This window comes from Hyperolius riggenbachi, chromosome 1, assembly GCF_040937935.1.
Source record: "Hyperolius riggenbachi isolate aHypRig1 chromosome 1, aHypRig1.pri, whole genome shotgun sequence".
Classification (NCBI taxonomy): domain Eukaryota; kingdom Metazoa; phylum Chordata; class Amphibia; order Anura; family Hyperoliidae; genus Hyperolius; species Hyperolius riggenbachi.
Window position 1 is genome coordinate 666715801 of NC_090646.1, and position 72089 is coordinate 666787889.

A 72089-nucleotide genomic window follows, 5' to 3' on the forward strand; every position below is an offset into this window, starting at 1 on the left:
TACATGTAACGCAACGTGGGCTGTGTGAACAGCCCACTTGTGTTACATTGCTGTGCGTTGGGGGAGCGTTACAGGCTGCACTAACGTGCGCCTGTAACGTCCCTGTGTGGAAGCAGCCTTATAGCTTCTTTCACTCAGGAAGAAATGTACTTCTTGTTTGTTTTTGTGTTTTAAATTTTACAATTTTGGCAACAGTGGTCCTTTAAAGAGACTCTGAAGCGTTATTAAAAACAGCTTTTTACCTTATATTCAGCAGGGGCATGCTTGCCCCTGCTAAAACTCCGCTATCCTGCGGCTGAACGAGGGGTCTTTATCCCCCAAATCACCCCCGGCAAAATCCACAACCAACTTGGTCGTAGATATTGCTGCTCATGGAGGCAGGGCTAATGGCTGTAGCTCTGCCTCCATGCGCGTCTATGAGCCGCGGATCTCCGGCTCTCCCCTGCCCCTCTCTGTGAAGGAAGACTGAGAGGGGCGGGGGAGAGGTGGTGATCAGCGCTAATAGACGCGCTGAGAGGCAGGGCTGCGGCCATTAGCCCTGCCTCACACAGAAGCGATCCACTTCAGAGGGGATTTGGGGAGTAAAGACCCCTCAAGTTCAGCCGCAGGATAGCTGCGTTTTAGCAGGGGCAGATATGCCCCTGCTGAATATAAGGTAAAAAGTGATTTTTAATAACGCTTCAAACTCTCTTTAACTCTGTAATTTTCAGACATTTTGCTGCCAAATGCGGTACTATTTGGGACTAGATACATACCTCCCAACTTTTTGAGACGAGAAAGAGGGACACTTAAGCCACGCCCCTGCCACACCCCCACTCACGCATACCATAATGATTTCATAAGAAAAATATGTTGTTTTATAATTCAAACCACACTGGTCCTTCCTATCCTGGTTCATTTTCCTTCATAGTAACATTTTTAAATTAGTATTATATCAATGTAAAGGATGGGAATAAAGTGTAGAGAGTGGGTGCTATGTAGATACAATACAATGGTTTATCTTATCAGTGTATTTTCACTTCATCAATGTGTTTTCAAACAAGTAGGTGATGCACGATGACGTCAGTCATACAGGATGAACCACCATTTGTGACAGTCAGCAAATTGCTCTGCCATCCTCTTCACTCGCATTTCTTATATAACCAGTGTTTCTACATAACGCACGCCTGACGTGACGTCACGTGACTAAAAAAATGACCTTCCTAACATGGCGTCTTTTTCACGACCAGCTCCTCTTCTAGACGCCCCCCTAACGTCATTTCCCAAAGGGCGTGGTCTGCCGCGTCACGTGATCTCAACTGCCTCTTGCTTCACGTCAGTGAACACACAATCCTCATGATAATGGGAAGGGCGGGAGCCGTGCTGCGGACACTCGGGGCAGCTCGGGAGATTCAGCCGGGCAGGCGCAGCCCCTGCTCAGTCGGGAGGGGTGGGAAGGCCGAGGCCTGTGCTGGTCACGTGGTACTGAGCGGGTCACGTGGTACTGAGTTGTGCTGCTGTTTCCCCGGTAAAGATGGCGTCTGTGAGGCAGAAAGCAGCACTTTCCAGCTGATGCGGCGAGGGACTGCAGACTGCTCCGGGCTCAGCACTGTGAGTGGCTGCGGGGGGTAGGCGGGGAAGGGAGAGCCTGGAGAGAGGGTAACATGTGCCGGCTGGGCTGTGTCTGCAGGAGACTGACAGAGAGAAGTGACAGCTGCTGGCCTGGCCCCGACTGCCCTACACATAGTTCCCAACTCTCCCTTTTTCAGATGGACTGTCCCTCTTTCTCACTCATTTGTCTCTTTCAGGACTTCCGAGGCCAAAATGCAGAAAATAACACTATACCTTTCTATTAGCAGAATCCACGGAGGACGTCCTGAGCGTCCCCCGCTCCGTTCCGCCGTCAATGCAGGCCTTTCCGTTCCCCCAGGGCATGGTCCGACCCCACCGAACGGGTCGCATCGATTCCACCTCTAAGATGGCCGCCGCCTTGATCCGCGGCTGCGCACTATGCTTTGTTGCGACTGCGCAGTGATGTGAGAACGCCCGACGTACACTTGGGGAGCATGCCGGGACCCACTATGGCTATCATTCATAAAGCATTTCCGCATGCAGAAATGCTTAAAACAGCTGACTTTACCGACCACTTAGCAAAGTCAGCATTCATAACCCCTCTTTCCGCATGGAAAAATGACATTACCGAGCAGAGTGATAAATCACCGCCTTGTGCGGTGATTATCGGTACAAATGTAGCAAAATGTTCATTCATTAAGCTCACCGCAAGCGGTGTGAGGTCGGGAAGTACCGCTCCCTCTGATGTGGCGATACCAATGTAAATGAATGGAGACACAGAGACCTCCCAGGCAGCTGCAGCAGAGCGGAACACGGAGAAATGTATCAACTGGGCAGCTTCCGTGTCTCCGCAAGCCCTACCGCCTGCCTAGTTCGGGGAATCTCCGCACTGCTTCCGCACATGGATACTTTTTTATGAATGCCCACCCAGAAGTCTAAAAATCCACCAGTGGTGTTTTCCCGCACAGATTCTCTTTACCGACAACCTGTTCATGAATGATAGCCTATGCGGCGGGAGGCAGGCTAAAGGCTGCGCAGTCGTACTCGTGGCAAAGCGTACTTCGCAGCCGCGGATCAAGGCGGCGGCCATCTTAGAGGTGGAATCGATGCGACCCGTTCGGTGGGGTCGGGCCATGCCCTGGGGGAATGGAAAAGCCTGCATTGACAACGGAGCGGGGACGCGCAGCACGTCCTCCGTGGATTATGCTAATAAGGTATAGTGTCATTTTCTTCATTTTGGCCTCGGAGGTCCTTTCAGGACTTTGTCCCTCTTTCTATGTAAATATATGTATTTCTCAATTAAAAAAATGTGTTCGACTCTAAACTTCTAATCTTTATGGTATGTGTGAATAGGGGTGTGGCAGGGCGTGGCTTAAGTGTCCCTCTTTCTCATCTCAAAAAGTTGGGAGGTATGATACCTCCGACCGCTGTCTCCACTGCTGGGCTTGGCGTGTCCTTCTCTCACTATCTCGCCTGCCACGCTGCTCCCTGTACAGCCGAGTGTCATGACTGCTTCAGCCGGGGAGATCTGCCTCTATACTGCCCCTGGTCCAACAAACCAGCATACATTGACAAAATAGCATACATTTAAAGTGATATTGTCCTTTTTAGTAGAATCAGTGTCCCCTTGCCCGCTCGCTGGGCTGCAGGCTCAGTCCTCGCTTTACTCGGGACAACTTTTTATCCTAACTCTTATGTCCACTTGGATAGTGGACATTGCACATCAGGACCCAGGCTGCTAACTCGGGTTGCAAGGTTAGTGCTGCTGATGGGCATTATGGGGTTAACGTATGACCTGCATGACTTTGCTCATGCTTAGTAGCATTTGTATGCTATTCTGTCTGGTATGATAAAATGTCGCAACATCCACGCTAGGCATATGCTGCTGGCCTGAGTCCCCGCACACACTGGTGCCATGCTGAGCAGCTGCCTCGGCACTAGTCTACTTTAGGGGACCCACCGTGAATCCCCATGGAGAATTTGAGCTGCGCTGAAAAAGGAAAGAATTTCCGCTTTCAGCTCGTTCAAAACCCCACAAGTACACATCTACCTATGGATAGCTGAGGATCTGCTCTAACAAATGATGCCACTTTCGGTGAGCAAAAGCTCAAACTCACCGTGTAGGAGGCGCCGAACGGCTGCAATCGTTGCTCAGTCGGCCATCTTAGTTCTGTGCTACTGATAAATTTCTCCCTTCTCATTGGAGGGATTGTTAGCTGGGGGCGTGCCGGAAAAGAAACAAAAAAAACCAGTGGCTGTGGAATACAACATAACTTCCACTGAACTTGGCTCCTGTCACTCTCTTGCTGGCTCCTGTATATAAGCCTGAATATCCTGCCCCAATATGTTACATAATATATACTGTATATGACTATCTACATTCACTTCCTGACCCCACTGCTATCAGCCATGACTGCTCCTCTGTATCTCCTGTGTACACTATGGCTGGCTCCTGTACAGCACATATATAACCATAAATTTTCCGGCACGCCTCCAGCTAACAATCCTAATGAGGGAGAAAAATATTAGCAGCCACAGAAGTAAGATGGTCGTTCTGCGCCTCGTACACGGTGAGTTTCAGCTTTTACTCACCGAAAGTGACATCATTCGTTAGAGCAGGTTCTCAGCTTTCTATAGTTATAGGACTTGTGGGTTTTCAACCAGCTGAAAGTGTAAATTCATTCCGTTCTCAGCACAGTTTAAATTGTCTATGGGGATTTGCAGTGGGTCCCCTAAAGTAGACTAGCGCTGCTGCCTCAGCCTGACTGAGGGCACCCGCCACCACTCCCCATATACCGGCTCCGGAATCCCTGGGCACAGCATTAGTCATCCCAGCTCACCCCGGAAGTTTATATCTGGAACACGTGGTAACCGCAAGGTTGTTCTAGTTTGTATTCACTTTGCCCTGCTGACCGACTTTGTGTTGCAGGTGCGGCTGCTGTCTCCACTCTTTCATGGTCTTTGGATTTTTTTTTTATTTCTGTAATCAACTAGTGTGCGCCACCCAGTCATTTGAGGTTTTTTGTGTGCTGTGGCTATTGCAGACACGTGCTTTATTCTGTGCTGTATGCGGATTATTACATCAGAGCAATATGTTTTCATATGCCTGCCATACACGGTACAATAAAAACGTTTGTTTTTCGAACGATTATCCTGTTTTTTCGCGAAAAATCTGATCGGACATGCTGGAAAAATCTTTATATTCGATCTAATGGAATAATCGAGCTACATTTAATCGAGAAAAAAGGAAAAATTGTACCATGCATGGCCACCTTTTAGATTTAGGTCCCTTCCCCACTGCATGCACACTAACTTGATTTGTGAAGCGTGTGATTGCAAGGACGCCAGTGCCATAAAGGCCTAATATGACCATTCTGATAAGTGATGAGTAAGGTAGTAGTTATAGATTATATCACGTGAATTGATGGAGAGTTATAGGTGGCCACACACTGTGCAATCTGACTGTATAATTTAGTCCATGTAGTATAGCAGCAATAGATTCACTGTGACTTGGATATATTTTTCAGTTAGTCTTTTATATTGACAGTGGTAAAATTGGTGATTGATTGTACAGTCAGATTGCATGGTGTGTGGCCACCTTTAGTGTTGTAGAGCTTGATGTAGCACAACATTGTCACCTGTCCCACGTTGCTCCCTATCCCACTGGTGTGAACTCTACAACATTCTTTTTGAGCTGTTAAACTGAAAGCTTATCGCTCAGACATGTTGTAAGGTTGAACTGAGCAACTGAATCATCCAGAAAATCTGCACATGTACAAAGGGAGGGATACATTATACAACTTTTGTTTTAGTAGAATCCTGTCTGTTGACTTTGAATTTAAAGTGGATCTGAGATGACCTTTTACTTATTGCATAATTGTGTTCCTTTCCTATTGTTTATAGGGCATTCCTCAAGCCAAATACTTTGTTTTTGTTTTAGTACTCTAATTCCCTATAAACTAAACAAGCCACGCCCACAGGTTTTCAGAGAGCCTTGGCAGTAGCAAGGGCTCATGGGAGCTCAGTCTGGGCAGGAGGAGGGGGAGGTGTTACAAGCCATTGATTTCAGAGGCAGAGGGGAGGAGGGGGGATTAGGCTGATGGCTCAAGATACAGATAAGCCTGCCTCTGTGTAATGTTTACAAACAACATGGCTGCTTTCATTGTATCACAGGAGGAAATAATCATATTCTATTAAAGCTGTTTGCAGCTAGATTTGCTGTGTAAGCCATCTAAACTGTAGATAAGATATATAGACAAGTTACTTGTTATAGTTAGTTTTTCATCTCTGATCCGCTTTAACAATAATCTTAAAAAGAAGGCCCCCTTTATTCATCCCTTTATTCATTGTCATGTTGTTGATTAGATAAGGCTTTTTCTTTTTATTCTTTTTTTAAATTATGCTTTGTACACCCTTTGCAATCTCCCATCAGTTCGATGGGTCGAATCGATCATTTTGAACAGGCCTGATTAGATTTCTGATCACTTTTGTACAAAATCAGACAGAAACCTGATTGGACCATTTGGAAATGATCGATTCAACCTGTCAATCTTAAGGGAAATTGTACAGTGTGTACCAAGCATGAGCGTTGGTGTGAGAGGAATTGCTTGCCTACGGATCGCTTCTCCAGTGGCCTCTCATTTGTATGGTGGTTGCCAACTCCTCCACATATGCTGCCGTTGGATAGGACCTATCGCCCCTATCATAAGAAAGTAGACCGTCACCCCAGACATTACCATGACATTGGGGGCTATATAAAGAGGCACAGATATTTTCCCTGCGTTCAAAGCCCCCTTGGTTAAGAACTGACTTGTGCTTACAAGGCCTGAGGGGATGTTCCTGAAATTAAAAAAAAAAAAAAACTGATGCAAGTAGTCTTCAGGATCCTAATGAGCTGACTTGCGCCATTCTCTGCCGCACCGTTTGTCCACTGGCTGAAATGATGATTTTTAAGATGGAAGTACTTCCAGGGGTTACAGCATGTCATTGAGTAGTGCACGAGAGGGCCTGATCACCGACCATGCCGAGTAGCTCCTCTTGTGCACTTTTTTTTTTTCCTAGCTCAGGCGGGGAGAGGTGTGGAAAGGGTGTTCCTGATGCTGGAGGGGGCGGTATACAGTAGACCCTCTGCAGCAAAGGATGGCCCTTCCTGAAAAAGCTAGCGACAATCTCGTCTGTAATTTTGGGGGGCTGGAGCAGCGGCCATGGGGGAGGCACAGGGGAGGGATGGAAGGACACAGCGGTATGTAATAACCACACTAACATGTGTTAGTGTCCTATTTAGTATAGAAAATCTACCTTGGGTTCTCTTTAAAGAGAATCTGTCTAAACACCCTTTTCTCTTCCTCTGGGGTATACTTGCCTTGGGAGGGGGGCACCTCTGGATCCTGATGAGGCTTCCACCATCCTCTTAATACCCCCCCCCCAAACCACAGCCGACATGGATGTGACGCAGTAGCACCAGCGCTGGATTGCTGAGGCTTAGGAGGATGGGGGGGGGGGGGGGGGGGTAAGCCTCATTAGGACCCGGAGACCCCCCCTCCCCCTGAAGTAAAGCTCCTCGGGGGAGGAGGCTTCTTACAGATTTTTTTTTTTTTTTTTTTACAATAAAATTGTTTCAGCTGGTAATATCTGTAGGATAGATGTGAACCATGTTCACTTAAAGCCCACCTGAACTCTCGTATAAAATATATATTTTGTATACTCTACCCATGGGCACCACTGTAGAGGTGCTTGTTTCCACTTGGGTTCCCCATTCCACACTGCCACCCGATGCTGGCTTGTCAAACTGGAATGCAGTTGTCTGTGTCGATACACGAGCTCATGAGCCAGGCCTACCCAGTGCACAGGAATAAGTGCATCTGAACTAAGTAATATGCAAGCTCTCTGCTGTGCATACGCAAGGAAAAAGACTGCTTGTGCACAAGTGCTCGTTTCCAGTGGGCATCTGCAGAAGAAAGGCAATGCAGCTACCAATGGGGGCACTTCAGGTCTAGTGTCAGAAGAAGGGATGCGAGAACAGGGATGACCCAGGCAGAAACGAATGCCTCTGCAGTGGTGTCTGTAGGTGAACTTGCGTACCACATGTGCAGTGTTCTCTCCAGGCTCTTTTAGCCATGTTCTCCACCCAGCGAGTTTTGGTGAGCGACCGTCTGTCATCGGTTCACCTCCTCATATGCTGTAAGCATAGTTGCTCACAGAAGCATCGGCCCTGCATTCTCTCATCTCACCCCACCCGGCTACTTTTTGATGCCACCCAGCTGGAAAAAAATTCTGGGGAGAACACTGCATGTGGTCTTAAATTGTATTTCAAATTCTGGAATGTTTTAAAGCATTGATTCAAATGCAGCGGATATAAGATAAGTAGTGTCTTCTGCACATAGCTGCACGTTTGAAGTGACAGCAGCTTCAGTATTCACTGTGAGATTCATACCTTGCCTTTCTTGATATTTAAGATGATGGAACCAGATCAGGATTTGTTGCTTGCTGCTCAGTGAATGTGGCATCAGCCCTAATGACCTTTTTTGATGAAGACTCCTTGGATATAGGCCTCATTTCACCTAGTCCAGCACCGGCTAGCCATCCAAGTAAGTTACTTGAATAAAAAGAAAAGTATTTGACTGCATTTATTGCTTATACACTTTTATTTTCTTTTTTTTTTTTTTACCATATTTAGTACTTTAAAGAGTAACTGTCAGGCTGCAAAAGCTAATTTAAACCTCTATTCTCCTGTGTTAAACCGTTTAGAAGGAAGCCAAAAAGGCAACACTGAAGTTAAAAATCTCTCTTACTATGATGTGTGCTGAACAGCAAGGATCGTTATTCCCAAGCTCCTAAGGAGGCCGGCAGGACGCAGAACAAATACTGCAAAGCATTCTATCCCGCCCTAAGGCTGCTTTCCCAGTGGGAAGTTACAGGCTCATGTTACAGCATCTTGTAACTTGCAGCCCAGCTCGCAACACTGAAAAATCAATGTGCTGTTCACAGGGCACATGTTCTGTTAGAGTATAGTGCATGAGCCCGCTATTGTACCTAGCCACATGGCTAATTAATATTCACTGCACAGTAGTGTTGTCCGCATCATGAACCATTAGGATCTTTGATCCTGATCTTTTTTGTGAGTCGAATCATCAGGAAGCAGGGAGGATATGACATCACAATTGGCTTCCTAGAAGACAAACATGGAACCTGCCATGAGCTGTCAGGAGCATCATTCTCTGCAAATACTATATAAAAATTCTGTGAAGTACAAACGTGGACAGTGAAATGCATATGTAATGTAAGTACAGCCAATCTTTAGCTACTGATATGTGTTTTTTTTTTTCTCTGAGACCTTATACCTAACAGCTCCTCTTTAACAATATTGGCTTCAGAGGGAAATTCCACGTTTGGAAAAACGGTGCATTCAGTTTAGTATGTATATGTGTATGTAGGCCTGAACGATTTTGGGAAAAAATTGAATTGAGCGATTTCTGTCCGAAATCACGATTTCGATTCACGATTTCCTGCAAATCAATCTTTGTTCCCCCTCTGGGTCTCTCTCTGCGCCCCCTCTGGGTCTCTCTCTGTGCCTCCTCTGTCCCCCAAGCTGCAGCACTGCTGGGCATACCTTCCAGCACGAGTGCAGCGATGCCCGTCTATCCACCTCACCTCCTGCAGGCTCTAATGCACGGCATACTTCCTGTATGTCATGTGACCTACAGGAAGCATGCCGTGCACAAGAGACGGTGAGAGAGGACAAAAAGCGCTTGACTCCTGTCAGAAGGTATTTCCAACACTGCCGATGCTGCAGGCCGCACACGCTGGGACTTGGGGGAAGTTTGAAGCCGCTCGTTTCCACTATAGCGAATCCGCATGCGGGCACTGCATGCGGATTCGCATACTTAATGTTAGTGGATGGGGCTGTTTCCACGTGTGCGGCGGCGGCGTTTTTCGGTGCGGGGAAAATCTGCACTACAGTCGTGCAGATTCGCGTGCGGCAGGAATGCGGGCGAATCGCCGCTAATGTATTCAATAGGGAAATCGCATGCGGCTTTGTCATGCAGATTTCCCCGCGATTTCGCATGCGATTTCGCATGAAAGCCAATAGAAATTAACACAGGCAGTGACATGGTTAATTTCGCATGGCTCCTTGCCATGCGAAATCGCATGCGAAATCGCTGGTAAATCTGCATGCGGAAACGCAGCCGCATGCGATTTCTTCAGCGGTGGAATCCAGGCGATTCCGCACCGCTACAGTGGAAACGAGCCATAAAACTTTCCCCTTGTGGAAATAACCACTTTATGACAAGCTGACTTATAAAAACGTCCTGCTAGAGCCTCTTAATGGCTCCAGGATGTTTTTATAAGTCAGACAGTGCTGCTGCCTCTGTGCTCGTGCATTCCCATGCATGTGAAAATAGTGAAACAAAAAACCCACCATAGAAAAAATACACCTTTATATTCGAATAACTATATTGTCACCATACTTTGTACTAGGGACATAATTAAAATGTGATAAAATGTGTGGGTTTTATGTACAGTAGCAGTGTTAATATTAAAACTATAGGGGATGAAATTGAAGAAAGTGTATTTTTTTAATTTTTTTTCCTTTTTTTTCCATTTTAAAATGCAAAGAAAATAAAGTAATTACTGAAAACAAATATCAACCCCAAAAAGCCCAATTGGTGGTGAAAGAAACAAGATATAGATCAATTCATTGTGATTAGTAGTGATTAAAGAGAATCTGTATTGTTAAAATCACACAAAAGTAAACATACCAGTGCGTTAGGGGACATCTCCTATTACCCTCTGACACAATTTCGCCGCTCCTCGCCGCATTAAAAGTGGTTAAAAACAGTTTTAAAAAGTTTGTTTATAAACAAACAAAATGGCCACCAAAACAGGAAGTAGGTTGATGTACAGTATGTCCACACATAGAAAATACATCCATACACAAGCAGGCTGTATACACCCTTCCTTTTGAATCTCAAGAGATCATTTGTGTGTTTCTTTCCCCCTGCAGTTCTCATGCACTGAAGTTTCAGGCTGCTTTTTCTTCCTGCAAACAGCTTTGCCCTTGTCTAATTCCTCAGTATGTGAAAGCCCAGCCAGCTCAAAGGACGATTTATCCAGCTTGTAAGAGAGAAGAGAGAAGCTGCCCTAATCTAAATAATACACAGGCAGTGTGCATAGAGGGGCCTGGAAGGGGGAGTTCATAGCAGAACCACAACACTGAAGAACTTGGCAGCCTTCCAGACACAGGCTGACGAGTCTGACAGGGGAAAGATACATTGATTTATAACAGAGACTGTGATAGCAGAAAGTGCTGCAAAAAGCCAGAACACATTAGAATAGCTTTTGGAACTTGTAGGATGATAAAAAACAGGATGCAATTCTTGTTACAGAGTCTATTTAAGCTATTGGCAAATGAAAGGGTTGAGCACTGAAAGGGGAAAATTGCTCTTGTCCGTTAGGGTAAAAACGTCTTTAGGGTGAAGTGGTTAATCACGGAAATTGCCACTTTGACGATTCAGAAATTGTGAGCTCGGTGATCACAATTTCGATTTATCTTTCAGTCCTATGTGTATCCAAAGTTTCACAGGGGGGCCCAGTGATTTCTAGTGACGCCTCTGCCTGCATGAAAAACTTAAAGGGGAACTGAAGTAAGGCCTGGTGCACACCAAAACCCGCTAGCAGATCCGCAAAATGCTAGCAGATTTTGAAACGTTTTTTTCTTATTTTTCTGTAGCGTTTCACCTAGCATTTTGCGGTTTTGTGAAGCGTTTTTGGTGTAGCAGATTTCAGATATTGTTACAGTAAAGCTGTTTTTGAACAGCTTCTGTAACAAAAACACCTGCAAAACCGCTCTGAACTGCCGTTTTTTTCAGAGCGGTTTGTGGTTTCCTATACTTTGGAGGCAGAAACGCCTCCGCAATCCAAAAAATGCCTCACCCTGGGAGTATGCGTTTCAGCAAAACGCCTCCCGCTCTGGTGCGACCCACCCCATTGAGATACATTGACCAAGCGTATCCAGAAACGCCAAAAACCCCGCTCGGTGTGCACCAGCCCTGGGAGTGATATGGTGGCTGCCATATTTATCTCCTTTTTAAACAATACCAGTTGCCTGGCTGTCTTGCTGATCTATTTGGCTACAATAGTGTTTGAATCACACCAGAAACAAGCATGCAGCTAATCTTGTCAGATCTGACAATAATGTAAGAAACACCTGATCTGCTGCATGCTTGTGCAGGGGCGATGGCTAAAAGTATTAGAGGCAGAGGATCAGCAGGGCTCCTAGGCAACTGATATTGCTTTAACGTAAATAAAAATGGCAGCCTCAACATCTGTCTCACTTCAGTTGCCCTTTAATTGCTCCAAAAATAACAATCACCCCAAAATCGCAATTGCAGAAGAAACTTCTTCAGCTTTAGTAATAAGGTACTGCAGGTTAAAACAGGTACATTCTCCAGAGCAACTAATAAGTATTTATGGGGGGAAGGGGCAATAAATTATATACATTTTAATTCATGGAGAATTAATTTTTTTTAATTATTTTAATAAACTGAGCTTAATCCGGCTTTAGCTTAAATGATACCAGAGCCCAAAAAAAGAAGAGTAACGTGCGGTGGAGGCATCTGTCCTGATGCTAAACCCTCCCCCCCCCCCCCCCTCCCGGTCTCCTTTCTGCCCTCTGCTGTACCTGGAATTGCCCCTGATCCTGTCTTACGGTTGGCTTGGTCGGGAAGGATTGCCTCTTTTCTGGCCGGGCTGTACGTGTACCACTGCACGCTACCATGGCCGAGAGAGCTCTGCGCATAGCATCATCGTGACATCACATGCATGTGCAGAGCACCGTCCAGAATAGATGCAATGCTTGCCGACTGGACGACGGGGCCACGGGACATTTCCAGGTACAGGAGGGGGCAGAAAGGAGAATGAGGGGAGTGGTGAGCATCAGGATAGCTCACCACACATGCCTACTCCCTCGGCTTTTCATCTTTTTTTGGGATCTGGCCCTTTAAGCTGTGTACACAGATACAAACATTCTCGGCAGAGGTAGTCAATGGGGGCTGCTATGGCCGTGATTCTAGTGTATGTACAGCAGACCCGCACAGCATAACTACTGAACAACGGCATTATTCTTTTGCTCTCCTTCTCGGCTCTCCTTTCCACTTCATAGCAACAGAATGCATCACTAGCCTGAAGGCTAGCAACTAGTCTACGCAGAACTCTGCTCAAACTGAGAAGGATCAAGGCCCAATCTCAGCCAGGCAACATTCATCATACGTGTGCACCAAGCTTTAAAGGAAACCTAAGTGAGTCAACATAAAAAAAAGAAAAAATATACGTACCTGGGGATTCCTACAGCCCCCTGCAGGCTGATCGGTCCCTCGCCGTCATCCTCTGCTGCCTCGATCCTACTGCGCAGGTGCAGAACGCTCCCAACCACGAGAGCGCAATGTGGGAGTGCACGAGGCTGGACTGCACCTGCGCCAACTGGCTCACTTACCAAGACCCATAGGGAAGGAGGACTGCGAGGCACCGATCAGCCTGCATGAGGCTGGAGGAAGCCTCAGGTATGTATACATTTTTCTTTTTTATGTGGTCTCAGGTACACTTTAATCTCCCCTTACCATACCCCTCCTACAAAACTCCCAACTTTAAGCAACACTTCAGAGAACTGAATCCAAACATTATTATGCAAATTATGGATGCAGCTTGAAAATGGACCAGTCGCCAAGGTGGAATTTATTCAGCAATTATTTATAATTGACCATCACCATCGGGTGCCTTGTTTTGGACAATACACAAATTATTTAAATAAAATGAATTCTTCAGAGAAAGTTAAAGCGTAACTGAAATATGGTCAAAAGAAAACTTGTAAGTTGGCGATCAAGAAACTGACGTGTAGTGTGGGGGACCGGAGGATCGTTCAGGGATGGTGCGGGCACAGGTCGGCTGCAGCGGCTTGCACCAGGCAAGTCATACCACCCAACTTTTTAAGATGAGAAAAGGGACACTTAAGTCATGCCCCTGCCACACCCCTGATCACGCCCCCGTCACACCCCTAGTCACACATATAAACATTTTTATAAGAAAAATATGTTTTTTAATTCAAACCACACTGGTCCTTTCTATCCTGGTTAATTTTCCTTCATATTAACATTTTAAAATGAGTAATATATCAATGTAAAGGATGGGAATAAAGTCAAACATTTTTAGTAGATAAATATATATATTTACATAGAGGGACAGTTGGGAACTATGGGTAAGTGAGTGTATTTTTTTTATTATTATTATTATTATATTTCAGTTTTGTTTAAATGACAACCTAAAAAATTAGGAATAAATATTGACATTAGTTTGTACACGCACTGAAAACACACAAAATGGAGACTGTCATTTTCGTTTCCATTCTGCTCCCAGCTGTACAATGTGCGGTTATACAGCAGTAGTATATTGCCTAAAGCGTCTTCTGCTTGGATTTGTATGGACCAATCAGCGCAAGTCTGCATTATATTGTGTCAAATCAGATTGCTTAGAATGAAAATTTAAAAACAGGATGTGATCGAGTAAGGGGCGGGGCAAGTTTTCACTAGAACAAATGAGCGTTGAACTTTCTACCAATAGAGAAGGCAGGGGACTGACTGCACAGCTTTGAGAACTGATCAAGAAGTCGGGGGCGTGACTTTCGCGTGGATACAGCGTCTGGCCTGCTGTGCTTTACATGTGTAGTAAATAGGGTTGAAAAGTAAATATAAGTTATCAAAGTAATAGTGTAGCGATTTTATTTTATCGTGATCACTCTCGTCTTTAGCACAATCTCGGTAGATGTCGTCGGATGTGGTCTGGTAACATCATGGGTCGAGGTAACTGTTTCATATATAGATTGTTTGGGTTTTTTTCTCCTTCTGGTGGAACAATGCGAAAATACATCGAAGTGTCCTTTATGGTCGTTTGTAAACGCATTCCGTAAACTTTGATCTGTGGAGTGCTGTAACGATCTCGGTAGTGCCCATTGTATGTATTTGCAGATCATCTCTTCAAAACTAGACTGTAGTAGTGACGATGACTTTTGTTTAAAACTAGCTTGCTCTTATGTATGGGATATGCACGACCAAAAAAGTAATATTTTGCCATTGGATTTTTTTTTGTTTGTTACTTTATATGGTGTTTATTCTTTCAATTCTCTTCTCCAGCCTACCATCTGCAGACTTACCCATAGACATTATTAATTAGTATTTATATAGGGCTGACATCTTCCGCAGCACTGTACAGAGTACATTGTCTTGTGTTGTCCCTAGGAGGGGCTCACAATCTTAATTACAATACAATAACATTTCTATAGCGCTTTCTCTGATAGGACTCAAAGCGCTTAGGCTCTCTCAGATTCAGTAATTGGTAGTAGGATGAAGTATTCACACAACAAAAGTTATATTTCTGCAAATGCCAAACTGAACAGGTGGATTTTCAGTCTGGATTTAAACACGTCCAGGGATGGAGCTGTCCTGATCTGTTGAGGTAAGGAGTTCCAAAACATAGGGGCAGCATGACAGAAGGCTCTGGGACCAAAATTTTCCAGGTGGACTCTGGGTATGACTAGAATGCGGGGATCTGAGAATGCGGGGATTGCTACGCAGCTGCAACATATCTTTCATGTATCCAGGACCCAGATTATTCAGTGATTTAAATGTCAGTAGGCCGATCTTGAATAGGACCCTCCATTCTATAGGTAGCCAGTGAAGGGAATGCAGGACTGGCGTTATGTGGCAGTGACGGGGTTGGTTGGTTAGCAGTCTGGCAGCAATATTCTGTATCAGCTGTAGGCGGTACAAGACCTTTTTTGGAAGGCCGGTGTAGAGAGCATTACAGTAGTCCAGTCGGGAGGTAATGAAGGCATGAACTAAAGTTGGTAGGTCTTCTGGGGGATGAGGTGCTTGATTTTTGCGATGTTCTTAAGGTGAAAATAGGAGGATTTCACCACAGCAGAGATGTGAATTCTGAAGTTTAAATCCCAATCAATTAGAAGTCCCAGGCTACGCACATGATCAGAGCTGTGTCTATGTATGTACTGTATATATCGTAGTCTAGGGTCAGTACAGGGAGAAGTCAATTTAATAATCTATATGTTTTTGGGACGTGGAATTAAATCTGAGTGCCTGGAGGAAACCCATGCAAACATGGGGGAACATACATACTCTGTGCAGATAGTGCCCTTTGAACCGGGGACCCAGTGCTGCAAGGCGAGAGTGCTAACCAGTATGCTGCTGATGACTGGTTTCCTAAAGGTGCTCATACACGGTAACAAAAACAATTGAATAGAGAAGAAAGTTAAAATTTTGCAGCAGCAAATGGTTGTGAGAGTTTGACTTTTCACTGCCTATCAGCTGCTTGTGGTAAAGGGCGCTCAGTAAAGCAGAAATTTGCCTCCTTCAGGTTGTAAGCACATGAGGTCTCCCACAATGCATCACTGCTGTGGAAACCGACCCTAAATTATCCAGAATGCTGGGTCAGTGACCCACATGCAAGGGGCCCATACATTTGCCGACCAACCAATCGACCATCCAATTCGATTATTTTAATCGAATTGGATGAAAATTGGTGCTGCCAAATGCATGCCCGACTGACAAAGCGAATATTTTCGGGACAGAAATTGGCCGTACTGTCGATCGCGCATACTGGAAGATGCCGGGCCGAAGTTGGTTGGTCAGGTGTGCGGCAGTATGGCGGCCAAATTGCGAACGAATGACGAGACGACAAACCCCCGCCGCAATGTAAAAGGGTGCAACGTTAAAGTTGCACGTTAAAACATGTATCGCAGAATAACTCACTGCAATGAAAAATCAATGGCCTCAGTGTTCTTCCCAGAATTTTTTTCCAACCGGGTGGCATGAAAATGTAGCCGGGTGGCATGATCAGAGAATACAGGGCTGGCGCTTTTCTGCACAACTCTGATTACAGAATAGGAGGAAGTGAGCCGATGACAGCCGGGTGCTCACCAAAACTAGCGGGATGGAGTACCTGGCTAAAAGAGCCTGGGGAGAACACTGGGCCTGTTCAGTGGCTGGATGGTGTAATGGTTAAGGGCTCTGCCTCTGACACAGGAGACCTGGGTTTGAATCTCGGCTCTGCCTGTTCAGTAAGCCAGCACCTATTCAGTAGGAGACCGTAGGCAAGTCTCTCTAACACTGCTACTGCCTATAGAGCGTGTCCTAGTGGCTGCAGCTCTGGCGCTTTGAGTCTGCCAGGAGAAAAAATAAATGTTGTTTGTCTTGTCTTGTTCACAGTGCAGACGTTGCACTGGTGTCTAACGCTGCACGTTAAATTAAAGTACTACATGCAGTGCGTTATACAAGTTATTAGCTGCGTTAGACTGTTTGCACATGCTCAGTAACACTTGGCGACGTACTCTTCATTGCCTGTATTTTCTACTGTACATGCTGTATGCGTTGGTAACGCTGCGTTGTTACTTTTTGTGCACGACTTTAATGTTGCATCAAGCCGCAACGTCCTAATGTGAAAGTAGCCTAAATGTATGTAGTGCTGTGCATGTATACATTACCTGTCCTGTGTCAGCCTCCACACGGTTTCCGTCCATCTCGCCGGGTTCCGCATACACACCGCCGGCGCATAGCATCTGACGTCAGACAATATGCGCCGCTAGCGTGTATGCGGCTGTTACTTGACGAGATGGACGGTCACCGCGCGGAGGCGGACACCTAACAGGTAATGTAGAAATGCACAACACTACATCCATTTATACATTTTGGGGGCAGCGGCAGGGTGGACGCGGTGGCTCAGCCGATTCCCTGATGATTTCATGGTGAAATCAGAGGGGAATCTGCCTGTAGTGTATGGGCAGATTCGATTAGAGACAAATTTACATTTGTCTCTTTGTCGAATCTGCCCATATTCGTTCTAATGTATGAGCAACTTTACTGTATTCAACTTACATTAGCATCAACCCAGAATCCTTTGCATCTCATTGGTCGCTCCTATCGGGTATTATACCATCTAGCCCTTGCTATTCCTTCCATAGTTTGTGAATGTGTCTCTTGGGGCACTTTTCCACAGACTGCTAAACTGCTTGCCCTGTGAGCAGTTACCAGGCTGCAGTGAGCAGTTACCAGGCTGCAGTGAGCAGTTACCAGGCTGCAGTGAGCAGTTACCAGGCTGCAGTGAGCAGTTACCAGGCTGCTTTGAGCAGTTACCAGGCTGCTTTGAGCAGTTACCAGGCTGCTTTGAGCAGTTACCAGGCTGCAGTGAGCAGTTACCAGGCTGCAGTGAGCAGTTACCAGGCTGCAGTGAGCAGTTACCAGGCTGCGGTGAGCAGTTACCAGGCTGCGGTGAGCAGTTACCAGGCTGCGGTGAGCAGTTACCAGGCTGCGGTGAGCAGTTACCAGGCTGCGGTGAGCAGTTGTGAGAGTTGGACAGTCATTTCACTTCAGTGTTCTCTCCAGGCTCTTTTAGCTGGGTGCTCCACCTGGCTAGTCTTGGTGAGCACCCGGCTGTCATCGGCTCACCTCCTCCTATGCTGTAAGCAGAGTTACTCACATAAGCACTGTCTGTATGTGCAAATTTCTGTGCATATAACTGGAATTTTCCTACAGAATATAGATTTGATTTCTTGTGGTACTGAATTACTTTTTATTTGGCCCCATAAGCAATTTGCTGATGCATGCAATGAACACACCCCACATTTTCTCTTAGGACATGACGGCTCATAATATATGGTACATGGCTTATCACATGTAGGAAATGTTTTGTTTGAGAAAAGAATGAGTTTAGTGTACCTGGGTAAAATCAGCTTAAAGAGAACCCGAGGTGGGAATTACTTTTACTATTGGGGCACAGAGGCTGGTTGTGCGCACTAAGACCAGCCTCTGTTGCCCCATCGTGTGCCTCCATGTCCCCCCTGCTCGCCGCTATACCCCCCGCATTGCTGGCTGTGTCGCCAGCTCAATGTTTACCTTCCGCTGTCAGTCAGCGCTGCTCCCCCGCCTCCTCCGCATCGGCGCCACCCGCCGCGTCACTTCCCTCCTATCAGCGGGAGGGAAGGGACACGGGCGGGTGCGCCGATGCGGAGGAGGCAGGGGAGCAGCGCTGACTGACAGCGCAAGGTAAACATTGAGCTGGCGACACGCTGCGTGTCGCCAGCAATGCGGGGGGTATAGCGGCGAGCAGGGGGGACATGGAGACACACGATGGGGCAACAGAGGCTGGTCTTAGTGCGCACAACCAGCCTCTGTGCCCCAATAGTAAAAGTAATTCCCACCTCGGGTTCTCTTTAAGTTGAATTTAAATTTTGCTAGTTCAGCCCCACAGCAATATCAAGAACAGTGTACCGGGACTTGGTCTAAAAAGTTTTGAAGACCACTGTCCTAGGTTGTCCAATGAGGAATTATCAGACCATGACTGCAGAGCTGTAGTAGCAAAGCTGGCCTATCAAGGTTTCCGGAAAAACAACCATGGTATTTTGCTAATTGAGGGGGGTAATTATTATTACTAAACAACATTTATTGTTGAGCACAGTTACATTGGTAAGTTGTTGGCATATGCATATAGTACCTAGCATGATAAGGAATACCAGCATGTTTGATTGCTCAGTGACTGAAATAAAATTAACAATCATTTTAGATATGTCTGGAGCAGTGGATACCAAAAATGTATTTTTATCAGTGAGGATTAAGCAGGCCATACATGAAAATTACAGCAATAAAACTCTTGCCTTGGCAGAAAAAGGCTTCTGAATGAGGCCTGGTTCACTGCAGAATAATTCTGCTTTTTATCTCACTGCCCATACCATTCTATGGGGCTGTTCACAGTACTGCATTGTATAACGGATTGCGTTAAATTCGAACTCGCTGCATGCAGGCTTTGTATTAAGATCTATGGCCAGTATCCTTTGCAATTTCCACTAGTGTGTAAAGCATGCGTTCTGCAGCTGACCACTGTGAACCTAGCCTGAAGGGAATAGATGAAAAAAAGTAATTTGTAGCTCTCTGACACTACAAGACAGTCAACTTTTTAAAAGAAAATAAAACTGGGGTATTCCAAAGTGTGTGTTTGTTTTTTTTATCAGTTTATTTTTACTCCAGGTTTATGAGACTCTGTAACAAAATTTTGAGCCTTATTTCTTCTACCCTATAAGATCCTATAGCTGTTCTAATGTGGTCTGGCTTACTGCAGCCTTTCCTAGTTGCACAGTGGCTGTGTTATCTCTGTTATATGATCTAATCTTCTCTCTTCTGTTGGGTCTGTCGGGCTCAGGCAGTCAGGCTGGAATGTGCTGTGCTGCTTGTGATTGGATAGAAGCTATACACACCCTCTCCAGGCCCCCTGCACACTCTGTATGACACACACTGAGCTACTCTCAGCCTATCACTTGCTATGTCTTTTGTTTGTAAACACTGCCTAAAACTGGCAATTACAAGCCAGGATTGCAGCAGGAAGTGGCAGAAACAGCACAGAGGGGCCCAGGAGAACATAATGAATAGAATGGTATGCTTTTTATTGTAAAGTACAGATTCTCTTTAAGTGTGCCTGACGTGAGAGTACAAAATAAAACTATATTCTTGCCTCAGAGTCCCAGATTCTCTTGGTGCCCAGCATCATCTCAGCGCTGGATACCTCTAAACATATTATACAAGAGCTTATCAAATATGTTCTCATGGCTGCGCTCTCGTCTATGTATGAGCGATTTATACTGGATGGTAGCACAGCCAAGGAGATGAAGAGTCCCGGGCAGCAGTGGTTGGCTCCCTGGGGACCGTGGAAGGCCACTACTTGGGTATTCCTGAATGCTGTGATCTGGTTTACATAACCTCTTCAGTGCTGCCTGAAATACAGTGACTTCTTCAATAGATATTGAAAGATCAAGTAATACTGTATCTCATCAGTACTGTCTCACAACCTGTTGAATGTGTTTTTGACGGAGATTGAGGCTTCTATGGTGATGTGTATCAGTGCGCTCAGCAGAGTCAGCCCTGTTCCATGTGTACTTCTTCCTCTGTACCTTTAAAAGGGAACTGAAGTAAGAGGTATACGGAGGCTGCCATATTTATTTCCTTTTAAAGAGTAACTGTCAGGCTGCAGGAGCTAATTTAAACCTCTATTCTCCTGTGTTAAACAGTTTAGAAGGAAGCCAAAAAGGCATTAGTGAAGATAAAAATCTCAGTTACCTTTGATGTGTGCTTATCAGAAAGGCTGTTATAGACCCATAAGGACGCAAGCCGCATACTAAACTGCAAAGCATTCTGGGGCCCTCCCCTCGGCTGCTAATGAGACGTTACAGCAGCTTCTAATCAGTCCAGCGCGTAGCACTGATAAATCTCCGGGCAGAGTACACTGCAGGAGTCAGCTATTGTTCCTAGCCACATGGCTCATTAATATTCACTGCACACTGTGTTATTCAAGTACGAGCTTTTCTGTGATCAGGAAGCAGGCAGGACATGACGACACATTTGACAGAAAAACATGGAGCCTGCCATGAGCTGTCAGGAGCATCTATCTCTGCATATACTATATACAAATTCTGTGAAATCCAAACGTGGACAGTGAAATGCATATGTAATGTAAGTACAGCCAATCTTTAGCTACTGATATATGTGTTTATTTTCTCTGAGACCTTATACCTAACAGCTCCTCTTTAACCAATACCAGTTGCCTGGCAGCCCTGCTGGTCTATTTCTCTGCAATAGTATCTGAATAACACAAGAAACAAGCATGCAGCTAATCTTGTCAGATCTGACTTTAAATCTGAAACACCTGATCTGCTGCATGCTTGTTCAGGGGCTATGGCTAATAGTATTAGAGGCAGAGGATCAGCAGGGCTGCCAGGCAACTGGTATTGCTTAAAAGGAAATAAACATGGCGGCCTCCATATCACTCTTCAGTTGTCCTTTAAAGATGGCGGCGTCAGACTTGTCACACAGCGGTGATTACCCTGAAATAAAAACTAACCCTCCCTGTCTACCTTCCAGGAAAGAATAACCCCAACCACGGCAAGGGAAACCGCGGGGAAGCGCAGGAAGTCAGCCAAGCTGGAGGAACCAATGAGAACAAGCCGAAAATGAACGGGGTCGGTGGGTTTGTGTATGTTTTGTGTGTCCGCTCAGTCAGAAGCCGTAACTAACGTCTAGCGATGTCAGAGAGGCGCCCAGTTCGTTGCGTGGCAACCCCTTGTCACTAGAACGCCTCTCTGCAGGCAGCAGTCTCTGTATGGGTGTGTCCATATGCTTCCACACAGGAGCTGCCCTACAAATCCTCATTATGAGCTTGTTCTGTGGTTTTGTTTTTGTTTGTTTTTTCCTCTTTTGCTGTGTAGGAAAACTTCATTGTTCCAATGTGCTTGGCTGGCTGCAAAACTTGCTAGTTGTAGTAATGCTGACCTATGCATTTAGGCTGAGATTTTTCTATAGGTACAATTTAAATATATGTTATATTTATATTATACTTATGATTGACACCTTTTGTATGCTAAAACAGTTCTTGTATTGTACTGGCGAGTGTAGGTGTCAGTGTAAATTTGTAGAGTTCTCTAAGTGGACGTTTCCTGTTCCTGGGAGGAGCCTATGTCGTCTCGTGGTGGACCTGTCCTGGAGGTTACAAAAAATGGTGTTAACAGTGCTTTCTGTACAGTGAAAAATTGCTGGAAAGTCTCTAGGAAAAAATACTGGAAAACTCCAAAAAGCGTTTGCGCTTAGCGATTTCTGGTGTGAATGCCGCCGCTCCTCTCCTCCCTCAAGATTGGCGATCCCCGGGCTCTGATTGGCCGGGGATCGCCGTCCTCTCATAGGCTAATGCCTATGAGGGGCGGAACAGGGTGAATTGCCTTCCTGTTCAATACAGGATGTTGGAGGGCAGGAGGGAAGAGAAGGGAGGGAGGGATAAGCAGCCTATACAGGCTGAGGAAAAAAACAAACAACCGCCACAGCGATCGGACCCCTCCGGCGGCATGTCCCCTTAGGGACAAAAAAAGAGGTGAGTCCGATCGCTGGGCTCCATAGCTGGGCTGTGCAGGAGGCTGAAGGAACTGCACAACCCAGCAGAGCTAAAAACAGGCTGTGTGTGTGTGTGTGTGTGTGTGTGTGTGTGGGGGGGGGGGGGGGGGGGTTAACACTGCGGTCGTCAAGTGGTTAAAGTACAATATTGGAGCTTGTGCCCACACATGTGCTTTGTATCCTGTCCAATCCCTCCTTCAGGCCCCCCCTGCACACTGCAAATCCGTTTTGCGATTGCTATTCTAATTTGAGATTCCGATTTTTCTTTGGATGCTATCAAAAGAAAAACGCAGCATGCAGTAATGATCAAAAATCCTAAATTGGAATAGCATGTAAAAATTGCAAATTGGAATTGCATGTAGTATGCAAGAGGCCTCAATGTGTACCTCAAAACAAGGCAAAAAAAAAACGAGAACAAAAAAAAAACCATAGCATAACACTTAAAACAATTTTCACTCCACTGTGCACCAATCTGTCCCTAGGCATAATCCCCCAGTAATATGGCCGCACAGATTTTTAATCAGGTTCCTAGACAGGATATGGAAACAAATGCAGAAAAATATTAAACATGCCTGAAAGACAGATTCATATACAGTTGAAATGCAGTGTTTTTGCAATGGCTCACCTGCCTAAAGATTTGCTGTTCTGACCAGCCAGTCCTGTGATCCAGATAACTCAGCAACACAGGACAATATAAGTACACATTTCAAAAGTCTCTTTACTAGTCTGCCAATTGGACAGTGTTGGTGTAATGTCACATTTTGATGCCCTGTTGCTGCGAATAATCATGCATATCTGCAGTGTATTCTGAAATAGTCACCCCCTTCCCAATCCTTTAAATTACTGGCCTCCTACACACCAAATGTTGAGGTGAGAGCTACTTTTGTGCAAACTTGCTGCCTCTGAAGGTGCGTACACACATGCGACTATAGTCATTTGAAACTATCGTTCCCCGATCGTTTAAAAAAAACAGCCAACGACCATTAAGTCTAACGACGGACGAGCGAGAACGATCGATCTAGCTTGGTGGATTTTTTCCAACGACGATCGTTTGTAAAAGTAGTACATCGTTACAAAACGGTCGTTCGGACTAGGCTTGACATGCACATATTTCTCCATGGAACTTTTCATTTTTATGCGCAAGCGCAATAGTAGCTTTACGTGATATAAGGTTCGTTCTAACGATCAGATCGTTACACACCTTTAAAAGCTAACTTTACTTAGGTCGTTCTTTCGTCAATTAAAAGTTCGTTCGTCGTTCACAACGAACGATCGTTGTCGTATGTGTGTACGTAGCTTGAGTCCAACTGGTTCAAAAGATATGCAATATCTTGGGAACTAGCGGGCTGCAAATTGGCACATATTTTACTTGCCTTGCCTACAATTTTTGGTGTGTAGAAGGCATGGGTGTTGATATATTAGCAATAAATGTGTAATGCTCATGCGCGCCACAAAAAGCGATTATTTAGCAGGAGAAAAATGTAAAAATGATGATGATCAGGAAACCGTGGCGGACAGCAGAAAGCGCCATTACAGCGGTCATCATTCTGCTTTTGTCTCAGAATAGTAAGGATGTGAATAACTACATACATGACAATCAGATCACAGTTGAATTGCATCTGCGAAGTATGAAGTGCCAATTTTAAAGAGACTGTGAAGCCTCTTAAAAATCCTTTTTTTTTTATGAAACAATCCTGTTGAATACCTTAATCCTACCTAAACCGCCACATCCCCGCGGCTGTAAACTATCTAAACCCCCCCCCTAACTTGCCCTCCCTCTCCCCAGCAAAATCCACGACTTTCTTGGTTGTGGATTTTGCTGCCCTGTGCGCTTCCGTGTGAGGCCGGGCTATGAGCTGCAGCTCTGCCTCGCACGTGTCTGTCAGCGGCGGATCTCCGCCTCTCCCCCGCCCCTCTCAGCGAAGGACGACTGAGAGAGGCGGAGATCCGCCACTGACAGACGTGTGTGAGGCAGAGCTGCAGCTCATAGCCCGGCCTCACACGGAAGCGCTGCCCAGATCGCCCCCCCCGGGTATTTAGGGGGGATTTAAATAGTTTACAGCTGCGGGGATGCGGTGGTTTAGGTAGGACTAATGTATTAAGCAGGATTGTTTAATATAAAAAAGATTTTTAAGAGGCTTCAGAGTCTCTTTAAGCAATTGGTTGCATAGAATAGTTGAATGTTTAAAATGTATTTTTTTTGTCCATTGAGGAATGTTATTGAATTTCCAGGTTACTTAGATGATGATGATGATGATGATATTATTATTTATATAGCGCCAACATATTCCACAGCGCTGTACAGAGTGTATTATCTTGTCACTAACTGTCCCTCAGAGGAGCTCACAATCTAGTCCCTACCATAGTCCTATGTCTGTGTATGTATTGTATATATCTTAGTCTAGGGCAAATTTAGGGGAAGCCATTTAACTTATTTGTATGTTTTTGGGATGTGGGAGGAAACCAGAGTGCCTGGAGGAAACCCACACAGACACAGGGAGAACATACAAACTCCTTGCAAATGGAGTTTACACCTGGATTCAAACTGGGGACCCTGCAATGCAAGCCGAGAGCGCTCACCACTACGCCACTGTGCTGCCTACTGTTAAAAGGAACTTGTTTGAAAATGTGGGACCTGCCTCACAGATTCTTCATAAGTTTCCCATACATATAGCGATGGGCAGATTTACCAAGAGACAGATCTCTCTCTCCCCCCACAATGTTTTGACATGTTTTATATACAATGCAAGCTGTGTTTTCACCAACTGATCTTATCTAATATGTATCAGAGCAGAAGATGATAAAGCTATAAAATATAAGAAACAGAAAGTTTCAAAAGCTGTAGTCTGAGAAAAACCAAAGGCCGTACCATGAGCTCCTATGGCAGGCTTCCGGGAGACCTGTATTGTGCAAGCTGTGCTAGGGTCATGCAAGAAAGAGAGAATGAAAGAGAGAGAAGGGGGACATTGAAGAGTATAAGTACTGTATATGTAATGTAAAAAGAAAAATATTTGTTTCATCAGTTGTGTTGTCTGTGCAGGATGTGGGACCCGGGAGTCAATTAAAAATTGATAAATTTCTGAGCCCCCTCAAACCACCCAGTGGTCGCCCCCCTCTTCAGGAGGAAAACTCCTCAGAGGCTCACAAGAAGGATGAAGGTAAGAACCCTGCTCTGCACAGGACTTTTTGGATTGTTTTTCTTCACACAAAACTGTCTGTACACCTCTTTGTGTAAATTGGATTCATTGATTATATTCTGAGGATTTCATTTTTAAATAAATTATCCAGCAAACCCCGACTGATTTTATTTTTCATTCCATCTGTTACATGGCATATGTTTGCAACCTTCTATAGGGTCAGATCTGAATAGAACAAAGACTGCTGAAAATGGCAATTTAGGAGGGTTATCACCCAGCAAAAAGAATGTAGGACCCAAAACTGTGGAGCTAAAGGGTACATAGCAAGACAGAGTTGAGGAACATTTAGATAGGATCATGTGCCAATAGGTCTGGGCTTTAGGGCAAGTCCACCATGCCACAGACTACCAGTATTGCCACTGCCTCTAACACAGAGGGGGTCTTGTAGCATCTAATTTGTGTCGTCTGGAGTATAATAGGTTTGATGTAGCTTTAGATGACTCTAATGTTTACAAGTACATGCTATTTTTAGGCATAGTCTCACAGCAGTGCGTCCATCTTTTGTCTGACAAGGTCTTCCCCACATCCAGCTCCCATGGAGGTTTTTCTTACACCATATGGTCATTAAGTATAAAATAGAGATTAGGAATAAGACCACTATCAAACGGGGAGTCTTATGCTAGGACTTCTTTTGATGTTTCTACAGAAGGACAACACTTGTTCGTTTTTCCCCAGTTTTCTCTATAGGATAGGATATGCTGTTTGATTGGGAGAGCAAGTGTGTCTTTACATGCCTTCTTGATTGTACATTTTTTTTTTTTTACTGCATAGATGTTCCGAGAGGCTACCTTAAAGAGAACCCGAGGTGAAGTTCTAACAATACAATCCACATACAGAGGCTGGATCTGCCTATACTGCCCAGCCTCTGTTGCTATTTCAATCCCCCCTAAGGGGGGCTGCGCTCTGTAATCCACCATAATGCACAGCCGCGCTGCCGACTCACAGCTTGTCACAGCGGGCTGCGTTTATCTCTTTACTGTCAGTCTGCCGCTCCCCCGCCTCCTGCAGAGCTCCGGTCCCCGCCCGCGTCCCTTCCCTCGCCGCTGATTGGATGGAAGGGACGCGAGCGGGGACCGGAGCTATGCAGGAGGCGGGGGAGCAGCAGACTGACACTACAGAAGTAAATACAGCCCGCACAGCTCAGCTGTGATTTATGATGGATTACAGAGCGCAGGGGGAATTTAGGGGGGGATTGAAATGGCAACAGAGGCTGGGCAGTATAGGCAGACCCAGCCTCTGTATGCAGCTAGCATTGTGAGAACCCTGCCTGGGGTTCTCTTTAACCACTTAACGACCGCCTAATGCCGATAGGCGGCGGTTGGTCGTAAGTGGGTTTCCATGGAAACATGTCAGTTCACGGAGGGTTCTCTTTAACACTGGTATTACTTCACTATAGGCAAGTAAGCATATTCCATTGTCTGAACCTGCTGAGACCTCTAAAACACCCATTATATGATCCGGTGTAGCTACACTCTCTCTGATAAACCAATGAAAACAGCTTCTGTACCACTGCAGTATAAAGCCAGCCATGAAATCAATATGCTGCAGTCAGTCACTCTCTGGATCTCTCCAGCATCTGCAATATTATAAGCAAAATGATAGTCACAGTCTCCCCACAATGCACTAAAAACAGTTGGTTAACTGTTAAGGTGCTAAATATGATATAGTCTTGATTGTGCAATGCTACCGATTGTACATAGTAGAAGGGTAACAGGAGTGAATATACTTTGAACAGATACTTAAAGAGAACCCGAGGCGGGGTTCTCACAATGCTAGCTGCATACAAAGGCAGGGTCTGCCTATAGAGCCCAGCCTCCGTTGCTATTTCAATTCCTCCTAAATCCCCCCCCCCCCCCCCCCATGTGCTCTGTAATCCATCATAAATCACAGCTGCGCTGTGCGGGTTGTGTTTACTTCTGTAGTGTCAGTCTGCCGCTCCCCCCGCCTCCTGCAGAGCTCCGGTCCCCGCCCGCGTCCCTTCCATCCAATCAGCGGCAAGGGAAGGGACGCGGGAGGGACCGGAGCTCTGCAGGAGGCGGGAGGAGCGGCAGACTGACAGTAAAGAGATAAACGCAGCCCGCTGTGACAAGCTGTGTGTCAGTAGCGTGGCTGTGTTTTATGGTGGATTACAGAGCGGGGGGGGGGCTTAGGGGGGATTGAAATAGCAACAGAGGCTGGGCTCTATAGGCAGACCCAGCCTCTGTATGTGGATTGTATTGTTAGAACTTCACCTCGGGTTCTCTTTAACCACTTGAGGACCACAGTCTTTTCGCCCCTTAAGGACCAGAGCCTTTTTCTCCATTCAGACCACTGCAGCTTTCACGGTTTATTGCTCGGTCATACAACCTACCACCTAAATGAATTTTACCTCCTTTTCTTGTCACTAATACAGCTTTCTTTTGGTGCTATTTGATTGATGCTGCGAGTTTTACTTTTTATTATATTCATCAAAAAAGACATGAATTTTGTCAAAAAAATGACTTTTTTAACTTTCTGTGCTGACATTTTTCAAATAAAGTAAAATTTCCTATACATTTGAGTGCGAAAGTTATTCTGCTACATGTCTTTGATAAAAAAAAAACCATTCAGTGTATATTTATTGGATTGGGTAAAAGTTATAGCGTTTACAAACTATGGTGCCAAAAGTGAATTTTCCCATTTTGAAGCATCTCTGACTATTCTGACCCCCTGTCATGTTTCATGAGGTTCTAAAATTCCAGGATAGTATAAATACCCCCCAAATGACCCCATTTTGGAAAAAAGACATCCCAAAGTATTCACTGAGAGGCATGGTGAGTTCATAGAAGATTTTATTTTTTGTCACAAGTTAGCGGAAAATGACACTTTTAGACAAAAAAAAAAAAAGTTTCCATTTCTTCTAACTTGCGACAAAAAAAATGAAATCTGCCACGGACTCACTATGCTCCTCTCTGAATACCTTGAAGTGTCTTCTTTCCAAAATGGGGTCATTTGTGGGGTGTGTTCACTATCCTGGCATTTTGGGGGGTGCCTAATTGTAAGCACCCCTGTAAAGCCGAAAGATGCTCATTGGACTTTGGGCCACTTAGCGCAGTTAGGCTGCAAAAAAGTGCCACACGTGGTATTGCCGTACTCAGGAGAAGTAGTGTAATGTGTTTTGGGGTGTATTTTTACACATACCCATGCTGGGTGGGAGAAATATCTCCGTAAATGACAATTTTTTGATTTTTTTTTTACACACAATTGTCTATTTACAGAGATATTTCTCCCACTCAGCATGGGTATGTGTAAAAATACACCCCAAAACACATTATACTACTTCTCCTGAGTACGGCGATACCACGTGTGGCACTTTTTTGCACCCTAACTGCGCTAAGGGGCCCAAAGTCCAATGAGTACCTTTAGGATTTCACAGGTCATTTTGCGACATTTGGTTTCAAGACTACTCACGGTTTAGGGCCCCTAAAATGCCAGGGCAGTATAGGAACCCCACAAATGACCCCATTTTAGAAAGAAGACACCCCAAGGTATTCCGTTAGATGTATGGTGAGTTCATAGAAGATTTTTTTTTTTTGTCACAAGTTAGCGGAAATTGATTTTAATTGTGTTTTTCCACAAAGTGTCATTTTCCGCTAACTTGTGACAAAAAATAAAATCTTCTATGAACTCACCATACTCCTAACGGTTTACCTTGGGGTGTCTTCTTTCTAAAATGGGGTCATTTGTGGGGTTCCTATACTGCCCTGGCATTTTAGGGGCCCTAAACCGTGAGGAGTAGTCTTGAAACCAAATGTCGCAAAATGACCTGTGAAATCCTAAAGGTACTCATTGGACTTTGGGCCCCTTAGCGCACTCAGGGTGCAAAAAAATGCCACACATGTGGTACCGCCGTACTCAGGAGAAGTAGTATAATGTGTTTTGTGGTGTATTTTTACACATACCCATGCTGGGTGGGAGAAATATCTCTGTAAATGACAATTGTTTGATTTTTTTTTACACACAATTGTACATTTACAGAGAGATTTCTCCCACCCAGCATGGGTATGTATAAAAATACACCCCAAAACACATTATACTACTTCTCCTGAGTACGGCGATACCACATGTGTGACACTTTTTTGCAACCTTAGGCCTAACGTCCTATTCACAGGTCATTTTGAGGCATTTGGATTCTAGACTACTCCTCACGGTTTAGGGCCCCTAAAATGCCAGGGCAGTATAGGAACCCTACAAGTGACCCCATTTTAGAAAGAAGACACCCCAAGGTATTCTGTTAGGAGTATGGTGAGTTCATAGATTTTTTTTTTTTTTTTTTGTTACAAGTTAGCGGAAAATGACACTTTGTGAAAAAAAAAATTACAAATCAATTTCCGCTAACTTGTGACAAAAAATAAAATCTTCTATGAACTCATCATACACCTAACAGAATACCTTGGGGTGTCTTCTTTCTAAAATGGGGTCACTTGTAGGGTTCCTATACTGCCCTGGCATTTTAGGGGCCCTAAACCGTGAGGAGTAGTCTGGAAACCAAATGCCGCAAAATGACCCTTGAAATCCTAAAGGTACTCATTGGACTTTGGGCCCCTTAGCGCAGTTAGGGTGCAAAAAAGTGTCACACATGTGGTATCGCCGTACTCAGGAGAAGTAGTATAATGTGTTTTGGGGTGTATTTTTACATATAACCATGCTGGGTGGGAGAAATATCTCTGTAAATGACACATTTTTGATTTTTTTTAAACACAATTGTCCATTTACAGAGAGATTTCTCCCACCCAGCATGGGTATGTGTAAAAATACACCACAAAACACATTATACTACTTCTCCTGAGTACGGTGATACCACATGTGTGACACTTTTTTGCAGCCTAGGTGCGCTAAGGGGCCCAACGTCCTATTCACAGGTCATTTTGAGGCATTTGTTTTCTAGACTACTCCTCACGGTTTAGGGCCCCTAAAATGCCAGGGCAGTATAGGAACCCCACAAGTGACCCCATTTTAGAAAGAAGACACCCCAAGGTATTCCGTTAGGGGTATGGTGAGTTCATAGAAGATTTTATTTTTTGTCACAAGTTAGTGAAAAATGACACTTTGTGAAAAAAACAATAAAAATTGATTTCCGCTAACTGTTAACAAAAAAATAAAATCTTCTATGAACTCGTCATACACCTAACAGAATACCTTGGGGTGTCTTTTTTCTAAAATGGGGTCACTTGTGGGGTTCCTATACTGCCCTGGTATTTTACGGGCCCAAAACCGCGAGTAGTCGGGAAACCAAATTTCTCAAAATGACTGTTCAGGGGTATAAGCATCTGCAAATTTTGATGACAGGTGGTCTATGAGGGGGCAAATTTTGTGGAACCGGTCATAAGCAGGGTGGCCTCTTAGATGACAGGTTGTATTGGGCCTGATCTGATGGATAGGAGTGCTAGGGGGGTGACAGGAGGTGATTGATGGGCGTCTCAGGGGGTGGTTAGAGGGGAAAATAGATACAATCAATGCACTGGGGAGGTGATCGGAAGGGGGTCTGAGGGTTTGGCCGAGTGATCAAGAGCCCACACGGGGCAAATTAGGGCCTGATCTGATGGGTAGGTGTGCTAGGGGGTGACAGGTGGTGACAGGAGGTGATTGATGGGTGTCTCAAGGTGTGATTAGAGGGGGGAAATAGATGCAAGCAATGCACTGGTGAGGTGATCAGGGCTGGGGTCTAAGGGCGTTGTGAGGGTGTGGGCGGGTGATTGGGTGCCCCAGGGGCAGATTAGGGTCTAATCTGATGGGTATCAGTGACAGGGGGTGATTGATGGGTAATTAGTGGGTGTTTAGAGGAGAGAATAGATGTAAACACTGCACTTGGGGGGTGATCTGACGTCGGATCTGCGGGCGATCTATTGGTGTGGGTGGGTGATCAGATTGCCCGCAAGGGGCAGGTTAGGGGCTGATTGATGGGTGGCAGTGACAGGGGGTGATTGATGGGTGGCAGTGACAGGGGGTGATTGATGGGTGATTGATAGGTGATTGACCGGTGATCAGTGGGTTATTACAGGGATGAAGAGATGTAAATATTGCACTCGCGAATTGATAAGGGGGGTCTGAGGGCAATCTGAGCGTGTAGGCAGGTGATTGGGTGCCCGCAAGGGGCAGATTAGGGACTGATCTGATGGGTAACAGTGACAGGTGGTGATAGGGGGTGATTGATGGGTAATTAGTGGGTGTTTAGAGGAGAGAATACATGTAAACACTGCACTTGGGGGGTGATCTGACGTCGGATCTGCGGGCGATCTATTGGTGTGGGTGGGTGATCAGATTGCCCGCAAGGGGCAGGTTAGGGGCTGATTGATGGGTGGCAGTGACAGGGGGTGATTGATGGGTGGCAGTGACAGGGTGTGATTGATGGGTGATTGATAGGTGATTGACAGGTGATCAGTGGGTTATTACAGGGATGAAGAGATGTAAATATTGCACTCGCGAATTGATAAGGGGGGTCTGAGGGCAATCTGAGCGTGTAGGCAGGTGATTGGGTGCCCGCAAGGGGCAGATTAGGGACTGATCTGATGGGTAACAGTGACAGGTGGTGATAGGGGGTGATTGATGGGTAATTAGTGGGTGTTTAGAGGAGAGAATAGATGTAAACACTGCACTTGGGAGGTGATCTGACGTCGGATCTGCGGGCGATCTATTGGTGTGGGTGGGTGATCAGATTGCCCGCAAGGGACAGGTTAGGGGCTGATTGATGGGTGGCAGTGACAGGGGGTGATTGATGGGTGATTGACAGGTGATTGACAGGTGATCAGGGGGGATAGATGCATACAGTACACGGGGGGGGGGGGGGGTCTGGGGAGAATCTGAGGGGTGGGGGGTGATCAGGAGGGAGCAGGGGGCAGTTTAGGGTTAAAAAAAAAATAGCGTTTTTAGATAGTGACAGGGAGTGATTGATGGGTGATTGGGTGCAAACAGGGGTCTGGGGGGTGGGCAGGGGGGGGTCTGAGGGGTGCTATGGGCGATCAGGGGGCAGGGGGGGGAGAAATCAGTGTGCTTGGTGCAGACTAGGGTGGCTGCAGCCTGCCCTGGTGGTCCCTCGGACACTGGGACCACCAGGGCAGGAGGCAGCAAGTATAATAGGCTTTGTATACATTACAAAGCCTATTATACTATTTACATGCGGCGATCCGGGTGCTAGTAACCCGCCGGCGCTTCCGAACGGCCGGCGGGTTACAGCGTGAGGGGGGGCGGAGCCAGTCGCTGGCGGCTGATTGCGTCACTAATGACGCGATCGCCGCATAACCACGCCTGCCGCCGCCTCTGCCGATGGGCGTATTGCGGTCGTTTGGGCCCAGTCTTTGCCGCCGCCCATCGGCTGGGGGCGGTCGGCAAGTGGTTAAGAGATCCAGCATTGTTTTTATTTCTAAGCAGAAAGCCAGCAAATGTCATCTTTCATAGTCTGTGATCACAACTGTACTGTAAATACTGGCATAGCTTTGTAGGTTTGGCACAAAGGGATTCTCTAAAATCTTATCTGACCACATAAAAACACATACAAATACAAATATGACAGGGACTTGCATCTTGAAGAGGAACTCCAGCCTAAACAAAGTTACTGTCATTAAGTTACATTAGTTATGTTAATTAAAATAGATAGGTAGGATAATCTCTTACCCACTCTGTTTTAAATGAACAGGCAAATGTTTGATTTCATGAGGGCAGCCATCTTTTTGGTTGAAAGGAGGTGACCGGGAGCATGAGACACAGTTCCAACTGTCCTGTGTGCGGATCACCCCTCCCAGTTGCTAGGCAACGTGAATAACAACATAGGAAATCCCATCATGCTCTGCACAGCATCAGGGAAAAACCGCCCGGGCAGATTTCTTTGATGGGGTGGAGCTTAGCTAAATGCAGCTAAAAAAGATGCTTTGGTAAGAAAAACAAAGTTTTGATTCTGTGAAACTGTTAAAGAAACACCAAGCCTTTTCAGTTCTGCTGAGTAGATTTTTAGTCCGGAGGTTCTCTTTAATTTGGGAATTTGCATGTTAAGGAGAACTAAAGAAAAACAGTTGAACATGGTGCAAACTCACTAGAAGTCTTATCTGATAGCATAAAACGCTATTGTCCATAAATGCTGTCGTTGTCTCCCCTCCTCATCCTCCTCCAATGCTATAAGCAGAGTTGCACTGACCCTGCATTCCCCCATTGCTCCCCACCCTGCTACATTTCCATGCCACCCAGCGGGAGAACAATTCTGAGTATAACACTGTGAGGTTTGCTGCGAGATATTCTCTTGGGTCTAAGGAGCATCAGCCAGTCCTTTCTTTGGAGAAGAGAAGTATAATCCCTTCTCTGGACGATTTTTTTTTCCGTTTGACCTGTTTGTTAATTTAACTTGCTGATTTAATATGGCTTCTGGTTTTCTTTCAGTATTTTGTGACTTGTTTATGTGAATTGTTGTTTTAGAGATAAAAACTGTGGCTGAAATAGAACTGAAAAGAATAGGAACAGAGCCCAAAGAAAGTGAATGCAGTGTTTCCAACAGCACACCGACCCAGACACTGACTGTGATAGAGACACAGAAGAAGTCGCCTCCTAGAGACAAGAAGCCAGAGTCACAAAGAAAAGCCAAAGCAAAGCCGAAGAGACGGAAGTGAGTATGAAATGCCTTTATGATGAGCCTATGTAAGGATCAGTGTTGCCAACCGCCCATAAATTTACGGGCAGCCCGTAATTTTTGATACAAATTAAGCTGCCTTTGATACAAATTAAGCTGCAGCGTCCGTAAAAGGGCGGCCGATTAGCCGCCCGCTCTGTTGCAGGAGGACAGCAGCGCAGTGGAGGGAGAGCTGTGGGCAGCGGTGGAGAAGGGGGGCAATCTCCCCCCCCCCCCTTCTCTCACATTAGTGCTCTCCCTCCCTCGCTGACTGTCCCCCTCCTGATCTAAGTGACGAGTGGCTGGCAGTGGCGTTTGGCAATGGGCGGGACTTACCTTCCGTCTCGCTCCTGCGCCGGAAGTTCTGCTGCTCTGGTCTGGACCAGACCAGAGTAGCGGCAAATCATCCCGCGCCGGCGACGAGAGAAGACGCAGGTAAGTTCCGCTCACTGCCGCCTGCCACTGCCAGCCACTCAGTCACTTAGTTCAGGAGGGGAGAGCGAGCTGCTCCCCTCCTGCTTTGGGGGGTCACCTGGCTAACCATGGGCACATATACATCTGGCTACATCTACTGGGCACATATAACCCTGGCTACATCTACTGGGCACATATAACCCTGGCTACATCTACTGGGCACATATACCTCTGGCTGCATCTACTGGGCACATATAACCCTGGCTACATCTACTGGGGACATATAACCCTGGCTACCCATGGGCACATATACCTCTGGCTACATATACTGGGCACATATAACCCTGGCTACATCTACTGGGCACATAACCCTGGCTACATCTACTGGGTACATATAACCCTGGCTACATATACTGGGCACATATAACCCTGGCTACATATACTGGGCACATATAACCCTGCCTACATATACTGGGCACATATAATCCTGCCTACATATACTGGGCACATATACCCCTGCCTACATATACTGGGGACATATACCTCTGGCTACATATACTGGGCACATATATGTGCTGGCTACATATACTGAGGACACTGGCTGTTTGCCATTATGTGCATTTACTGGTGCAAAGCTGTCTCTTATGTGCATTTACTGGTGCAAAGCTGTCTCTTATTATGTGCATTTACTGGTGAAAAGCTGTCTCTTATTATGTGCATTTACTGGTGAAAAGCTCTCTCTCATTACGTGCATTTACTGGTGAATAGCTGTCTCTCATTACGTGCATTTACTGGTGAAAAGCTGTCTCTCATTACGTGCATTCACTGGTGAAAAGCTGTCTCTCATTACGTGCATTCACTGGTGAAAAGCTGTCTGTTATTACGTGCATTTACTGGTGAAAGGCGGTCTCTTATGTGCATTTACTGGTGAAACGTTGTCTCTCATTATATGCATTTACTTGCCATGCCCACTTTAGTCGCCGCAAATTTCCTCGAACATGTTGCACCCTACCCATTTGACTGCCCCCTCATATGTGCCAGTCTAGAACCGGCCCTGTACCCCTGCCTACATATACTGGGCACATATACCCCTGGCTACCTGTTCTGGGGACATTTCTCCCCCTGGCTACCTGTTCTGGGGACATCTATACCCCTGGCCACCTATTCTGGGGACACCTATAGACCTGGGGCTACCTATTTTTGGGGAACCACTGCTGTCAGATTAAATGTATTTTGGGGAACTGCTGCCAGATTATGTGTATGTTGGGGGAATCGCTGCTGCCAGATTACATCTATTTTTTTGGGAACCACTGCCATATTATCTGTATTTTGGAAGAACCTCTGCCAGATTACGTGGATTTTTGGTGAAATGCTGTAAGATTACATGTATTTTGGGGGAAGGGGGGGAAACACTATGGCAGAGCTCAAACTTCCCTGGCAGACCTTTCACAGCAATATTAAAATCATGTATATTTGGCCCCACCCATGCCCACGCCCACATTCTGTTGCGTGGCGCTGGGGGTTTTGTCAGTAAAAAAAATCTTTTGTCAGTAAATTTTTAGGTATTTGTCAGTAAAAAATAACGTGAAAGGTTGGCAACACTGGTAAGAATGAACTAAAAATGATTTCCAATCCATTTTATTTGTTTTAAAGCCATAAGTAATGCTTGAGAAATGGGGGGTGTCTAGAGATGTCTTAGTGGAGTAGGGAGATCATGTGGGTATCCAGGACTCGCAGCTGCAACTAAGTAGAAACATGCTGCAGATGGCTCAACAGATTCAGGTTTATCCAGACTGCACAAAATAGTGTGAAAAAATGCAATACAGCAGGCACCTTGTCTTACAAGTACTTACAACTGTTTAATAAAGTTTATGTAAAGCTACAAAACTAGAATTTTATCATTTGAAATGATTGTGTATCAGTATGTTTCTTCCAGAACATTGTGCAGCCAGGGTACCCTGGCAGGCCGTCATCTGCCCTCTAAATGCGGTTTTGTTCAGAGGGCAATAGGAAGATGAGCCACGACCCAGGAAGTACTCCCACGACCCAGGAAGTACTCCTGGGTGGCGGCTTAGCTTCCGATTGGAGGAAGCTAGCGGAGGCAGGTAGCGGTGTGTAATATGGAGGCAATTCTGGGAAACTGACAAGCTGGCAGCTAAACAGACAGCTGGCGACAAGCAGATTGTCACTAGCCTGTCGCTATTTATCAGGGGGACAGCAGAGTCCGGGGGAAACTGGCAGCATCAGAAGGACACAGAGGCATGGCATTGTGCACATAACATGCCTCTGGGTCCTATTAAGATTTAAAAAATCTGCCTCGGGTTCTCTTTAACCCTCGTGCCGTTTGCCAATTCTGACGGCAAGGGGGCGGCGCAGCACTTTTTTTCTTTCTTTCTTTTTTTTTAATTTTAATCATGTGGCGAGCCCAGGGCTCGCTACATGATAGCCGCTGAGAAGCGGCATCCCCCTACCTAGTTCAATCGCCGCCGCGATCTTTGGAAGCAGGAAATCCCGTTCAGAACGGGATTTCCTGCAGGGCTTCCCCTGTCGCCATGGCGACGAGGCGAGATGTTGTCACCGACGTCATGGATGTCAGAGGGGATCCCGATCCACCCCTAAGCGCTGCCTGGCACTGATTGGCCAGGCTGCGCAAGGAGTCTGGAGGGGGGGGGGGGCGGCGGGTAGCGGCGAATCGGCAGCGATTGGGATATGCACGCAGCTAGCAAAATGCTAGCTGCGTGCAGTAAAAAAAAAATTGTGAAAATCGGCCCAGCGGGGCCGGAGAAATCCTTCTGCGCAGGTTACCCCGAGCTGAGCTCGGGATAACCGGCAGGAAGGTTAAGGTTGAGAAAACACAAACATTGTGACACACAGGGATCCTAGGCTTGCATGAGTGTTTATTTCTCCATTCTAGATTGATTACTTTTATCACAGACGGCTCGAGATAAAAGCCTAATTTACAGCAGGGAGTTTCTCAGTGCAAGGCTGACCTAATGCAGTGAATCTGTTTTCCTTGGATTCATTTTTCTTAACTAGCCCCCAGTGTGTTATTAAGTCACTAGATTTGTAAATCTGTATATTGTTTTCATAGTATATTGCTCAAAATTCTTCCTAGGGAACCAGCAACTAAATCTCCAAACAGAAAAGTAACAGACTACTTTCCAGTCAGAAGAAGCAATAGAAAAAGCAAGAAAGAGCTGGAGGTAACCAAACCTTAAAATATCCATCCTTATAAGATGTGTGCCTTTTTGTTGTTCTGACCCCCATTCCATTGCTGTTACAGTGTGAAGAAAAGCAGAGAGTGGATCATCTGATTACAAGTGCCACAGAGGAGGGGATGAAGGTAGTTCTTCACAAACTTACACTTGTTTATCCTAACTTGGCTGACACTAAAGCCGGCCATACACTAGACCGATCGACAGCAGATTAGATCACCGGGATCGAATCTGCTGTCACATCGTTTCACGCTAAACGCTAAATTTCGATCGATTTCGTCCCGAAATAGATCGATCCCGTCGATCGCTCCGTGTGGGAAATTACCGTTGATCGCCCGCGGTAGGGAGCGCATCGCTAGCGGCGTACGATCGACGTAGGTATACATTACCTGAAGCTGGCTCCCGACATGTTCTCTGCATCACCTCCCGTCTGGGAACCTCTCCGCATCACGGCATCCGTGTATAACTTCCTGTGTCACTGCAATGACAGCGGAAGTTCAAGTACTAATAGAGAATATATAAGAAGGAAGAACCGAGAGCCCAATATGGTGTAGTAAGTCAAGGCAAATGGTATATTAAAGAGAAAAATGTATACTCACAAACCAGGGTTACCTCCAGGCAACCACTATATAAGCAGGTGAGGAGATTAGCCTGTCCCCACTCAGGATTAAGAAGTCGCTCTCTGTAGACGTGAGAAGAAAGGGGTATCCCCCTCCGCCAAGGGTGGATATATGATATAGTATTTAGACTGAAAAGAGGCGCCAAACAGGTTAAAAGCAGTAATTAAAAATGTTAAAAATGCTTAGGAGGCAGTGGTGGACTTACCTCCAAGCAGACACAAGCAACTGTGTATTTCAACAAAAATTAGATTTATTGGTACACTCCAGCGCTCTATTTGAACTTCCGCTGTCACTGGAGTGACAGAAAGTTATAAGCGGATGCCATGATGCGGAGAAGATGCCCGGAACCAGGCTTCAGGTAATGTATACGGGGGGGACAGGCGGCAGGAGCAGCTCAACAGATTGTGATCGGTTTCAGGCTGAAATCGATTCACACTCTGTTTGCAGTAAAAGTAGCCATACGATCCCTCTCTGATCAGATTCGATCAGAGAGGGATCTATCTGTTGGTCGAATCTGATGGCAAATCGACCAGTGTATGGCTACCTTTATAGTGCTAAACTGGTGGCTTTCCGTGGGTGTGGTGGCTTTTAATGTTCGTTCTCTGATGTTCGAATGTGCAGCTTTTGCTGCGAAAGCTAACTGGAATATAAATAGTGTTGGGTAATTAATGTTCAGAATGCAGTCAGTTTTTCACCTACTCATAACAGAAGCATTGTGACTACTGTGCTTAGGGGCCCCTTTCCACTAGGGCCAAATGTGGGATGGGGAAAAGCTGCCAATACTTTGAATTATTTGCTGTCTGCGGTGCCATTCTGGATGGCATGCTGCAGACTCCTGGCTGTGCATGGCGTGGCTAAGTGATCTGCATGTGTGCTCCCATCACTGCAAGTGCCATTGTGGCTCCTGCAAGGTGCACACCGGCTAGTGGAAACCGGCCCTATGGCTTCTCTTTCACTTTAAAGCGGACCCAAACCAAACATTTTTTTAAATTAAAAATATGTAGTTGCACCACTCTGACCCATACAAAGATAAACACTCCTTCAAGCCTATGAGCATTTCAGTGCATGCTTCACCCTTCTCTTTTCATAGCTAGGGTTATACTGGGGGCAGCCATTAGCAATTCCTCCATTGCCGGACACCACCTACTCCACCAGTCTGCCGGATTCTGTCCCGACAATATGAAAGGAAGCGAGGGGTTCCTCCAATAAATGTAAAATATTTTATATTTGTCATCATGCAGCTGAAAAAAGGCTGCTATTTATTATTATAATTTAGAAAATAGATTTTATTTCTGAAATCTTGTACTTTTAATTTGGGTCCACTTTAAGCAAACCTGAAGTGACAAAAGTCAAAATATAAATACGTCATACTTCTCTTCCGCATAGTCTACTCATTCATTGCTTTCTCCTCTCCTTCGTTCTGTTTTTCCACTGATCAATGGAATTCTCCATCCTCCATTTTGAAAGTGGCTATTACTCCATAATGGCCTCCTGATCAGCACACAGTTAAACTGTAATATTGACTCACTTGACTCATAGGGAATCATGGACCTTACCTTGCTCATCAGTTGTCCTTTCAGGTATAACTGATAGCAACTGAGATATATATATATATTCTATCTATCTCAGTTGCTAACTGCAAGTAAAATGGATATCCCAACGCTCTAAACCCCCTCTAACCCCCCTCGAGCACATAACCACTGGTGCAGGATCTGGTCAGTCACGCTGTCCAAAACCACACAAGGGATCCGCAAACCACAGTAGGATGAATAAAAAACGCAATTCTTTATTTGAAAAACTCCACATAGTTGATCCTGTGGATATATTTGTCTTTCTGAAGCTTGTCGGGCTCACAATCTGCCCTTATTCATAGTATATATATATACATCCTTCTTGCATTTGTCCCTGGAAGAGAGGATAAAGGTTGTAGGGCTATTACAAAAAAAGCTCATTTGGGAACCCAGGGACTGCAGTGGTCAGAAGAAATGTTTTTTTAAAGGGAACCTGAAGCAAGGGGTAGATGGAGGCTGTCATATTTAATACAGTTGCCTGTCTGTCCTGCTGTTCATTCTGTCATTGGTAGCATGTGGATCGCATACCTGAAACAAGCATGCAGCTAATCTTGTCAGAAACATCTGATCTGCATGCTTGTTCAGGGTCCATAGCTAAAAGTATTATGCTAGGTGTACACCATTCAATTTCCCGGCCAATTGATGCGTTGAATTATTTCTGACATGTTTGATCAGCTCCCGATCGATAACTGGATTGATTTTCTACAGTAGTGATCGGAAAATCGATCCTGTTATCGATCGAGAGCTGATTGGACATGTTGTTAATAATCATTTTGACACATTGATGGGCTGGTAAATTGAATGGTGTGTACCCGAGCATTCGAGGCAGAGGATTAGCAGGATAGCCAAGCAATTTGTATTGTTTAAAATGAAATATATCAGCCTCCATATTCCTTTCTTCACGTTTGCTTTAATTTACAAAAAAGCAATTTCCACATCAATTGGATAAGCTGGGTGGGCAGCCGAGATTCTGAGGTGGTTTAATAACTGTCCTTATGACTTTTTGTCATTTCTGCTCAGACTGATAACATTCCTGGTAAAGGCCGAGGTGTGATCACAACTCGAGATTTTCATCGAGGAGAGTTTGTCGTTGAATATCATGGAGATCTAATTGAAATCACAGATGCTAAAAAACGAGAAGCAGAATATGCCCAGGATTCCTCCACTGGCTGCTATATGTACTATTTCCAATATCTTAATAAAACCTACTGGTGAGTCATTCATAATATGCAATTCTGTCCTGACACTTAAAGGGGCACTACAGCAAAAAACTGTAAAATGTAAAATATGTGCAAACATATACAAATAAGAAGTACATTTTTTCCAGAGTAAAATGAGCCATAAATTACTTCTCTCCTATGTTGCTGTCACTTACAATAGGTAGTAGAAATCTGACAGAAGTGACAGGTTTTGGACTAGTCCATCTCTTTATAAGGGGATTCTCAGTGATATATTTATTTTCAAAAGCACTTAGTGAATGGCAGTTGCTCTGTCCAACTGCCAAAAAACTGTGTAGCGAGCAGGGAGGCCAGCATCATTGTTTAAATCCTTTTTAGGGAATATCTTTATAAAGCATAAAAGCCTCGCTAAGAATCCCCTATAAAGAGATGGACTAGTCCAAAACCTGTCACTTCTGTCATATTTCTACTGCCTACTGTAAGCGACAGCATTCTAGGAGAAAAGTAATTTATGGCTCATTTTACTCTAGAAAAAAATGTACTTCTTATTTGTCTAAATTTTACAGTTTTTCACTGTAGAGCCCTTTTAAATGGAATGTTTAGTGTTTAATCTCATTTTTTGTGTTATTTGTATTTGAGGTATGGTTTGTTTTCCATTTTGATTTGCAGTACAACTACTGGTTTCACTGGTATAGTTGTTTGTAAGAACCGATACCTTAGTGCTGTAACCATGCTTTTACTATTACAACAGCAATGACTCGCTGTCTTGTAGACTGACGCCTGGGCCCTGCTGTCATCTAAGGAGCCACTTTAGGTTCCTGGATGCGAGTCTCATGTCAGGGAATGAAAGCTGCTAATGTGTGCTCCCATGGGTGCACGTCGCTATTGCTTGTGCATGTGGGCATCCATTTAAAATCATTGGGAACTACTAATAAAAAAATGAAGCAGATACATAGCTAAATAGAGGGAAGGCTGTGGGTCCTCTAGAACCTTCCTTCTCCTCTCCCAGCACCCGTTCCAGCGCTGGCTCCCTATAGCAGTATTTGACTAATTTGGTGAAATACTGCTATCTCCGCCACTGAAGGAAGGGTTGGGGAGCCTGAGTGCTCCCAAAGACGGGCCGCTCCATACTGCACACACGAGAGTTCCCTCTCCTATACTAACATGTGCGCAGTGGAGCCGCCTGTCTTCTGGAGCACTCTGCTCTCCAAGTCCCTCGCAGCGGGGGATTTATACGGGGGAGCCAGTGCTTAAAATGATCCTCCGGACGAAAAATCTACTCAGCAGAACTGAAAAGGTTTGGTGTTTCTGTAACCGTTTCACAGCATCAGAACTTTGTTTTTCTTACCAAAGCATCATTTTTAGCTGCATTTTTACCTAAGCTCCACCCATCAAAGAAAAAAAGCCCGGGCTTTTTTCCCTGATGCTGTGCAGAGCATGATGGGATTTCCTATGTTTACGTTGCCTAGCAACTAGGAGAGGTACACAGGACAGTTGGACATGTGTCTCATGCTCCCTGTCACCTCCTTTCAACCAAAAAGATGGCTGCCATCATGAAATCACAAACCTTTGCCTGTCCTTTTAAAACAGTGTGGGTAAGAGATTATATTACCTATCTATTTTAATTAACATAACGTAACTTAAAGGAGTTGTCAGGCAAAAAGTTAGAAAATAAGCGCTACTTACCGGGGGCTTCCTCCAGCCCCAAGCTCCCAGCACGTCCCTCGCCGCAGCTCTCCCCGCAGCCGTTCTCCGGAGTGCCGACCCGGTCCCCGGCGATGACGTCAGAGCGACCAGGAGGTTGCTCTGTACTGCGCGCTGTCAATCACCGCCACGTGGGCCGGAGCGGACTGCGCAGGCGCAGAACTACTAGTTCCTCTTTAACGGAGGGGACCAGGGGAGGAATGGAAAGGCTCTATAGGACTCAGGGCCTTCCCTCTCCTTAAGGTGGCCACACACCATACAATTTTTTAAATATCTGTTCAAGTCAAGAATTGCAACCAATTTTTCTGACTGATTGTAACATTTCAAAAATCTGACCGATGTACCACACACCTATGTTCAATTTTTCCTCAATTATGATTAAAAAATGATTGGAAACTCTGAGAAAATTGCTAGGGTGTAAATATTAATAAGTTGACAATCTACCACACAACATTTTCATAAAAATTGATCAGAAAAATCCACCACTCCCGATCAACTTTTATCGAATAAAAACGGGAGATCCAATCGAATGAAAAATGGGCTACATGATCCCGGGGGTTGATCGTAACAGGTAGCCACAAAAATCGCAGCTCCCCGTCACTCCTGAGGGCCGCAGTGGCCCACTTTCACTTTTGTCACCTACAGGTCACGATGCTGCAATGAGATTCATTCTCTTATTCAGCGTGTAGAGAGGCGGGGGAGCTGCAGGGGGTGTGGCCAGGGAGAGAGAACTGCCCAATGGCCGCTCGCTCTGGAAACCATGAAGCAAGAGGCACGTTTGCGGTTTGCTAAAAACCTCAAACCGCCGGTGTGCACCAGCCCATAGAGATACATTAGCCACGCGGAGTTTCAGGCGGATGCTGCCGGCGGATCCCCCCAGTGTGCACTGGGCCTTATACTTGGCAAGCGGTGATGCACTGGCTCTTCTGACCGGCATGAATGTTTTCAGCAGTATCCATAGCTTTTTAGGTGGGATTGAACCAGTCTGGTTGGCTTCCACTCACCACATACATTATCGAGGCATCCTTGCCCTATCAAGTTACGTTATGAACGGTCTGGGGTTTTCCTATTTTGCTGATCACTAACTATGCCTATTTTTTTATTTTCAGTGTTGATGCAACAAAAGAAACTGGTCGTCTAGGAAGACTGATAAACCACAGCAAGAATGGGAACTGTCACACTAAGCTACATGACATCAACAATGTACCTCACCTCATACTGGTTGCATCAAGGGACATAAAAGCTGGGGAAGAACTGCTGTATGACTATGGAGATCGGAGCAGATCTTCCATTGAAGCACATCCATGGCTCAAGCATTGACCTATATAGAGATGACTGGATTTTACCCTTTGTGAATGGATTTGGTTTTAAACGGAGCCCTTTTTTCCCATTAGTATCGCACAGTTAAAAAAATGAAATGCAGGAAGTTTGCCATAGTGATTAAAGGGATACTGTAGGGGGGTCGGGGGAAAATGAGCTGGACTTACCCGGGGCTTCTAACGGTCCCCCGCAGACGTCCTGTGCCCGCGCAGCCACTCCCCAATGCTCCAGCCCCCGCCTCCGGTTCACTTCTAGAATTTCAGACTTTAAAGTCTGAAAACCACTGCGCCTGCGTTGCCGTGTCCTCGATCCCGCTGATGTCACCAGGAGCATACTACGCAGGCCTAGTATAGTCTGTGTCTGCGCAGTACGCTCCTGGTGACATCAGCGGGATCGAGGACACGGCAACGCAGGCGCAGTGGTTTTCTGACTTTAAAGTCTCAAATTCCAGAAGTGATCCGGAGGCGGGGCCAGAGCATCGGTGAGTGACTGCGCGGGTACAGGACGTCTGCGTGGGACCATTAGAAGCCCTGGGTAAGTTCAACTCATTTTCCCCCGACCCCCCTACAGTATCCCTTTAAGTTATGTGTGTCTCTTCCTGGAATTCTGGGATGTTTCTTACATGTCTTCAGACACTGAATGCTGCAGACTTACTGTTGGTATTATAAGGGCTGATAGAAACGTTAAATGTTTGTTGGTCATGTAAAGACTGACCTGATAACCATTGTGCAGCAGACCTCCCATGGTCGGAATAAAACCACAACCAGCTAGGAGGAATATCTACCTAAACAGATCACTTCTTTCCTAAGCCTGATTGGTCCCAGAGGAGGGCAGAGCTTTGCTCAGAAACAAGATTATTGCCTGATGTAAACTGCACGCTGTTTGGCTCAGGTAACAGGTGCGTTGTTTATGTACACCGGTAACAAGTGCGTTGTTTATGTACGTCGCTTTATGCACCATGTGTGACCGGACAGATTTTGGAAAATATCCATCTGTGTGGCATGAAGGACTTCCTAAGCAATCTATTATGTTGTATTCCGTCGATTTCCGCTTCAGGGAAAATTGCCATAAACCGTTTAGTACAAAGACTCTTCCACCAGATTGCAGAATGTATGGCTAATATTCATTCCCGATTGCATTGAATTATCACAGGCTAAAAATTAGCAATTATGTGCAGATCCTTGATTCAGAACCAACAGTATACATTAGAGATTATGAAGCACTGTAAGTTTATTAAGTTTAATTATTGTACATGGTTCAGTAGTCTTTAATGTTCAGAACATCTTTGTCTGGCCAATTATACACTATTGGATGACTGGTGGCTGTTTGTGTGCTGCATGTTACACTGCTTTGCTTAATAAGCTCTTTACTCCCAAGGCCTCTTAAAACGGGGTTTATGTAGTGAAGCAAAGCTCCGTATCTTGCCATGACACAAGTAGGGATGGTCATTAAGATGCAAATAATTGAGTTGATGCAGGATTATGCAAATTCTGTATGGACCAATCAAATTCTACCTTTGTGGGACTTCATTGGTACATTTTCAAGTTGCATAAATTTGCTAAATCCTTCATCAACTCAGAATTCTTTACATCTCCTGAATTGAGGCTCATAAGATGGATGTCAAGTGGTCTGAATAGTTAGGCTGACAAGTGGGTTGTAATTACCCTTAGTTACCCTGCACCCACACAGATGGTGGTAGACTTCTCCCCTCCCTCTCCCCCCCCCCCCCCCCCCTTCCTTTCTCCTCAAGTCATAGAAGTATTTTTACTGAGCAAGTTCTTCAGTTCTTCATGGACAGTCACAGGAAACCGTTTACCCCTTTTGTACGGCTGTAGATGACTTTGTCCCCAAATAGGTGAATACAACCTCCTACATGAAATGATGGCAAGCTGGCAGCATGGTTTTTAGTAATAAGAATTGTATAGCTAGATATAATTTTTTAAATGCACCATTTTCTTCTTGTCCTCCATTAGACCAAGTAAAAAAAATGTGAATTGAATGAAGTGAAAAAGAATATAGCTTTTAGGAAAAGGCCCCGTTCAGACTGCAGAACGCGGACCGCAACGCATGTGGACCGCAACGCGTACGAACGCACGCCATCCGCGGTCGTATGCGTTGCGTGGCTGATCCCATCACTGAAAAGTGAATGGGACAGCCACGCGTTTTTACAAAAAATGCGTGCAGCATGCGTTCCCGGACCGCACAGGTCCGGAACGCATGCAGTGTGAACATCAGACATTGCACTCTATGCAATGTCTGATGTCGTGCGTGTCGGCCACCTGCACGCGTTTCCAAAACGCGGCTGGAAACGCGTGCAGTGTGAACGGGGCCAAAGTGTATTTATCCTTTGTCTGTGCAGCTGAGGCAAAAGATGAACAAGGCTGTAATGAAGCCTCAGGGTATTTGTTTACACGATCCTCTGCTTCCATCACTGCCCCTGGAGTACGGAGGAATCAGAAACTGGTTTTAGGGATATTGAACAGGTCATGTATTCCATGTCTTTATAGGAACAGGAGTTGGAAATTAGAGTGCTTTTTTTAAAGGAATAGTCAGGCTTGTTTCCACTACACGCAGATTCTGCATGCAGAAAACTGGCTCCAATGAATGCCTATGGGAAATCTGCATCAGAAAAATCGCGTTCAGTGGAAACAGGCCCATAGGCATTAATTGGAGTCAGTTTTCTGCATGCAGAATCTGCGTGTAGTGGAAACAAGCCCTGACTTACCTGGCGCTTCTACCAGCCCCATGCAGCCATCCTGTGCCCTTGTAGTCACTCACTGCTGCTCCGGTCCCCCTCCCCCAGCCAGTTTCTTACATTTGCTTACATTTTTATGCATTCCCGCTGTTGCAGGAACATTCACATACATTTATACGTGTTAGTAACACGTTGCACCACTAAACCGTAAAAACGTATGTGTTAATGTTCCTGCAGCAGCCGGAATGCGTAAAAATGTAAGCATTGCGGCCAGAAGACCCCGAGGTCGGCAAAAACAAAATTAGGTGGCGGTGGGGGACTGGAGATGCAGTGAGTGACTCCGGGGGCACAGGATGGCTGCAAGGGGCTGGGAGAAGCCCCAGGTAAGTGGTTTTGTTTTTTCCTGACAATTCCTTTAAGCTGAAAAGTGGCAACAGCTTCTTCTGAAATGGAAAGAAATGATTGAAGATAGGACAAAATCTGTATAGAAAAGCAGCCTAGACTTGTAGACTTCACAGAAAGCCATCCCATCTTCCTCTGCATAAAACACAATTTAGTCATTCTTGTTAGTATGGCAGATCTTCTTTAACTGCTTCCTGGTCATTGGGTTATGAAATATGAATTTTGCTTCCTGTTCTTGACTGATGTATTTTTGAATAGCAGAGAGAGGGGGAAAGTGACTTCTTTTTAATATAATATTTTGTTAGCCATGAAATTCTGCGCTATGATGGATGCAGGATTATAACTGATATTTTTGAGCTAGATTTAGGCCATGTTCCCACTTCACAAGGCGCAGAAACACGTCTTTCCAGTGGTTTGAGTGTTAGCAGTGTGCAGACATGGGAACCACAATATGGGACTGTGTACATCTTTACAGATTGCTGAATATCGCCTATAGAGGGAACAGGGCCTTTAGCTTACTCCAGTCTGTCCTAAATGGTGTTACTGTAGAAGCCCAGATTCGTCTAGCAAGATTTTTTTTTTAATGCATTGAGTGTAAAATATGACAAACATTTTTATATTGTAAAATAAGAATTCTGTGGAATAAATATTTATTGGTATGAGACAAGTTTGTGTATTTTTCTTTTGTCCCAGATTTAAGATTTTGAATCTTAAAAGGACAACGCCAGCGAAAAAAATTAAGCAGTTAAAATTGACAGGATTTGAACTAGTCCATCTCTTTATGGGGTATTCTCTGGTATTGTCTTTGTCAAAAGCATTTCCTGAACAGCAGTTGAATAGTCTGACAAAATAGTGCGCAAGTGAGTAGGGAGGCTGGCTGATATCTTACTATTTTGGCAGTTAGAGAGAAATCGTAACCAAGAATTGAACTTCATCCCAATCAGTAGCTGATACCCCCTTTCCCATGAGAAATATTTTTACCTCCTCTCAAACGGATCATCAGGGGGCGCTGTATGGCTAATATTGTGGTGAAACCCCTCCCACAGTGTGATGTCAGCGCCTCACAGCACTGAGGTCCTGACATCACACAGTGTGAGAGCCTTGTTGCATTGTGGGAAATAACAGCTGTTTCCAACTGCCAAAAAAGCAAGCAGCATCTCCTTCTACTGACATCACCTGCCAGCAGTGAAAATGTCACCATGTGATAAATATCAGAATGTAAATCGGGGAGAGGAAAGATTTTACAATGGCAAACACTGACTAAGGCCCAGGGCACACCGAGCGGTTTTTGGAGCAATCCGCCGGCCGCATCCGCCACTAAAAACGCTTGTCTAATGTATTGCAATGGGATGGTGCACACCGGCGGTTTGCGGTTTTTGCCAAGCCGCAAACGCGCCTCCTGCTGCGCGTTTGCGGTTTTCGGAAGCGTTTCGTCCTCAATGTAAAGTATAGGAAAAACGCTAGTTCAGAGCGGTTTGCCAGGCATTTTTGTTACAGTAGCTGTTCAGTAACAGCTTTTACTGTAACAATATGTGTAATCTGCTACACAAAAACGCACGCAAAACCGCTAGGTATGTTTAGAAAACCTCTCTAAACATACCTAGAATCGCTCTGAAATCAACTCCCAAAACCGCTAGCAGATTGCGGATGTGCTAGCGGTTTTGGTGTGCACTGGGCCTTAATCATTTATACATAATTATTGTAAAAAGTAAGCCCTTTTTTTCATTACGTTATTTTCCCTGGAGTTCCTCTTTAAACTGCCATTCAGGAAATGCTTTTGAAAACATGTAAAACCCTGAGAATCTCCCATGAGCGGCTGGACTAGTCCAGGCATGGGCAAACTTGGCCCTTTAGCTGTTAAGGAACCACAATGCATTGCAGGAGTCTGACAGCCACAGTCATGATTCATAAAGGCAAATGCATTGTGGGACTTGTAGTTCCGTAACAGCTGGAGGGTCGAGTTTGCCCGTGCCTGGACTAGTCCAAAACCTGTTGCATTTGTCAGACTTTAAAGGGAACCTGACACGAGTAAAAGTATTTAAAATAAACACATGACGTAGCATACTAACCTCACCGTCAGTTCCTCTCAGAAGCTCACTATTTTCTTCTTGCATTGATCCCTTCCAGTTCTGACAATATTTTGTCAGAACTGAAATATACCGGTTGCTGTCAGTTATATATCAGCAGCTGTCAGTTACAACTGAATGTGCAAGGTAATGTCCATGTTTCCCTATGGCTCAATTGGGTGATATTACAGTGTAACAGTGTGCTGACCAGGAAGCTATTATGGGGTAATGGCCATTTTGAAAATGGAGGACGAAGAATTCCATTGATCACAGTGGACAAATGGGATGCAGGAGAGGAGAAAGAGATTGATGAGTAGACTACACAGGAGGTAAGTATGACCTGTTTATGGTTATTTTTACTTTTTTATTTTCAGGTTCTCTTTAAGGCTTGTTTTACACACATAACTGTGTCCCGTCCTGTCAGTTTTTTTTTTTTACAGCTGGCATCAGTCTTATGTTTCTCTGGCTTTGTTCAGACACACATCTGTACATATCTGGTCCATCGAGAGAAAACAATACCAAACTGACAGGACTGGACCAGACACGTACACATTTGTGTGTGAAACAAGCCTAACTGCTTACCTTTTTCACTGGAGTGGTCTTTGAAGCTTGATATTGGCTTTGGGGTGAGAATGCTGCAGGTTTTCTGTTTCTTTAACACTGAAGGCCAAAGTGTATCTTCAGTCAGAGAAGTATAACAGAATTGCGTTCCCTATAGCCAGGAGGTAATCCCAGTAATAAGATGTAAGAGATTTTTTTCGATACAATGTTGCAGTTGTACTTCACTATATAGTACTTATAACCGCGGTGCACACCCTTGATAAGTTATTGGAAAAGATCTATGATCATCAGCAGGTGAAAAGAGAATCACCAATGAATGAATGTTCTTGGACATAATGAACAAGCTATCCAGCTGGATCCATTCATGTTTGTACAAATTATTATTATTATTATTATTAAGTATTTATATAGCGCCGACATCTTACGCAGCGCTGTACAGAGAATATATTCTTGTCACTAACTGTCCCTCAGAGGAGCTCACAATCTAATCCCTACCTTAGTCGTATGTCTATGTATGTATCATGTGGTGTATTTATTGTAGTCTAGGGCCAATTTTAGGGGGAAGCCAATTAACTTAATTAACTAAATGTATGTTTTTGGGATGTGGGAGGAAACCGGAGTGCCCGGAGGAAACCCACGCAGACACAGGGAGAACATACAAACTCCTTGCAGATAGTGCCCTGGCTGGGATTCGAACCAAGGACCCAGCGCTGCAAGGCGAGAGCGCTAACCACTACGCCACCGTGCTGCCCAAATATTGTTAGAGTATGATGACCATTGGTGCAAGATGGCTCCGATGAACTTTGAATGAAAGTCCTCACTTCCTATGTGTGGTACATGAACATCAGGTCTTCTACCTATGCCACAGGCAATCTGTACACACAGAGTTGTGGCATCACATCATGTTGGGCAATCATACACAAAACCTTTATTTAATGTACGGGGGGGGGGGGGGGGTGTTTCATGCTGCAATCTTGCGCACTACATGCAATTTTTTTTTTGTCCTGCATGCTGCGTTTTTCTTCTTTTGTTGATGGCTTCTAGGGAAAATCAGATTCGCAAATCGGATTTGGGATTTGCAGTGTGCAAGAGGCCTAAGGGCCTGTACACACTTCTGCGCTTGCACTGTGTTTTTAAAATCGCAAAGCCTACATGAAAATAGAAAAATCGCATCACACCAGTGTGTACAGGTCTTCACGATTTTCATGATTTTTCAAGAGACTTTGCCATTAAAAAACGCATGCGATTTTAATAGCGCAAGCACAGCAGTGTGTACAGGCCCTAAAGCTGATTTCTGTAATCAGTCCTTCAATGGCACACATCAGAAGAGCGCTCCTTTTTCCACCTTTTAAAGTGTTATAATTCTGCAATGGCTGGCTGGAAAAGTCAGTGGGAAATGAGAAGAGGGGATTCTGGAGCACTGGGGACCGCCTGAAATAAAGCTCTATACTAGATGTAAACTTGATGCAATTTTTATAGAAATGTATGCATTTTCCACTTGCATCCTAAAATGCACTGGCTTCCCCCAAATCTCCCCTCAGGCTGTAGTAAGCTTCTTTTTTTAACCACCCTGGCGTTCTGATTAAATCGCCAGGGTGGCTGCGGGAGGGGTTTTTTTAAATAAAAAAAAAACTATTTCATGCAGCCAACTGAAAGTTGGCTGCATGAAAGCCCACTAGAGGGCGCTCCGGAGGCGATCTTCCGATCGCCTCCGGCGCCCAGAATAAACAAGGAAGGCCGCAATGAGCGGCCTTCCTTGTTTTGCTTATATCGTCGCCATAGCGACGAGCGGAGTGACGTCATCGACGTCAGCCGACGTCGTGACGTCAACCGCCTCCGATCCAGCCCTTAGCGCTGGCCGGAACTTTTTGTTCCGGCTACGCTGGGCTCAGGCGGCTGGGGGGGACCCTCTTTCGCCGCTGCTCGCGGCGAATCGCCGCAGAGCGGCGGCGATCAGGCAGCACACGCGGCTGGCAAAGTGCCGGCTGCGTGTGCTGCTTTTTATTGCATCAAAATCGGCCCAGCAGGGCCTGAGCGGCAGCCGCTGGCGGTGTTGGACGAGCTGAGCTCGTCCAGACCGCTCAGCTGGTTAAAGGACAACTGGTAACGTGAATGATTCATTGTGCACTGTATTGCATGATTGAACAGACCTGCAATTTCCTGCATTTATACATCCTTTAACCACTTTACCACAGCAGGTGCGGATATCTACGCCCCTTTTTCCACCCCTTCCCCACCAGGGGCGTAGATAGTCACACCTCCCGCCGTTGTCCGTGCTCCCGCTCGCTCGTGTGCGCGCTCCCGCACTCATGCACACCGCCGGCCGCTCGCCCGGAGATCAATGAACGGGGAAATCCGTTCCCGTTCGTTGATCTAAGCCCCCCAGCAATGATCGGCTGCTTCTATGAGAAGCAGCGATCATTGTGACAAAAAAAAAGTTTTCCAGCCTCACTGAACTTCCTGTAAGCGTCCTTCCAACACTTACAGGTCGCATAATCAAAAAAGTACTGTGGCCAAATAGTAAAACTACACCCAAAAGCATTTTTCATATACAAATACATTGTTTTACACTATAAATTAACTAATTACCTCCCACACTCCCCAATTTTTTTTTGTTGTAATAAAAAAAAAATATACAATAAAAAAATACATAAGGGACTGAACTCTTTAAATATTTATGTCAGGAGGGTATAACACTGCTACTTTATAAATGATGGGCTTGTAATTAGGGATGGACACTAAACTGAAAAAAAATGCACCTTTATTTCCAAATAAAATATTGGCGCCAAACATTGTGATAGGGACATAATTTAAACGGTGTAATAACCGGGACAAATGGGCAAATACATTTTAATGTGCTTTAATTACAGTAGCATGCATTATTTAAAAACTATAATGGCCGAAAACTGAAAAATAATAATTTTTTTCCCACATTTTTTCCTATTTTCCCATTAAAACATATTTAGAATAAAATAATTCTTGGCATAATGTCCCACCTAAAGAAAGCCTAATTGGTGGCGAAAAAAACAAGATAAAGTTAATTTAATTGCGATAAGTAATGATAAAGTTATGACGAATGAATGGAAGGAGCGCTGAAAGGTGAAAACTGCTCTGGTGTTTCAGGGGTAAAACCCCTCAGTTGTGAAGTGGTTAACTTGTTAAGCCACCACCCTCTGAAACAAAGGATCTCCGATTTCAATATTTGTACCGCAAGCATGCAATGGTCAGTTTGTCTGACTACTGATGATTTTTGTATCCTATGTAGCATTCTTGCATCTGTGACAGGCAGCCTCCTCCGGAGCCATGAAACATAACACAGCATCTCTACTATAAAGCATGGAACATCCCACCCACTGCTGCTTTTCCATGTTATTCGCCTTTAATGCAGCTCTCCTAGTCCTAATGGCCACTTCAGATTACAAAGCATACAGTATTTGTGGGTTATGGTTTACAAAGCACTAAAGTACTTACACCTATTCTCCTGTTATGCTCCAGCCTCATGTACTTTGTAACTGTTTCCAAATCAAGCTACAATACACGTTTTGCAGGTAAGGTTGACAGCTGGGGTGTTTAGTATTCCAGCAATGTGGATTAAACTAAGGTGGATATCAACAAAGCATGCACTTGCTGGTGGTACTCGGGACAGGGAAGGAAACACTAGGGTTACATTTTTTCAAAACCAGCGCAAACAGAATAAGAGTTGGTGAGCTCCTGGCCAGTGCATGAGAGCAGCTGGCGGGATAAATGCCTCCTATACGAGGATAGGAACACATGCGTTTAAAAAAAAAAAAAAAAAGTTTGATGTATTTCCACTTCCTGTTGGGGAGTACACTGTGCTTCAGAGTTTAGAGCAGTCACAGATGCTATCTTCACACCTTCCCCTAAATAAATAATGGGTGGCTAGAGGGGGGAGCGTGGCTGCAGCTCTTATAGCTATTAGAAACCAGGGGGAAAATGGTGCTTGATTCACTTTAATAAGTAAAATTTGAAAGGTATAAAATTCGGGGCAAGACATTTAATTGAATCATGTTGAGTTTATCTGCCCAAGAGATAAAGTGTTCCATCGCTATAGGTCCAGCAAAAACCTGTTTTACCAAGTGTGGATAGTTTAACTGAAATAGGTTTTCAGGGTCTGGGTGTATAGTGATATATATTTAATACTAGAAGATTTCATTATGAACGGCATGTGGCCTATGTAACAAGATTTACCGCAGCCCCATATCAGCCAGGTTCCAGTGCGAAACATCCACCCCGTAAAGTGAACCTCTGGACTAAAAATCTACTCAGCAGAACTGAAAAGGTTTGGTGTTTCTTTAACAGTTTCACAGCATCAGAACTTTGTTTTTCTTACCAAAGCATCATTTTTAGCTGCATTTTTAGCTACATTTTTAGCTAAGCTCCACCCATCAAAGAAAGAAAGCCCGGGCTTTTTTCCCTGATGCTGTGCAGAGCATGATGGGATTTTATTGTTATTCACGTTGCCTAGCAACTGGGAGAGGTGCTCATGCTCCCTGTCACCTCCTTTCAACCAAAAAGATGGCTGCCCTCATGAAATCAAACGTTTTCCTGTTTTTAAAACAGGGTGGGTAAGAGATTATATTACCCATCTATTTGAATTAACATAACTAATGTAACTTAATGATAGTATGTTTGTTTAGGCTGAAGTTCCACTTTAAGGCTGGATGTTTTGGGCCGGTTTTACCATGTTTTGTTACAAAGCTTTGATGCAATACGGTTTCTCACACCTGCATTTTGCCTTAATGCATTTTCTGTTGCAAACATAACTGAAGTTTTTTGTTTTTTTTGTAAACCGTATCTTTCAGTACAACTTAAACTATTTTGTGAAGTAAAAATAAAATAAGGCTGTATACATATTAAATATTTTTTTTGGTGGGGGTTACTTTTGATTGTACAATTGCTTAGGAATATTTCTCCTCGCTTCTGAGCCGTTTGCTGGACTTTACAGTTTTTCTCACTAAACTGTTTTTTCTGCACTTCCTCCGCATGCTGTACGAAAGGTTTATTGACTTTTTTTTCACTATTACCGCCAAGTTACTGCACTATTTTACTAAATTTTACTCTCACCCGGAAACATTTTTGTGAATGTGGAAATGGTAAAAAAAATTGGTGATTGATGTCGGTAATTTTTTTTTCAAAAAATTCCTTTACCGCGCATGTATTGTGAATGGAGGCTTATGTATACATTGCAGGTGTAACGTGCGTTTACGGGCTGCTCACAGTACAATTTAGCGAATGAAGCCCAATACGTTATTTAGCAGCCGAGAAATTGCTTCATGTCTTCTTGTCTTGTGATTGTGCCAGTGACATATTTGCTCTAAAACTTGTTTTTTTTTAATAAGAGCGAGAGAGGAAGGGATCACACAGACCGCAATGGAGGGGAATTCCACTAACAGCAATTCAGGGGAATTCTGGTAAATGGATTCAAATATTTATTGGATTTAAAGAGACACTGAGGCGAGAAAAAAATGATGATATAATGAATTGGTTGTGTAGTACGAATAATTACTAGAACGTAAAGAGACTCTGAAGCGAATCTAAATTCTCTTTATTAACTTGTATTCATTTGAAGCACCATAAGCCCTGCTAAACCGCCGCTATCCAACACGGCAAAACGAGGGATTTATACCCCTCAAATCCCCTCTGCAAAATCCACGACTTTCTTGGTCATAGATTTTGCTGCTCAATGAGGCAGAGCTTTGAGCTGTAGCTCTGCCTCCATGCGCGTCAATCTGCCCGAGGATCTCCGCCTCTCAGTGAAGAAAGACTGTGAGGGGCGGAGAGAGGCGGCGATCAGTGGGGATTGACGTGCGAAGAGGCAGAGCTGCAGCCATAAGCTCTGCCTCAAGCAGGAAGCGCTCCCCAGACACAAGAGAGGGGATTTGGGGGGTATAAACCCCTCGTTTTGCTGCGGGATAGCGGAGGTTTATGGTGCTTCAAATGAATAAAAGTTAATAAAGTGAATTTAAACTTGCTTCAGAGTCTTAAAGAGACTCTGTAACATTAAAAAGATCCCCTGGGGGGTACTCACCTCGGGTGGGGGAAGCCTCCGGATCCTAATGAGGCTTCCCACGCCGTCCTCTGTCCCACAGGGGTCTCGCTGCAGCCCTCCGAACAGCCGGCGACTGTGCCGACTGTCAGTTCAATATTTACCTTTGCTGGCTCCAGCGGGGGCGCTGTGGCGACTTTCGGCACGGAAATAGACGGAAATACCCGATCTCCGTCGGGTCCGCTCTACTGCGCAGGCGCCGGAAACTTGCGCCTGCGCAGTAGAGCAGACCCGACGGCGATCGGGTATTTCCGCCTACTTCGGAGCCGTCAGAGCGCCTGCGCAGGAGCCAGGAAGGTAAATATTACGTCACCGCTGCACAGAGGGCTGCAGCGAGACCCCTGACGGATGGAGGACGGCGTGGGAAGCCTCATTAGGATCCGGAGGCTTCCCCCACCCGAGGTGAGTACCCCCCAGGGGCCGTTTTGTCGTTACAGTTCCTCTTTAAGTAGCAAAGAAAATATTCTCATATTTTTATTTTCAGTTATATAGTGTTTTTTATAACATTGCATCATTTTCTAATATTTGCAGTTTACACACTACTCAGCATTCTAAATTATTTTACAGAGCAGGCCAGTGAACTATTGACCTGTCCTCTGCAGAGAAAATAAAATACAGTGACTGACAGTTGCGATAACAAGCTTCAGAAGACAGAGCTCTCTGCGACTTTGAAAGTCGTGGAGCTCAATGGCTCTTTTGCATAGATAACAACTGGAGTTTTTTTTAACTCTTCCTGTACTGCAAACAATATTAGACTCATGTCTCTGTTCCTAATGTTTTATTTCTTAGCTGTACTACACATACAAATCATTATATCATCATTTTTTTTCACTTCAGTGTCTCTTTAATAAATGGCCTTTATTATAAAAGTGTCTTTTTTTTTTTCTTTCTACTGTAGTCACATAGCATTAAAAAATAGATGTCCCGCCTGTGAGACAACCGTGTGTTGTCTGGGAATTAATACTCTAAGGCTGGTTTCACAGTGGGACGTTACAGGCGCACGTTAGAGCAGCCTGTAACGCACCGCCACCGCACAGCAATGAAAAATCAATGGGCTGTTCACAGTGCCCACGTTGCGTTACATTGGAACGCAGCACGTACGTTGAAAGTGCTGCATGCTGTGCGTTAGACTGTGCGCACATGCTCAGTAATGTTGGAGGACGAGGTCTCCCCTCCTCCTCCTCGGCCAGCCACATGGCTAATTAATATTCACTGCACGATGTGACGTGCAGTGTTTACTTCCTGGAGCGCCGTTCTGTGCGGCGATTGGCCGGCGGGACCACGTGATGCTGCATGCGTCCAAGAGTACGCATCGCGGCATCACGTACACCAGAGTGAGCTGCACAACGCGGCTCACTCTGACGTCCACATCCAAGAGCACCAGGCGTTGCGTTAGGGGCACGTTATGCGACCATAACGTCCCCTAAAACGCAACGTCTTGGTGTGAAAGTAGCCTTAAAGAGAAACTCCAACCTAGAATTGAACTTTATCCCAATCAGTAGCTGATACCCCCTTTTACATGAGAAATATGATTTTCACAAACAGACCATCAGGGGGCGCTGTGTGACTTATTTTGTGCTGAAACCCCTCCCACAAAAAGCTCTGAATACCGCGGTACTCTGGGCAAACTGCCACAATGTAACAATGTTCACAGACAGGGAATAGCTGCTTACAGCTGTCTCTAACAGCCAAAACAGCTAGGAGCAGCTACATAACCTGCCCACAGTAAAAATGTCACCATGTAATAAATGTGAGAATGCAAATCAGGGAGAGGAAAGATTTTACAATGAGCAAACACTGACTAAATCATTTATACATAATTATGGTAAAAAATGAAGCACTTTTTTTACTACATTATTTTCACTGGAGTTCCTCTTTAAGGTGCAGTACAATATTTTTCTCAGGTGCAACTATCCCATCACATTTTCAGGATGGTAAGTATTCAGAAGATGATTATCGATAGTTCCCATACACGGGTTGACTAAGACAATGGGCACTTACTCTCATCAGATACGATGATAAAATCCACCATTATGATGACAAAATTATGTGTTCCAATCAACCATAGAATCGATTAACATCATTTTCCTTCACATATTGCGGGGTTGTCTGTACAATTGGATTGTAAGAATCTGATTGATTGGTCGAATCTGAGGAAAATATTGTAACATTAATGGGCACCTTTAGGAAGGATGCGTTAAAGAGGGATAGTCAATGAGTTGATGCAAAGTTATGCAGCTTGAAAACGGGCTAATGAAATGTCACCCCAGCAGGGTTTGATTGGTCCATTTTCAAACTGCATAACTTTGCAATCAGAATTTGCATACTCCTGCTTCTACTTGGAATTTTTTTTTTGCGTTTTTTCGACTATGACCATACGTAGAGGAAGGAACACTAAAGGGTAGGAGGCACCCAAAAATATCAATGAAAAAGTTAATATTTATTTTTTAATAAACCAGCCTACTTTTAAAGTGGGATAAAATTCAAATCATAACATTCAATAACAATGTGTTTCTTACTTTTTATTCCCCATACAGTTACCATATTTGCTTTTGTACACAAGTAATATTGTCTGTCTACAAATTACAAATTCCCAAAGTACATTTTATCTGCCCTGAAAGCTGCCATTGCATTTTATTTCATAGCTGCTGTAGTTCTATATTAAAATCTAGTAATCACTTCTCAGCTTCTTGGCTCAGGACAGCTCAGTTCCGGCAGTTTGCTAACGTTTACTAAATGTATCTGACAAAGGAATGTAAACACAAGATAATGTTAACACCTCTTTGGATGCGCCAGAAGCTTTCCACTGAAGAACAAAGTGCTGTGTTTAACTGTTTGAATGCTGTTCTGCTACTATTTGTTTTGTGATAGTAGATTTTATGCTGTAAATAATCTTTTTAACCCCCCTCCAGACCACCGAACGATGATCGGTGGCAGGAGTGTGTCAGCCCTAACGCCAAGTCTTGGGGGCAGAGATTAGCAGGGAACGCTCGAGCACATGTGCTTTGAGAGTGAGAAAAGGTATTTTTCGAACAATATTTAGCGCAAAAGCAACTTGTTTCATGGTTGTTAGCTGGTTCCTCGGGTCAATATTGTGCTTTCAAGTATAAAAACACACCATTCAAGACTCCTACTGGCTACATATTATGTAAAACATATATACAACCATACATAGAATCAAATGTAACATGAATACAGGTGCAAACAGAGATAAACGTGTACAGAGATAAAGCATATAGGGTGAAGGTACAGAGGCGCCAAAAGGATAAAACTCGATAAAATGTTTAAAATATTCAGGTGGTGGCGGTGGACCGACCACTCAGAAACAGACTTGATACTGTCGTAAGTAACAAAAAGGCAATTTATTTACATACTCCGCGAACAATAACAGCAACGCGTTTCACGGGCACAATCCCGCTTCATCAGGCATTAAACAACTGGAGTATCATACAACTGTAGGTCTGAGACACGCAGGTTTGATCTGACAGAGGAGCCTGGCTCTTCTACTGACCACATATGCTATTGCTCCGTTGTTATTGCCTGATGAAGCGGAATCAAACCTGCGAAACGCGTTGCATATTTGGAGTTCATAAATAAAATATATTGACTGTCTTTACTACAGTCGTTGTATGTCTACTTGGAGGAGGTAAGTCCACCACTACCTCCTCTATTTACCAAGAATTTGTTCTTTAAGCTCATTTAGCTTCCTTTTATCCTTTTGGCGCCTCTGTTCTCCTGCATAATACTGAAAAAAATGCGTTTAACTGACTAAACTATATTCACATCAATTCAATTCATAATTTTTCCAAATTTTAACATTTGAAAAAAGGAAATATAATGCTAAAAAGGATCAGTGTGGTTTGAATGATGAAACTACATCTTTTACTTCTGACAGGATACCACTCAACCTTACCCAACTCTGCTGGAAGTCCTGGGAATCAGGTAGCCAGGAACTGTAGCTATATAAGATCCACCAATCCAGTTCGTAGAAAAGTCCAAAAAGTTTTTATTTGAGCAATCAGGTACAGCAACAGCATAAAATAGCTAACATATTTCGATCATGCATCCATAGCCCAGAGCCGGGATAAGGTCCTCTGGCACCCAAGGCTGAGACAGCAAAGTGCGCCCCTCCATCCCTCCCACCCACCCCAGCAATCACAAACTGATTGCTATTAGACTAAGAGGCGCCCCAACCCCCCAAATCTCTAGTTATCTGGCTGCAGTCACTGCCATGTATCCCCTTTTCTTATTTCTCTCCGCTTCAAACACAATAGGGGAAGGATAGCTGAGTGAGTTGTGTGCCACCTCCTACACTGCAGCCTCTGGAGCTGGAGCCTCTCTCACCTCTGCCTCCGCCCCCTCCTACACTGCGCCCTGAGGCTGGACCCTCTCTCGCCTCTGCCCGCCCCCACCCTGTGTGTGCCCCTCCTACACTGCGCCCTGAGGCTGGAACCTCTCTCGCCTCTGCTTCGGCCCAGTGCCTCCTCCTACACTGGCCCTGAGGCTGGAGCCTCTCTCGCCTTGGCCCTGCCCTGTGCCCCCTCCTACACTGCGCCCTGCGACTGGAGCCTCTCTCGTCTCGGCCTAGCCACATTCCTATTATCTTATGATATGCATGTTGAGGGGTGTGGTGGAGTGTTGATAGAGGTGTAGCAGGGGTGTGTCTTAAAGAGTCCCTCTTACTTATCTAAAAAAAATTGGGAGGTATGGTTTTTGGGATCGCCGGCGATTGTTGGCAATCCCATAGCACAGCTGACATCACTTGAGTGGGCCCCAGGCCGTAGAGCTGAGCTACTGCTAGGTGAGGGTGATGTGTTTTTGTATGTTTTTTTCCCCCTCTATTTTATTTGAAATTCCATTGTATGTCAGCATATGAATGACCCCCCTCCTGTCAGAAAGCCCCTTGGTGGCACAGGTAGATTGGATCCTCAGCATGGTATGCCCGGGCTTGTCTGAGAAAACAGCCTCTTGATATATCTCTTGAATCCAGCGAGGAGAAGTTACACAAACGTTTCTTCTCTCTGCTACTCCCTAACATGATAATCCTCAGTTATATTTACACGACCCCTCTGACTTCCTGTCAGATCCAGGCAGATAGAGCAGGCACAGAGGGATTAAGCAGAACTGGCTCAGGGATGCAAGAACCAGGCCTATTGATTATTACAGTTCAGATAACAGCGAACGTAGTGGTCCGGTCGGAACATGTAGTATTTACTGAACACAAATATCCTGCCAGGGAAATCACACGTATTTCAGGGCACATAACTAATATTAGGAGAAGGCTTGATTTGTTTAATGTTGAAAGAACAATAATCTTTTGAAATGGCAATGAAATAGGTCCACTGCGCGTTAATTATTACTTAGTACTTTTATAGCACTGACATCATCTGCAGCACTTTACAGAGAACATAGTCATGTCACTGACTGTCCTCAGAGGAGCTTACAATCCAATCCTACCATAGTCATATAATGTCCTACCATATTATTATTATGTATTTATATAGCAGTGACATCTTCTGCAGCACATTACAGAGTACATAGTCATGTCACTGACTGTCCTCAGAGGAGCTCACAATCTAATCCTACCATAGTCATAGTCTAATGTCCTACCATATTATTATTATGTATTTATATAGCACTGACTGTCAAGAACCGGCCCGCGGCACGCCTGCGTATACGGTTCCCGACTGCGGGTTTGACCAGATTAAGCGGGGAACAGCCTTATTTAAGCTACAAACAAGGCTGGAACCCCTCAAAACACCTCTCACTGCCACCACTAGCGTTGCTAGACACTTCCACTCTGCTGTCGAGTCCTCAGCGCGCACTCCGCGTTTTCGTATTTGGGTCAGCTTTGCGCTTAGGCCAAATACGGGAACGCCACGCACCCACACACACACACAGTTGCAATCTTACACTGTCGTGAAGCAAAGACCCACTAACAGTCGTTCCGAACGATACTGTTAGCTACTCGCACTGGCGTTGTTCGTACGTTGGGTCAGCTGCGCGCTTAGGCCAACGTATGACAAACGCCCCCCACACACAATGCAATTACAATTTCCTACGGTAGTGTTGCTCAAGCGTACAATTAGGCATGAACTTATACACGGTTACACTTCAGTCTCTTCTAGGCTATGAGTGTTAGTTTAGTACGGCAGAAGTCAAACTTAGTAAATAATAATTTAATATTTCAGAAAAAACATAAAACAGTGCAGAACTGAATATATACAAAAAGATTACAAAAAAACAAAGTAAAAATAGTTACAAGATAAAATGTACAAAGATAACACACAAAGCGATTTTGCTTACCAAAATAAACGGGAAATAAACGTACCAGCGTATCGATCTGGTGTTGTTGCGGGCGGTACGCACTTCTGGTCAGGAACCAGGTTAGTTCTAGCCGTGTGAGCTACCTCCAAGAACTACCAGTTGTGGCTATCCTAGCTGCGGTTTTATACTATGAAATACGCCTGGAGGCTGTAAGCCTGTGTGGACGGGGGGAAGCTAGATTTAATAACATCCTCAGACATAATTTGATTTCCCAGAGATCTGACATCCACATGTGAACAGTGTCCTATACAACAAAAGACTTTGTTAACCTCCAATCTCCCCAGGTTACAGGTGACAATTGATTAAGGCTTTCACATTGCAGCAGGATGTCCTGTGTGATCTGCTTCAAAGCAACTGTCTGATTAAGTGTTTCCTAATTACCTGTTTTCTGGCTGTCCAGAGGAACTGTATGCTAATGTCCCAGCCCCCTGCTTCCAGAGATATTCAATTTCCACAGGTAAAAAATGGTATCAAAAGGACTTCACCCATTTCTAATAGCCTGTCATGTACATTTCAGAGGTTCCTGTGTTAGTCTCCAGACACTGGTCCTCTGGCTTAGTGTATTGAGACAATGGGCCATCTCCTGAGTTCAAACAGCCAGGCAGATAATCCCATTAGCACTCTCAGAGGAACTGCATACAGACTCAAAGCACCTCATGGTCAAGACAATCACCCATTTCCTGGCCCCAAGCAACTCAAGGTAACAGCTCCCTTCTGGCAGACTTACACGGAACACAGGCAGAAAAATGAAAGAATATATTCCTTTATTCCTAACATCATCAGCACCCCAATATATCACCACAACTCCCCTCTTTAGAATGGGGCAAGGCAGATGTACTTCCCAGATTATCCTGCCAGCACCTACATTGTTGGTTCTGCTTGACGGGACAGTCCATCAGCATTCCCATGATTGCTCCCCTTCCTATGTTGAATGGTGAAGCTATATTGTTGGAGAACTAAGCTCCATCTCAGCAATTTTCCATTGTCCCCAGAAACCCGATGTAACCAACTAAGAGGGTTGTGGTCGGTTACGACGGTGAATACACGACCGTAGAGATAGTGCTGCAGCTTTTGTAGGGCCCATACAATTGCCAAGCACTCCTTCTCTATGGTGGCGTAAGCTACCTCCCGGGGTAGCAGCTTCCGACTTAAGTACAGAATCGGATGTTCTTCCCCAGTTTGGTTTACCTGGCTTAATACAGCACCTAGGCCAAAGGCTGAGGCGTCCGTCTGGACTACAAACCGTCGGCTGAAGTCTGGCGCTTGCAACACGGGAGGGCTGGCTAGGGCCCTCTTCAGAGCTGTGAATGACTGTTCACATTCTGGTGTCCAGAGAATCTGCTTGGGCAGCTTCTTTTTTGTGAGGTCTGTCAAGGGCTTGGCGAGGGCACTGTAGCTGGGGACAAACTTTCTATAGTACCCCGCAGTCCCTAAGAAGGACTGAATCTGCTTCTTCGTGTGGGGGGTGGGCCAGGACACAATGGCATCTACCTTCCCAGTATCTGGACGAAGCTCTCCCCCCCCCACCACATGTCCCAGGTACTGTACCTGTTTCATGCCTATCTGACACTTGCTAGGCTTGACTGTTAGTCCTGCTGCAGTGATGCGCCCCAAAACCTGTGACAGCTGCGCTAAGTGGTCGTTCCAGTTGGCGCTAAACACGGCGATGTCATCTAGGTAGGCGACAGCGCAGTGTTCCAAACCTTCCAGGAGACCATTTACAACCCTTTGGAAGGTGGCTGGGGCGTTTTTCATCCCAAAAGGCATCACATTAAACTCAAACAGACCTGAGGGGGTGATAAAGGCAGACCTCTCCCGTGCCTCAGCTGTTAGAGGGACCTGCCAGTATCCCCGACTCAAATCCACGATTGTTAGATATTGCGCGCCAGCTAGCTTATCTAACAATTCGTCGACCCTCGGCATTGGGTAAGCATCTGATGCAGTTATCAAATTTAGTTTTCGATAATCTACACAGAACCGAGTGGTCTGGTCCCGTTTGGGTACTAGCACTACAGGTGATGCCCATGCGCTGTGCGACCGTTGGATCACCCCTAGTGACAGCATTTCCTCAATCTCCTTGCTGATGTGGGCCTGAACCTCAGGGGAGACTCTATAGGCTGACTGTCTAACCGGCTTGTTATTTCCGGTGTCAACATGGTGTACAGCCAGGCTGGTCAGACCAGGGCGGGCTGTAAAGGTACCACGGTAAAGGGTCAGCACATCAGATAGCCCAGCCTGCTGCTCTGCTGTCAACTCCGGATTGATCTGCACCTCGGTAACAGAGTCGGTTTCCTGGGTGGATGCCAGGATGTCAACCAGGGCCTCTGCTTCACCGTCCGGTAGCAAACTGCAGACAGGGAGAGCGCAAGCGGTTCTAGCATGATGTTCCTTTAACATATTTACATGGTATGTTTTCAGCTGCTTACCTCGGTCATCCAGCGCGACCACATAGGTCACATCACTAATCTTCCTATGTATGGTATAGGGCCCATCCCAAGCGGCCTGCAGCTTATTCTGTCGCATCGGGTTTAGGACCCATACCTTGCGACCTACCTCCTAAACTCTCTCCCTAGCCCCGTGGTCATACCACTGCTTCTGGGTGGCCTGGGCTTGAGTCAGATTCTCTCGCACTAACCCCACCAGGGTGTCCATCTTTTCCCGGAACTTCAGAACGTATTCCACTATGGAGACCCCGGGGCCCATATCCTGCCCCTCCCAGACCTCTCGAATGAGATCGAGGGGTCCGCGTACCCTCCTCCCATATAATAGCTCAAAGGGCGAGAACCCGGTGGATGCCTGGGGCACCTCACGATAAGCAAACAGTAAGTGGGGCAGGTATCGCTCCCAGTCTCTCCCTTGCGATTCAACAAACACCCTTAGCATCTGTTTTAGAGTACCATTAAACCGCTCACATAACCCATTTGTCTGGGGGTGGTAAGGGCTGGCCATGATGTGTTCTACCTGCATCTGCTTACAGAGGCATTCCATTAGGCGCGACATGAATTGCGGGCCGTGATCGGTGAGCATTTCGCGGGGAAAACCGACCCGTGAGAAAATGCGCACCAATGCGTCCGCAACCTTGTCTGCCCGTATGGAGCTCAGGGCTACAGCTTCAGGGTAACGAGTGGCATAATCTACCACCGTAAGAATGAAACGTTTCCCTGTGCTGCTGGGTACCGCTAGAGGCCCAATTATGTCAACAGCAACCCTTTGGAAGGGCTCCTCTATTATGGGTAAGGGCCTCAGTGGGGCTTTGTCGGTGTCACCTGCTTTGCCGACCCGCTGACAGGCGACACAAGACCGGCAAAAATCAGCAATATCTGTCCCCATGTGGGGCCAATAAAAATTGTGGGCAAGCCGGGATTTGGTCTTGCGGATCCCCAAGTGACCAGCCAGGGGCACCTCATGGGCTATTCTCAATAGCTGCTCCCTGTACCTGTGAGGAACAATCAACTGCCGGTCGGCCTCCTCCACTTCAGACGGCTCAGAGGGAATAACCTCTCTGTACAGTCTGCCGTGTTCCCAGTACACCCTCACTCTGTCGCCCTCCACCGGTGCCCTGTCCGCCAGACTCCTGAGCTCTTCCAGGCTGCTATCAAGTCGCACAGCCTCGGAGAACTCAGCGCTGTCGGCCACAGGCACCAGGGAGGTGGCAAACTGAGAGGCCTCTGGGTTCTCAGAGCCAGGCTCTGAAGTGGAAGAGCCCGACCCAGTGACATCAGCCCCTTCAGTGGACAATTCGTCTGCTGCAGCCCGGGTCACCACTGCAGCTGACGGAACGTTCACGGTACACATGTCATTATGCAACACATCACATTTTACATCAACATTATCTGCATTCATGGTAACAACATGTCCTCCTCCAGGCCTGGGTACTGGAGACTCACTAGGGCTGGCTCCTAGTACACAGTCCGTAGCCCCTGGGGCCTCACCAGCACTCCCCGCTTGCACAGCATTATCACACAGTACCTTGCAAGAGTCCTGAACTTCTGCTGGGGGTGCAGGCCCCATGGGGTGTGGAGTAGGCTCATACCGGGCCACTAACCGTCCCAGGTCAGTACCCAACAAAACGTTTGTGGGGATGGCATCCGTTACCCCCACTTCTTTCATTCCGCTGCCGGCCCCCCAATCCAGGTGGACCAAGGCGGTGGGTATGGCGGGGGTGACACCCCCAACTCCTTTGACAGCCATAGTCTTGCCAGGAATGTACTCCTCAGGGTTCACAAGCTGGGGGTGCACTAGAGTCGCCTCTGCTCCAGTGTCTCTTAGACCGGTGGTAACCGTATCCCCAACCGTGACAGGTTGCAGATTCTCTGCATAGCTACCTGCATTCCTGGTGGCACACAACGCATTCCGGGCCCCGCCAGAGTTTGGGGCTTCCTTCTTCTTTTCTGGGCACGTAGCACTGATGTGACCCGGTTTGTTACAGGCAAAACATCTCCGAGTGTCAACGGTGGCTGTTCTACCTCCAGGCGGCGGCGGGACCTGGCTTCGCTGGGTGCTCCGAGGAGAAGGTCTCGCAGGCTTTTCTCCCTTCCAGCTGGGCGCCGTAGTCCTCCGAAAATCAGATGCTCGATTGGACGTGTAGGCATCAGCAACTTTCGCGGCCTCATCCACGGTCTTTGGCTCTCGGTCCCGTACAAACTGCCGGACCTCAACAGGGCAAGTGTGGAGGAACTGGTCTTTTATTATCAGTTCCTGCAGGGCATCAAAGGTTTCAACAGCCAGTCCTTTTACCCACTGCTGGAAGGCAGTGCGCAGGTTGCAAGCATGATCCAGGTAACTGTCATTAGGACCTCGCTGCACTGTCCTGAAACGTTTGCGATACACCTCTGGCGTGAGGTGGTATCGCGCAATGATGGCTTTCTTAATTGCCTCAAAGTCTGTTTCTTCCTCCTGGGGGAGACTCACAAACGCCTCCAGGGCCTTGCCTCTCAGCCCTGGTGTGAGGTATCTTGCCCACTGCTCACGGGGCACCCCATACTGCCGACAAGTCCTTTCAAACCCCTGTAGGAAAGTGTCTATGTCAGAGTCCTTGTCCATAGCGGGGAACTTATCCAGGGGGATTCTGTGGACTCGCTCACCTTCGCGTTCTGCGGGTCCAGCAGACCGGTTCTGCTGCTGAAGTTTAGCCAGCTCCAGCTGGTGTTGCCGTTCAGCTCTTCCCTCCTCTGCCCGGAGTCTGTCCCTCTCGGCCTGGAGTCGCTGGGCAGCTTGTTCCCTCTCTGCTTGCCGATGTTCCAGAATCAGCTTTAGGCGCAGTTCGGGCTCAGCCGAACCTAGTAGCTGTAGGTCGGCTTCCAGAGATGTCATCTCCGTGTTAGGTGGATCATCCAGGACATCGTCTCCACTCGCATCCTGTGGCGGGAGCGATTCCTCCTCTGGCGTGTCGTGAGCTGCATCTGCTGACGTTGAAGCACGGGCTCGTTCTGCCTCATCATGCTCCTCGAGCGCACGAACTAACTGCTCCTTAGTCTGGCCGCTCACCGTCTCGATGCCTTTGTGCTCACACAGGTTGAGTAGTATCTCTTTGTTTTGCCTTGCATAGCTGGATGCTTTCTGAGCCATCGTGTTGCACAAAATAAAAAGAAAAAAAAAAAGGGGGGGAGGGAAAGCAAACACCAAGTGTGTATCTTTGAACAAAAAAAAAAAGTATATAGATTCTGCACTGAGTAGACTTCTGTAGGCTAGTTGCTTCTACCAAGCTTCCAGCCTTTAGTACTCAGAATAGCGAGCTAAACTGCGTACTAATGTACTAAACGATGCCACCACTGCCAGCCAATTATGTCAAGAACCGGCCCGCGGCACGCCTGCGTATACGGTTCCCGACTGCGGGTTTGACCAGATTAAGCGGGGAACAGCCTTATTTAAGCTACAAACAAGGCTGGAACCCCTCAAAACACCTCTCACTGCCACCACTAGCGTTGCTAGACACTTCCACTCTGCTGTCGAGTCCTCAGCGCGCACTCCGCGTTTTCGTATTTGGGTCAGCTTTGCGCTTAGGCCAAATACGGGAACGCCACGCACCCACACACACACACAGTTGCAATCTTACACTGTCGTGAAGCAAAGACCCACTAACAGTCGTTCCGAACGATACTGTTAGCTACTCGCACTGGCGTTGTTCGTACGTTGGGTCAGCTGCGCGCTTAGGCCAACGTATGACAAACGCCCCCCACACACAATGCAATTACAATTTCCTACGGTAGTGTTGCTCAAGCGTACAATTAGGCATGAACTTATACACGGTTACACTTCAGTCTCTTCTAGGCTATGAGTGTTAGTTTAGTACGGCAGAAGTCAAACTTATTAAATAATAATTTAATATTTCAGAAAAAACATAAAACAGTGCAGAACTGAATATATACAAAAAGATTACAAAAAAACAAAGTAAAAATAGTTACAAGATAAAATGTACAAAGATAACACACAAAGCGATTTTGCTTACCAAAATAAACGGGAAATAAACGTACCAGCGTATCGATCTGGTGTTGTTGCGGGCGGTACGCACTTCTGGTCAGGAACCAGGTTAGTTCTAGCCGTGTGAGCTACCTCCAAGAACTACCAGTTGTGGCTATCCTAGCTGCGGTTTTATACTATGAAATACGCCTGGAGGCTGTAAGCCTGTGTGGACGGGGGGAAGCTAGATTTAATAACATCCTCAGACATAATTTGATTTCCCAGAGATCTGACATCCACATGTGAACAGTGTCCTATACAACAAAAGACTTTGTTAACCTCCAATCTCCCCAGGTTACAGGTGACAATTGATTAAGGCTTTCACATTGCAGCAGGATGTCCTGTGTGATCTGCTTCAAAGCAACTGTCTGATTAAGTGTTTCCTAATTACCTGTTTTCTGGCTGTCCAGAGGAACTGTATGCTAATGTCCCAGCCCCCTGCTTCCAGAGATATTCAATTTCCACAGGTAAAAAATGGTATCAAAAGGACTTCACCCATTTCTAATAGCCTGTCATGTACATTTCAGAGGTTCCTGTGTTAGTCTCCAGACACTGGTCCTCTGGCTTAGTGTATTGAGACAATGGGCCATCTCCTGAGTTCAAACAGCCAGGCAGATAATCCCATTAGCACTCTCAGAGGAACTGCATACAGACTCAAAGCACCTCATGGTCAAGACAATCACCCATTTCCTGGCCCCAAGCAACTCAAGGTAACAGCTCCCTTCTGGCAGACTTACACGGAACACAGGCAGAAAAATGAAAGAATATATTCCTTTATTCCTAACATCATCAGCACCCCAATATATCACCACACTGACATCTTCTGCAGCACTGTACAGAGTACATAGTCATGTCACTGACTGTCCTCAGAGGAGCTCACAATCTAATCCTACCATAGTCATAGTATAATGTCCTACCATATTATTATTATGTATTTATATAGCACTGACATCTTCTGCAGCACTGTACAGAGTACATAGTCATGTCACTCACTGTCCTCAGAGGAGCTCACACTCTGATCCTACCATAGCCATAGCCTAATGTCCTACCATATTATTATTATGTACATACAGTGGCTTGCAAAAGTATTCGGCCCCCTTGAAGTTTTCCATATTTTGTCATATTACTGCCACAAACATGAATCAATTTTATTGGAATTCCACATGAAAGACCAACACAAAGTGGTGTACACGTGAGAAGTGGAACGAAAATCATACATGATTCCAACCATTTTTTACAAATCAATAACTGCAAAGTGGGGTGTACGTAATTATTCAGCCCCCTTTGGTCTGAGTGCAGTCAGTTGCCCATCGACATTGCCTGATGAGTGCTAATGACTAAATAGAGTGCACCTGTGTGTAATCTAATGTCAGTACAAATACAGCTGCTCTGTGAGGGCCTCAGAGGTGGTCTAAGAGAATATTGAGAGCAACAACACCATGAAGTCCAAAGAACACACCAGACAGGTCAGGGATCAAGTTATTGAGAAATTTAAAGCAGGCTTAGGCTACAAAAAGATTTCCAAAGCCTTGAACATCCCACGGAGCACTGTTCAAGCGATCATTCAGAAATGGAAGGAGTATGGCACAACTGTAAACCTACCAAAACAAGGCCGTCCACCTAAACTCACAAGCCGAACAAGGAGAGCACTGATCAGAAATGCAGTCAAGAGGCCCATGGTGACTCTGGACGAGCTGCAGAGATCTACAGCTCAGGTGGGGGAATCTGTCCATAGGACAACTATTAGTCGTGCATGGCACAAAATTGGCCTTTATGGAAGAGTGGCAAGAAGAGAGCCATTGTTAACAGAAAAGCATAAGAAGTCCCGTTTGCAGTTTGCCACAAGTCATGTGGGGGACACAGCAAACATGTGAAAGAAGGTGCTCTGGTCAGATGAGACCAAAACTGAACTGTTTGGCCAAAATGCAAAACGCTATGTGTGGCGGAAAACGATCACTGCACATCACTCTGAACACACCATCCCCACTGTGAAATATGGTGGTGGCAGCATCATGCTCTGGGGGTGCATCTCTTCAGCAGGGACAGGGAAACTGGTCAGAGTTGAAGGGAAGATGGATGGAGCCAAATACAGGGCAATCTTGGAAGAAAACCTCTTGGAGTCTGCAAAAGACTTGAGACTGGGGCGGAGGTTCACCTTCCAGCAGGACAATGACCCTAAACATAAAGCCAGGGCAATAATGGAATGATATAAAACAAAACATATCCACGTGTTAGAATGACCCAGTCAAAGTCCAGATCTAAATCCAATCGAAAATCTGTGGCAAGATCTGAAAACTGCTATTCACAAATGCTGTCCACCTAATCTGACTGAGCTGGGGCTGTTTTACAAAGAAGAATGGGCAAGGATTTCAGTCTCTAGATGTGCAAAGCTGGTAGAGACATACCCTAAAAGACTGGCAGCTGTAATTGCAGCAAAAGGTGGTTTTACAAAGTATTGACTCAGGGGGCTGAATAATTACGCACACCCCACTTTGCAGTTATTTATTTGTAAAAAAATATGTTTGGAATGATGTATGATTTTCGTTCCACTTCTCACATGTACACCACTTTGTATTGGTCTTTCACGTGGAATTCCAATAAAATTGATTCATGTTTGTGGCAGTAATGTGACAAAATGTGAAAAACTTCAAGGGGGCCAAATACTTTTGCAAGCCACTGTATATAGCACCAACATCTTCTGCAGCACTTTACAGAGTACATAGTCATGTCACTGACTGTCCTACATCTTTTGATTCTGAATTCTTTGTGATCTACATGATGAGGGGTGTGGTGGGGGCGTGGCTAGAATCAACACAAAAAGTTGGGTCTTACGCTTTTTGGGATTGATGGCGATCTTCAGCAATCCCAAAGCGCAGATGAAATCACTGGAGAGAGCCCCAAGCCTTAGAGCTGTGCTACTGCTAGGTGTGAAATTCCATTTTATGTCAGCATATGAATGACCCCCCCTCCTGTCAAGAAGCCCCTGGGTAGCACAGATAGGCTGGATTCTCAGCATAGTATGCCCAGGCTTTTCTGAGAGAAAAACAGGTCCGATTTATTTTCAATCAATTTTTTTGATAAATCATATGTCGAAGTGATCAGGAAATCGATCAGAAAATCTATCGTAAATCTTGCAAATAATCAATT

The 72089-nt window shown here is 45.5% G+C and overlaps 1 protein-coding gene across 1 annotated transcript; it reads left to right on the forward strand.

The window, feature by feature from the left end:
• The first annotated feature begins 1318 nt into the window (after positions 1-1318).
• On the forward strand, positions 1319-44489 carry LOC137561051 (N-lysine methyltransferase KMT5A-B-like). Its single transcript, XM_068272279.1, has 9 exons — positions 1319-1590; positions 8007-8138; positions 21516-21613; positions 25576-25693; positions 34154-34340; positions 37873-37960; positions 38041-38100; positions 41184-41374; positions 44155-44489. The coding sequence occupies exons 2-9, from the start codon at positions 8066-8068 to the stop codon at positions 44363-44365; spliced, it is 1026 nt and encodes a 341-aa protein (XP_068128380.1). The 5' UTR covers positions 1319-1590; positions 8007-8065; the 3' UTR covers positions 44366-44489.
• Positions 44490-72089: the final 27600 nt, after the last annotated feature.

Bases quoted from the DNA above. Each gene is read 5' to 3' on its own strand.
- LOC137561051 (XM_068272279.1), top strand. From the start codon at position 8,066: ATGACCTTTTTTGATGAAGACTCCTTGGATATAGGCCTCATTTCACCT. The intron at 21,614-25,575 runs GTCGGTGGGTTT...TTGTCTGTGCAG, and splicing joins ACAAGCCGAAAATGAACGGG to GATGTGGGACCCGGGAGTCA. The intron at 34,341-37,872 runs GTGAGTATGAAA...AATTCTTCCTAG, and splicing joins GCAAAGCCGAAGAGACGGAA to GGAACCAGCAACTAAATCTC.